A 72,089-nucleotide genomic window follows, 5' to 3' on the forward strand; every position below is an offset into this window, starting at 1 on the left:
GACCTTGAGAGTAATATTCTTCAAAGGGGAACCATCCACAGAAACCACAGCAATGGGGGATGATAAAGGTTCAGGTTCTAAATTGAGTTTTTCCATGAATCCCCCATCAATTACATTCAGAGTAGACCCACAATCGACAAACACCCGAAATTCCATTAATTTTTTCTGAGCAATCGTGGAAGCAGCTAAAAATATACCCTTGGAATTTAAACAGGCAATACGGGCGTGACTGACCATTTTTTTTTCTTTCTTCATACGAAGCTCACAGCCTTTAATCAAATGACCAGATTTCCCGCAATAGAAACACAAGCCTTCAGAAAATCGACGGTCTTTTTCTTGAGAGCGAGGTGTCACCGATCCAATCTCCATCGGTTCACCACTGTTAGTACACACATTCTCATAACCAGAAACTGACATAGCAGAGGATTTGCTCTCATTAACCCTTGCACGCAGTCTTCTATCCACCCGTATAGCTAATTGCATAGCCTGTTGCAAATCTTCAGGTGTAGGATAAGCAATTAGCAGGTCTTTAACCCTTTCACTGAGCCCAGCAAGAAATAGACTTTTCAGAGCAGAATCGTTCCACCCTGTTTCAGTGGACCAACGACGGAAATGAGTACAATATTTTTCCACATTACCTGATCCTTGTTTTAAACGTCTCAACTCAGTCTCAGCTGATGCGACACGGTCAGGATCATCATATAATAGTCCCAAAGCAGAAAAAAAACTATCCACTGATCTGAAGCATGTATCACTAGGTTGCAAAGAAAAGACCCACTCCTGAGGCTCTTTGCGCAAAAGTGACATTATGAACCCTACGCGCTGGGATTCATCCCCAGAGGACTTAGGTCTCAAACGAAAATACAATAAGCAAGCATTTTTAAATGAAAAAAATTCTCGGTGTTCACCAAAAAATAAATCCGGCAAACATACCTTAGGCTCCAAGAAATGTGCTCCAGGACAGTTACTCACGTGCTGACGGAGCTCGGCCACCTCCAGAGAGAGTCCCTGCAGGCGATGAACCAAATCCTGAACAGACACCATGATGGAACAGAAAAATCTTTCCTTAGAGAATTTGCGGGCTGGACTTACTGTTATGTTCTGCTACCAGAGCTAAGGAAAGAGAGGAGATCTGTCACCTATGATAGAACTCAGCTTAATCCCTACGATGTAACAGGGGACCTGATCCTGCGATCAGACCTGCTAAAGTCCTAAGCTAGTCTGTACGGAGACCTATAGATGTGGGGAAGGAATCCCTACAAGTACTAAGGACTGGGAGGAAAATGGGACACCTCCTAACAGAAATAGTAGCAGACAGATGAACAAACAAAATATATAGAACATAGAGGTCAGTAGACCAAGCAAACTAACAGAGCAAGACACAGAGCACAGGCTAGCTAGAAAGTAGATATACAATGAAGTCCAGCAAAGCCAGAAGGGCGGAGCAGGATTAAATAGGCCAACAAGGTCATGTGACCAGTAAAGGAAAAAAAAACTAAGAGCAAGGTTCTAACAATTCCCTCATTTAGTGGATATTTTCACAAAAAAAGTGAAATTTTCAAAAATCCAGAAAATTGGCTGAAAACGACTAAATATCAAGGACTCATTGGGCAAATCGCTCTGGAACTGAAATCGGAATGCTCACTGACATTTGCCCTATCTGAAAATCTGATAAATGCCGGAAAAATTACTATGTCCCAAAAAAAAAATTTTTCAACTTTTTTCAATTTTACCCCCGTGGGATATATATTCTACCCACACACATTTAGAACTCTCCTTGTTTACCCTCACACATATTATTCCCTAATTTAGTGGATATTTTCACAAAAAAGTGAAATTTTCAAAAATCCAGAAAATTGGCTGAAAACGACTAAATATCAAGGACTCATTGGGCAAATCGCTCTGGAACTGAAATCGGAACGCTCACTGACATTTCCCCTTTCTGAAAGTCTGATAAACGCTGGAAAAATGACTAAGTCCAAAAAAAAATTTTTTTTCAACTTTTTTCAATTTTACCCCCGTGGGATTTATATTTTACCCACACACTGTCGGAACTCTCCTGGGGTACCCTCACACATATTATTCCCTCATTTAATGGATATTTTCACAAAAAAGTGAAATTTTCAAAAATCCAGAAAATTGGCTGAAAACGACGAAATATCAAGGACTCATTGGGCGAATCGCTCTGGAACTGAAATCGGAACGCTCACTGACATTTCCCCTTTCTGAAAGTCTGATAAACGCCAGAAAAATGACTAAGTCCCCCAAAAAAATTTTTTTCAACTTTTTTCAATTTTAACCCCCGTGGGATATATATTCTACCCACACACATTTGGAACTCTCCTGGGGTACCCTCACACATATTATTCCCTCATTATTTAGTGGATATTTTCACAAAAAAGTGAAATTTTCAAAAATCCAGAAAATTGGCTGAAAACGACGAAATATCAAGGACTCATTGGTCGAATCGCTCTGGAACTGAAATCGGAACGCTCACTGACATTTCCCCTATCTGAAAGTCTGATAAACGCCGGAAAAATGACTAAGTGCAAAAAAAAAATCTTTTCAACTCTTTTCAATTTTAACCCCCGTGGGATATATATTCTACTCACACACATTTGCAACTCTCCTGGGGTACCCTCACACATATTATTCCCTCATTTAGTGGATATTTTCACAAAAAAGTGAAATTTTCAAAAATCCAGAAAATTGGCTGAAAACGACTAAATATCAAGGACTCATTGGGCGAATCACTCTGGAACTGAAATCGGAACGCTCACTGACATTTCCTCTATCTGAAAGTCTGATAAACGCCGGAAAAATGACTAAGTCGAAAAAAAAATGTTTTTCAACTTTTTTCAATTTTATCCCCGTGGGATATATATTCTAACCAAACACATTTGGAACTCTCCTGGGGTACCCTCACACATATTATTCCCTCATTTAGTGGATATTTTCACAAAAAAGTGAAATTTTCAAAAATCCAGAAAATTGGCTGAAAACAACTAAATATCAAGGACTCATTGGGCAAATCGCTCTGGAACTGAAATCGGAATGCTCACTGACATTTGCCCTATCTGAAAGTCTGATAAATGCCGGAAAAATGACTATGTCCCAAAAAAAAAAATTTTCAACTTTTTTCAATTTTACCCCCGTGGGATATATATTCTACACACACACATTTAGAACTCTCCTTGGGTACCCTCACACATATTATTCCCTCATTTAGTGGATATTTTCACAAAAAAGTGAAATTTTCAAAAATCCAGAAAATTGGCTGAAAACGACGAAATATCAAGGACGCATTGGGCGAATCGCTATGGAACTGAAATCGGAACGCTCACTGACATTTCCCCTTTCTGAAGGGGATCTGCTACTTTGGATCTAATCCTTATAAACAGGGAGGAAATGGTTGAGGAGTTAAAGGTGGCTGGGACGCTAGGAGGCAGCGATCATGCTATTATAGAATTTTGGATAACTAGAGGAGGAAGACATGTGAAGACTCAAACTTCAAGGTTAGATTTTAGAAAGGCAGATTTTAAGAGACTCAGAAAGAGAATAGGAGGGATCCAATGGCTGGATGTCCTTAAGGACAAAAATGTCCAGGAAGGATGGGAAATTTTTAAAAATTAGATTCTCAAAGCACAATCGTTAACAATCCTGAAAAGTAGGAAGAATGGGAAGCATTTAAGGAAACCAGGATGGATGAACACAGAACTTAAACACATGCTAAAAAGAAAGAAAGAAATGTTTATTAAATGGAAAGAGGGAGGCATATCTAAAGAAGATTATAATGCAGTCTGCAGATCATGCAGGGCACGTATCAGGTTAGCTAAAGCTGACAATGAATTAAGGCTTGCAAGAGATGTCAAAAGCAATAAAAAAGGATTTTGGGGGTATGTCAAAAGTAAAAGAAAAGTCAAAGATGCTATAGGATTTTTACAGGATGAAAATGGAGAAATGGTAAGAGAGGATGTTGAGAGGGCCGAACTTTTTAATTCCTATTTTGCATCTGTTTTCTCTCAGAAAGAAAATGTAACATCAACTGATCTTCACTGTCCTTTTAAAGGAATAGAGGAATCCAAGTTATCTGTAAACAGAAAGATTGTGAGGGAATATTTAGCTAACATAAATGAGTTCAAGTCTCCAGGTCCAGATGAATTACACCCCAGAGTACTGAAGGAGATCATAGAAGAAATTTTAGAACCACTCGCCATAATCTTTGAAAATTCTTGGAGAACAGGAGAAGTCCCAGAAGACTGGAGAAGAGCAAATGTTGTTCCTATCTTCAAAAAGGGGAAGAAGGTGGACCCAGGGAACTATAGGCCGGTGAGTCTGACTTCTATACCAGGAAAGATCTTTGAACAAATTATTAAACAACATGTATGTAAGTACATGGATAAGAATGAAGTGATTAACCAGAGTCAGCATGGGTTTGTAACTAACAAGTCATGTCAGACTAACTTAATTTCCTTCTATGACAGAATCACTGACTGGGTGGATCAGGGAAATGCTGTAGATATAGTATATCTTGACTTCAGCAAAGCATTTGACAAAGTATCTCACACCATCCTTATTGAAAAAATGACCAAGTATGCAATGGACCAGGCAACTATTAGGTGGATTCATAACTGGCTTAGTGATCGGACTCAAAGGGTGGTTGTAAATGGCTTCACATCCAGCTGGATGAATGTCTCAAGTGGGGTACCACAGGGCTCCGTCCTGGGACCTGTATTGTTCAACATCTTTATCAATGATTTAGATAAAGGAATTGAGGGTAAACTGATTAAATTTGCTGATGACACAAAGCTAAGAGGGATAGCTAATACTAGAGAAGAGAGAGAGAGGATTCAAAAAGACCTAAATAAACTGGAGCAGTGGGCAGCAACCAAAAGAATGGTTTTTAACAGGGAAAAATGCAAAGTACTACATCTGGGCAATAAAATTGAAAAAAGCATATACAGAATGGGAGGAATAGAGCTAAGCAACAGTACATGTGAAAAAGACTTAGGTATACTAATAGATCATAGACTGAACATGAGTCAACAGTGTGATGCAGCAGCAAAAAAGGCAAATACAATTCTGGGATGTATTAACAGAAGCATACAGTCTAGATCACGTGAAGTCATTATCGGTCTTTACTCCTCTTTGGTCAGACCTCATCTGGAATACTGTGTACAGTTTTGGGCACCACATTTTAAAAAAGACATAGACAAACTGGAGCAAGTTCAGAGAAGAGCGTCCAGAATGGTGACTGGTCTGCAAACCATGTCCTATGAGGAACGGTTGCAGGATTTGGGAATGTTTAGCTTGCAAAAAAGAAGACTAAGAGGAGACTTAATAGCTGTCTACAAATATGTCAAGGGCTGTCACATTGTAGAAGGATCATCTTTATTCTCATTTGCACAAGGAAAGACTAGAAGCAATGGGATGAAACTAAATGGGAGGAGACACAGATTAGATATTAGAAAAAACTTTTTGACAGTTAGGGTGATTAATGAGTGGAACAGGCTGCCACGAGAGGTGGTGAGTTCCCCTTCAATGGACGTCTTCAAACAGAGGCTGGACAGACATCTGTCTGAGATGATTTAGTGAATAATGCTTTGAGCAGGGGGTTGGACCAGATGACCCAGGAGGTCCCTTCCAACTCTACCATTCTATGATTCTATGATTCTATGAAAGTCTGATAAACGCTGGAAAAATGACTAAGTCCCAAAAAAAAATTTTTTTCAACTTTTTTCAATTTTACCCCCGTGGGATTTATATTTTACCCACACACTGTCGGAACTCTCCTGGGGTACCCTCACACATATTATTCCCTCATTTAGTGGATATTTTCATAAAAAAGTGAAATTTTCAAAAATCCAAAATATTGGCTGAAAACGTCGAAATATCATGGACTCATTGGAAGAATCGCTCTGGAACTGAAATCGGAACGCTCACTGACATTTCCCCTATCTGAAAGTCTGATAAACGTCGGAAAAATGACTAAGTACAAAAAAAAATATTTTTTCAACTCTTTTCAATTTTAACCCCCGTGGGATATATATTCTACCCACACATATTTGGAACTCTCCTGGGGAACCCTCACACATATTATTCCCTCATTTAGTGGATATTTTCACAAAAGAAGTGAAATTTTCAAAAATCCAGAAAATTGGCTGAAAACGACTAAATATCAAGGACTCATTGGGCAAATCGCTCAGGAAATGAAATCGGAATGCTCACTGACATTTGCCCTATCTGAAAGTCTGAAAAATGACTATGTCCCAAAAAAAAAAATTTTCAACTTTTTTCAATTTTACCCCCGTGGGATATATATTCTACACACACACATTTAGAACTCTCATTGGGTACCCTCACACATATTATTCCCTCATTTAGTGGATATTTTCACAAAAAAGTGACATTTTCAAAAATCCAGAAAATTGGCTGAAAACGAAGAAATATCAAGGACTCATTGGGCGAATCGCTCTGGAACTGAAATCGGAACGCTCACTGACATTTCCCCTTTCTGAAGGGGATCTGCTACTTTGGATCTAATCCTTATAAACAGAGAGGAAATGGTTGAGGAGTTAAAGGTGGCTGGGACGCTAGGAGGCAGCGATCATGCTATTATAGAATTTTGGATAACTAGAGGAGGAAGACATGTGAAGACTCAAACTTCAAGGTTAGATTTTAGAAAGGCAGATTTTAAGAGACTCAGAAAGAGAATAGGAGGGATCCAATGGCTGGATGTCCTTAAGGACAAAAATGTCCAGGAAGGATGGGAAATTTTTAAAAATGAGATTCTCAAAGCACAATCGTTAACAATCCTGAAAAGTAGGAAGAATGGGAAGCATTTAAGGAAACCAGGATGGATGAACACAGAACTTAAACACATGCTAAAAAGAAAGAAAGAAATGTTTATTAAATGGAAAGAGGGAGGCATATCTAAAGAAGATTATAATGCAGTCTGCAGATCCTGCAGGGCACGTATCAGGTTAGCTAAAGCTGACAATGAATTAAGGCTTGCAAGAGATGTCAAAAGCAATAAAAAAGGATTTTGGGGGTATGTCAAAAGTAAAAGAAAAGTCAAAGATGCTATAGGATTTTTACAGGATGAAAATGGAGAAATGGTAAGAGAGGATGTTGAGAGGGCCGAATTTTTTAATTCCTATTTTGCATCTGTTTTCTCTCAGAAAGAAAATGTAACATCAACTGATCTTCACTGTCCTTTTAAAGGAATAGAGGAATCCAAGTTATCTGTAAACAGAAAGATTGTGAGGGAATATTTAGCTAACATAAATGAGTTCAAGTCTCCAGGTCCAGATGAATTACACCCCAGAGTACTGAAGGAGATCATAGAAGAAATTTTAGAACCACTCGCCATAATCTTTGAAAATTCTTGGAGAACAGGAGAAGTCCCAGAAGACTGGAGAAGAGCAAATGTTGTTCCTATCTTCAAAAAGGGGAAGAAGGTGGACCCAGGGAACTATAGGCCGGTGAGTCTGACTTCTATACCAGGAAAGATCTTTGAACAAATTATTAAACAACATGTATGTAAGTACATGGATAAGAATGAAGTGATTAACCAGAGTCAGCATGGGTTTGTAACTAACAAGTCATGTCAGACTAAGTTAATTTCCTTCTATGACAGAATCACTGACTGGGTGGATCAGGGAAATGCTGTAGATATAGTATATCTTGACTTCAGCAAAGCATTTGACAAAGTATCTCACACCATCCTTATTGAAAAAATGACCAAGTATGCAATGGACCAGGCAACTATTAGGTGGATTCATAACTGGCTTAGTGATCAGACTCAAAGGGTGGTTGTAAATGGCTTCACATCCAGCTGGATGAATGTCTCAAGTGGGGTACCACAGGGCTCCGTCCTGGGACCTGTATTGTTCAACATCTTTATCAATGATTTAGATGAAGAAATTGAGGGTAAACTGATTAAATTTGCTGATGACACAAAGCTAGGAGGGATAGCTAATACTAGAGAAGAGAGAGAGAGGATTCAAAAAGACCTAAATAAACTGGAGCAGTGGGCAGCAACCAACAGAATGGTTTTTAACAGGGAAAAATGCAAAGTACTACATCTGGGCAATAAAAATGAAAAAAGCATATAAAGAATGGGAGGAATAGAGCTAAGCAACAGTACATGTGAAAAAGACTTAGGTATACTAATAGATCATAGACTGAACATGAGTCAACAGTGTGATGCAGCAGCAAAAAAGGCAAATACAATTCTGGGATGTATTAACAGAAGCATACAGTCTAGATCACGTGAAGTCATTATCTGGAATACTGTGTACAGTTTTGGGCACCACATTTTAAAAAAGACATAGACAAACTGGAGCAAGTTCAGAGAAGAGCGACCAGAATGGTGACTGGTCTGCAAACCATGTCCTATGAGGAACGGTTGCAGGATTTGGGAATGTTTAGCTTGCAGATTTTTCAAAAATCCAGAAAATTGTCTGAAAACGACGAAATATCAAGGACTCATTGGGCTAATCGCTCTGGAATTGAAATCGGAACGCTCACTGACATTTCTTCTATCTGAAAGTCTGATAAACGCCAGAAAAATGACTAAGTCCAAGCAAAAAAATGTTTTCAACTTTTTTCAATTTTACCCCCGTGGGATATATATTCTATCGACACACTTTCGGAACTCTCCTGGGATACCCTCACACATATTATTCCCTCATTTAGTGGATATTTTCACAAAAAAGTGAAATTTTCAAAAATCCAAAATGTTGTCTGAAAACGACTAAATATCAAGGACTCATTGAGCGAATCGCTCTGGAACTGAAATCGGAACGCTCACTGACATTTGCCATATCTGAAACTCTGATAAACGACGGAAAAATGACTAAGTCCGAAAAAAAAATTGTTTCAACTTTTTTCAATTTTACCCCGTGGGATATATATTCTACCCACACACTGTCGGAACTCTCCTGGGGTACCCTCACACATATTATTCCCTCATTTAGTGGATATTTTCACACAAAAGTGAAATTTTCAAAAATTCAGAAAATTACCTGAAAACGACGAAATATCAAGGACTCATCCGGCGAATCGCTCTGGAACTCAAATCGGCATGCTCACTGACATTTCCCCCTATCTGAAAGTCTAATAAACGCCGGAAAAATGACTAAGACCCAAAAACATTTTTTTTCAATTTTTTTCAATTTTACCCCCGTAGAATATATATTCTACCCACACACATTTGGAACTCTCCTGGGGTACCCTCACACATATTATTCCCTCATTTAGTGGATATTTTCACAAAAAAGTGAAATTTTCAAAAATCCAGAAAATTGGCTGAAAACGACGAAATATCAAGCACTCATTGGGCGAATCGCTCTGGAACTGAAATCGGAACGCTCACTGACATTTCTTCTATCTGAAAGTCTGATAAACGCTGGAAAAATGACTAAGTGCAAAAAAAAAATTTTTCAACTTTTTTCAATTTTACCTCCGTGGGATATATATTCTACCCACACACATTTGGAACTCTCCTTGGGTACCCTCACACATATTATTATAGTAGATATCCATTATTATATTATTATTATATTATATTATTATATTATTATTATTATAGTTGATATCCATTTAGTGGATTTTTTCACAAAAAAGTGAAATTGTCAAAAATCCAGAAAATTGGCTGAAAATGAAGAAATATCAAGGACTCATTGGGCGAATCGCTCTGGAACTAAAATCGGAATGCTCACTGAGATTTCCCCTATCTGAAAGTCTGATAAACGCCGAAAAAATGACTAAATCCCAAAAAAAAAATTTTTTTACTTTTTTCAATTTTACCCCCGTGGGATATATATTCTACCCACACCCATTTGGAACTCTCCTGGGGTACCCTCACACATATTATTCCCTCATTTAGTGGATATTTCCACAAAAAAGTGAAATTTTCAAAAATCCAAAATATTGGCTGAAAACTACTAAATATCAAAGACTGATTGAGCGAATCGCTCTGGAACTGAAATCGGACTGCTCACTGACATTTCCCCTATCTGAAAGTCTGATAAACGCCGGAAAAATGACTAAGTCGAAAAAAAAAAAAATTTTCAACTTTTTTCAATTTTACCCCTGTGGGATATATATTCTGCCCACACACATTTGGAACTCTCCTGGGGTACCATCACACATATTATTCCCTCATTTAGTGGATATTTTCACAAAAAAGTGAAATTGTCAAAAATCCAGAAAATTGGCTGAAAACGACGAAATATCGAGGAATCATTGGGCGAATCGCTCTGGAACTGAAATTGAAACTCTCACTGACATTTAACCTATCTGAAAGTCTGATGAACGCCGGAAAAATGACTAAGTCCAAAAAAAAAATGTTTTCAACTTTTTTCAATTTTACCCCCGTGGGATATATATTCTACCCACACACATTTGGAACTCTCCTGGGGTACCCTCACACATATTATTCCCTCATTTAGTGGATATTTTCACAAAAAAGTGAAATTTTTCAAAAATCCAGAAAATTGGCTGAAAACGACGAAATATCAAGCACTCATTGGGCGAATCGCTCTGGAACTGAAATCGGAACGCTCACTGACATTTCTTCTATCTGAAAGTCTGATAAACGCTGGAAAAATGACTAAGTGCAAAAAAAAAATTTTTCAACTTTTTTCAATTTTACCTCCGTGGGATATATATTCTACCCACACACATTTGGAACTCTCCTTGGGTACCCTCACACATATTATTATAGTAGATATCCATTATTATATTATTATTATAATATATTATTATATTATTATTATTATAGTTGATATCCATTTAGTGGATTTTTTCACAAAAAAGTGAAATTGTCAAAAATCCAGAAAATTGGCTGAAAATGACGAAATATCAAGGACTCATTGGGCGAATCGCTCTGGAACTAAAATCGGAATGCTCACTGAGATTTCCCCTATCTGAAAGTCTGATAAACGCCGAAAAAATGACTAAATCCCAAAAAAAAATTTTTTTACTTTTTTCAATTTTACCCCCGTGGGATATATATTCTACCCACACCCATTTGGAACTCTCCTGGGGTACCCTCACAGATATTATTCCCTCATTTAGTGGATATTTTCACAAAAAAGTGAAATTGTCAAAAATCCAGAAAATTGGCTGAAAACCACAAATTATCAAGGACTCATTGGGCGAATCGCTTTGGAACTGAAATCGGAACGCTCACTGACATTTCACCTATCTGAAAGTCTGATAAACGCCGGAAAAATGACTAAGTCCAAAAAAATTTTTTTTTCAACTTTTTTCAATTTTACCCCCGTGGGATATATATTCTACCCACACACATTTGGAACTCTCCTGGGGTACCCTCACACATATTATTCCCTCATTTAGTGGATATTTTTGCAAAAAAGTGAAATTTTTAAAAATCCAGAAAATTGGCTGAAAACCACAAATTATCAAGTACTCATTGGGCGAATCGGTCTGGAACTGAAATCGGAACACTCACTGACATTTCCCCTATCTGAAAGTCTGATAAACGCTGGAAAAATGACTAAGTGCAAAAAAAAAAAATTTTTCAACTCTTTTCAGTTTTAACCCCCGTGGGAAATATATTCTACCCACACACATTTGGAACTCTCCTTGGGTACCCTCACACATATTATTATAGTAGATATCCATTATTATTATATTATTATTATATTATATTATTATTATACTAGATATCCATTTAGTGGATATTTTCACAAAAAAGTGAAATTATCAAAAATCCAGAAAATTGGCTGAAAACGATGAAATATCAAGGAATCATTGGGCGAATCGCTCTGGAACTGAAATCAGAACGCTCACTGACATTTCCCCTATCTGAAAGTCTCGGAAAAATGACTAAGTCCCAAAAAAAATTTTTTCAACTTTTTTCAATTTTACTCCCGTGGGATATATATTCTACCCATACCCATTTGGAACTCTCCTTGGGTACCCTCACACATATTATTCCCTCATTTAGTGGATATTATCACAAAAAAGTGAAATTTTCAAAATTCCAGAAAATTGGCTGAAAACGACTAAATATCAAGGACTCATTGGGCGAATCGCTCTGGAACTGAAGTCGGAACGCTCACTGACATTTTCTCTATCTGAAAGTCTGATAAATGCCGGAAAAATGACTAAGTGCAAAAAAAAATATTTTTTCAACTCTTTTCAATTTTAACCCCCGTGGGAAATATATTCTACCCACACACATTTGGAACTCTCCTGGGGTACCCTAACACATATTATTCCCTCATTTAGTGGATATTTTCACAAAAAAGTGAAATTTTCAAAAATCCAGTAAATTGTCTGAAAATGACAAAATATCAAGGACTCATTGGGCAAATCGCTCTGGAACTGAAATCGGAATGCTCACTGAGATTTCCCCTATCTGAAAGTCTGATAAACGCCGGAAAAATGACTAAGTCGAAAAAAAATTTTTTTTCAACTTTTTTCAATTTTACCCCCGTGGGATATATATTCTTCCCATACCCATTTGGAACTCTCCTGGGGTACCCTGACACATATTATTCCCTCATTTAGTGGATATATTCACAAAAAAGTGAAATTTTTAAAAATCCAGAAAATTGGCTGAAAACGACGAAATATCAAGGACTCATTGGAAGAATCGCTCTGGAACTGAAATCGGAACGCTCACTGACATTTCCCCTATCTGAAAGTCTGATAAACGCCGGAAAAATGACTAAGTGTAAAAAAAAAAATTTTTTCAACTCTTTTCAATTTTAACCCCCGTGGGAAATATATTCTACCCACACAAATTTGGAACTCTCCTGGGCTACCCTCACACATATTATTCCCTCATTTAGTGGATATTTTCACAAAAAAGTGAAATTTTCAAAAATCCAGAAAATTGGCCGAAAACGACTAAATATCAAGGACTCATTGGGCGAATCGCTCTGGAACTGAAATCGGAACGCTCACTGACATTTCCTCTATCTGAAAGTCTGGAAAAATGACTAAGTCCAAAAAAAATTTTTTTTCAACTTTTTTTCAATTTTACCCCCGTGGGATATATATTCTTCCCATACCCATTTGGAACTCTCCTTGGGTACCCTCACACATATTATTATAGTAGATATCCATTATTATATTATTATTATATTATATTATTATTATAGTAGATATCCATTTAGTGGATATTTTCACAAAAAAGTGAAATTTTCAAAAATCCAGAAAATTGGCTGAAAACGACTAAATATCAAAGATTCATTGGGCAAATCGCTGCGGAACTGAAATCGGAAAGCTCACTGACATTTGCCCTATCTGAAAGTCTGATAAACGCCAGAAAAATGACTAAGTCCAAATAAACATTTTTTTCAACTTTTTTAAATTTTACCCCCGTGGGATATATATTTTACCCACACACATTTGGAACTCTCCTGGGGTACCCTCACACATATTATTCCCTCATTTAGTGGATATTTTCGCAAAAAAGTGAAATTTTTAAAAATCCAGAAAATTGGCTGAAAACGACGAAATATCAAGGACTCATTGGGTGAATCACTCTGGAACGGAAATCGGAACACTCACTGACATTTCCCCTATCTGAAAGTCTGATAAATGCCGGAAAAATGACTAAGTCCAAAAAAAAATTGTTTTCAACTTTTTTCAATTTTACCCCCGTGAGATATATATTCTACCCACACACATTTGGAACTCTCCTGGGGTACCCTCACACATATTATTTCCTAATTCAGTGGATATTTTCGCAATAAAGTGAAATTTTTAAAAATCCAGAAAATTGGCTGAAAACCACAAATTAACAAGGACTCATTGGCGAATCGCTCTGGAACTCAAATCGGAACGCTCACTGACATTTCCACTATCTGAAAGTCTGATAAACGCCGGAAAAATGACTAAGTCCAAATAAACATTTTTTTCAACTTTTTTCAATTTTACCCCCGTGGGATATATATTTTACCCACACACATTTGGAACTCTCCTGGGGTACCCTCACACATATTATTCCCTCATTCAGTGGATATTTTCGCAATAAAGTGAAATTTTTAAAAATCCAGAAAATTGGCTGAAAACCACAAATTATCAAGGACTCATTGGGCGAATCGCTCTGGAACTGAAATCGGAACACTCTCTGACATTTCCCCTATCTGAAAATCTGATAAACGCCGGAAAAATGACTAAGTCCAAAAAAAATATATTTTTTCAACTTTTTTCAATTTTACCCCCGTGGGATATATATTCTACCCACACACATTTGGAACTCTCCTGGGGTACCCTCACACATATTATTCCCTCATTTAGTGGATATTTTTGCAAAAAAGTGAAATTTTTAAAAATCCAGAAAATTGGCTGAAAACCACAAATTATCAAGGACTCATTGGGCGAATCGCTCTGGAACTGAAATCGGAACACTCTCTGACATTTCCCCTATCTGAAAGTCTGATAAACGCCGGAAAAATGAAAAGTCGAAAAAAAATTTTTTTTCAACTTTTTTCAATTTTACCCCCGTGGGATATATATTCTACCCACACACAATTGGAACTCTCCTGGTGTACACTCACACATATTATTCCCTCATTTAGTGGATATTTTTGCAAAAAAGTGAAATTTTTAAAAATCCAGAAAATTGGCTGAAAACCACAAATTATCAAGGACTCATTGGGCGAATTGCTCTGGAACTGAAATCAGACCGCTCTCTGACATTTCCCCTATCTGAAAGTCTGATAAACGCCGGAAAAATGACTAAGTCCAAAAAAAATTTTTTTTCAACTTTTTTCAATTTTACCCCCGTGGGATATATATTCTACCCACACACATTTGGAACTCTCCTGGGGTACCCTCACACATATTATTCCCTCATTTAGTGGATATTTTCACAATAAAGTGAAATTTTTAAAAATCCAGAAAATTGGCTGAAAACCACAAATTATCAAGGACTCATTGGGCGAATCGCTCTGGAACTGAAATCGGAACGCTCACTGACATTTCCCCTATCTGAAAGTCTGATAAACGCCGGAAAAATGACTAAGTCGAAAAAAAAAATTTTCAACTTTTTTCAATTTTACCCCCGTGGGATATATATTCTACCCACACACACTTTTGGAACTCTCCTGGGGTACCCTCACACATATTATTTCCTCATTTAGTGGATATTTTCGCAAAAAAGTGAAATTTTTAAAAATCCAGAAAATTGGCTGAAAACCACAAATTATCAAGGACTCATTGGGCAAATCGCTATGGAACTGAAATCGGAACGCTCACTGACATTTGCCCTATCTGAAAGTCTGATAAACGCCGGAAAAATGAGTAAGTCCAAAAAAAATTTTTTTTCAACTTTTTTCAATTTTACCCCCGTGGGATATATATTCTACCCACACACATTTGGAACTCTCCTGGGGTACCCTCACACATATTATTCCCTCATTTAGTGGATATTTTCACAAAAAAGTTAAATTTTCAAAAATCCAGAAAATTGGCTGAAAACGACGAAATATCAAGGACTCATTGGGTGAATCACTCTGGAACGGAAATCGGAATACTCACTGACATTTCCCCTATCTGAAAGTCTGAAAAACGCCGGAAAAATGACTAAGTCCCAAAAAAAATTGTTTTCAAATTTTTTCAATTTTACCCCCGTGAGATATATATTCTACCCACACACATTTGGAACTCTCCTGGGGTACCCTCACACATATTATTCCCTCATTTAGTGGATATTTTCCCAAAAAAAGTGAAATTTTTAAAAATCCAGAAAATTGGCTGAAAACCACAAATTATCAAGGACTCATTGGGCGAATCGCTCTGGAACTGAAATCGGAATGCTCACTGACATTTCCCCTATCTGAAAGTCTGATAAATGCCGGAAAAATGACTAAGTCCAAAAAAAAAAAATTTTTTCAACTTTTTTCAATTTTATCTCCGTGGGATATATATTCTACCCACACACATTTCGAACTCTCCTGGGGTACCCTCACACATATTATTCCCTCATTTAGTGGATATTTTCACAAAAAAGTGAAATTTTCAAAAATCCAAAATATTGGCTGAAAACGACTAAATATCAAGGACTCATTGAGCGAATCGCTCTGGAACTGAAATCGAAATGGTCACTGGCATTTCCCCTATCTGAAAGTCTGATAAACGCCGGAAAAATGACTAAGTCGAAAAAAAAAATTTTTTCAACTTTTTTCAATTTTACCCCTTGGGATATATATTCTACCCACACACATTTGGAACTCTCCTGGGGTACCCTCACACATATTATTCCCTCATTTAGTGGATATTTTCGCAAAAAAGTGAAATTTTTAAAAATCCAGAAAATTGGCTGAAAACCACAAATTATCAAGGACTCATTGGGTGAATCGCTCTGGAACTGAAATCGGAACACTCACTGACATTTCCCCTACCTGAAAGTCTGATAAAAGCCGGAAAAATGACAGTCCAAAAAAAAATTTTTTTTTAAATTTTACCCCCGTGGGATATATATTCTACCCACACACATTTGGAACTCTCCTGGGGTACCCTCACACATATTATTCCCTCATTTAGTGGATATTTTCACAAAAAAGTGAAATTTTCAAAAATCCAAAATATTGGCTGAAAACGACTAAATATCAAGGACTCATTGAGCGAATCGCTCTGGAACTGAAATCGGAACACTCACTGACATTTCCCCTATCTGAAAGTCTGATAAACGCCGGAAAAATGACAGTCCAAAAAAAAATTTTTTTTTCAACTTTTTTCAATTTTACCCCCGTGGGATATATATTCTACCCACACACATTTGGAACTCTCCTGGGGTACCCTCACACATATTATTCCCTCATTTAGTGTATATTTTCGCAAAAAAGTGAAATTTTCAAAAATCCAAAATATTGGCTGAAAACGACTAAATATCAAGGACTCATTGAGCGAATCGCTCTGGAACTGAAATCGGAATACTCACTGACATTTCCCCTATCTGAAATTCTGATAAACGCCGGAAAAATTACTAAGTCCAAAAAAAAATTTTTTTTTCAACTTTTTTCAATGTTACCCCCGTGGGATATATATTTTACCCACACACATTTGGAACTCTCCTGGGGTACCCTCACACATATTATTCCCTCATTTAGAGGATATTTTCACAAAAAAGTGAAATTTTCAAAAATCCAAAATATTGGCTGAAAACGACTAAATATCAAGGACTCATTGAGCGAATCGCTCTGGAACTGAAATCGGAATGCTCACTGACATTTCCCCTATCTGAAAGTCTGATAAACGCCGGAAAAATTACTAAGTCCAAAAAAAAATTTTTTTTTCAATGTTACCCCCGTGGGATATATATTCTACCCACACACATTTGGAACTCTCCTGGGGTACCCTCACACATATTATTCCCTCATTTAGTGGATATTTTCACAAAAAAGTGAAATTTTCAAAAATCCAAAATATTGGCTGAAAACGACTAAATATCAAGGACTCATTGAGCGAATCGCTCTGGAACTGAAATCTGAATGCTCACTGACATTTCCCCTATCTGAAAGTCTGATAAACGCCGGAAAAATGACTAAGTCCAAAAAAACATTTTTTTCAACTTTTTTCAATTTTACCCCCGTGGGATATATATTCTACCCACACACATTTGGAACTTTCCTGGGGTACCTTTACACATATTATTCCCTCATTTAGTGGATATTTTCGCAAAAAACAAAAAAATGAAATTTTTAAAAATCCAGAAAATTGGCTGAAAACCACAAATTATCAAGGACTCATTGGGTGAATCGCTCTGGAACTGAAATCGGAACACTCTCTGACATTTCCCCTATCTGAAAGTCTGATAAACGCCGGAAAAATGACCAAGTCCAAAAAATATATATTTTTTCAACTTTTTTCAATTTTACCCCTCGGGATATATATTCTACCCACACACATTTGGAACTCTCCTGGGGTACCCTCATACATATTATTCCCTCATTTATTGGATATTTTCGCAATAAAGTGAAATTTTTAAAAATCCAGAAAATTGGCTGAAAACCACAAATTATCAAGGACTCATTGGGCGAATCGCTCTGGAACTGAAATCGGAACGCTCACTGACATTTCCCCTATCTGAAAGTCTGATAAACGCCGGAAAAATGAGAAAGTCAAAAAAAATTTTTTTTCAACTTTTTTCAATTTTACCCCCGTGGGATATATATTCTACCCACACACATTTGGAACTCTCCTGGGGTACTCTCACACATATTATTCCCTCATTTAGTGGATATTTTCACAAAAAAGTGAAATTTTCAAAAATCCAAAATATTGGCTGAAAACGACTAAATATCAAGGACTCATTGAGCGAATCGCTCTGGAACTGAAATCGAAATGCTCGCTGACATTTCCCCTATCTGAAAGTCTGATAAACGCCGGAAAAATGACTAAGTCGAAAAAAAAAATTTTTTCAACTTTTTTCAATTTTACCCCTTGGGATATATATTCTACCCACACACATTTGGAACTCTCGTTGGGTACCCTCACACATATTATTCCCTCATTTAGAGGATATTTTCACAAAAAAGTGAAATTTTTAAAAATCCAGAAAATTGGCTGAAAACGATTAAATATGAAGGACTCATTGGGCGAATCGCTCTGGAACTGAAATCGGAATGCTCACTGACATTTCCCATATCTGAAAGTCTGATAAACGCCGGAAAAATGACTAAGTGAAAAAAATTTTTTTTTTCAACTTTTTTCAATTTTACCCCCGTGAGATATATATTCTACCCACACACATTTGGAACTCTCCTGGGGTACCCTCACAAATATTATTCCTTCATTTAGTGGATATTTTTACAAAAAAGTGAAATTTTTAAAAATCCAGAAAATTGGCTGAAAACCACAAATTATCAAGGACTCATTGGGCGAATCGCTCTGGAACTGAAATCGGAATGCTCACTGACATTTCCCCTATCTGAAAGTCTGATAAACGCCGGAAAAATGAGTAAGTCAAAAAAAAAAATTTTTAAACTTTTTTCAATTTTACCCCCGTGGGATATATATTCTACCCACACACATTTGGAACTCTCCTGGGGTACCCTCACACATATTATTCCCTCATTTACTGGATATTTTCACAAAAAAGTGAAATTTTCAAAAATCCAAAATATTGGCTGAAAACGACTAAATATCAAGGACTCATTGGCTGAATCGTTCTGGAACTGAAATCGGAATGCTCACTGACATTTCCCCTATCTGAAAGTCTGATAAACGCCGGAAAAATGACTAAGTACAAAAAAAATATATTTTTTCAACTTTTTTCAATTTTACCCCCGTGGGATATATATTCTACCCACACACATTTGGAACTCACCTGGGGAACCCTCACACATATTATTCCCTCATTTAGTGGATATTTTCACGAAAAAGTGAAATTTTCAAAAATCCAAAATATTGGCTGAAAACGACTAAATATCAAGGACTCATTGAGCGAATCGCTCTGGAACTGAAATCGGAATGCTCACTGACATTTCCCCTATCTGAAAGTCTGATAAACGCCGGAAAAATGAGTAAGTCAAAAAAAAAATTTTTTCAACTTTTTTCAATTTTACCCCCGTGGGATATATATTCTACCCACACACATTTTGAACTCTCCTGGGGTACCCTCACACATATTATTCCCTCATTTAGTGGATATTTTCACAAAAAAGTGAAATTTTCAAAAATCCAAAATATTGGCTGAAAACGACTAAATATCAAGGACTCATTGAGCGAATCGCTCTGGAACTGAAATCGGAACACTCACTGACATTTCCCCTATCTGAAAGTCTGATAAACGCCGGAAAAATGACTAAGTCCAAAAAAAATATATTTTTTCAACTTTTTTCAATTTTACCCCCGTGGGATATATATTCTACCCACACACATTTGGAACTCTCCTGGGGTACCCTCACACATATTATTCCCTCATTTAGTGGATATTTTCGCAAAAAAGTGAAATTTTTAAAAATCAAGAAAATTGGCTGAAAACCACAAATTATCAAGGACTCATTGGGCGAATCGCTCTGGAACTGAAATCGGAATGCTCACTGACATTTCCCCTATCTGAATGTCTGATAAACGCCGGAAAAATGAGTAAGTCAAAAAAAAAATTTTTTCAACTTTTTTCAATTTTACCCCTGTGGGATATATATTCTACCCACACACATTTGGAACTCTCCTGGGGTACCCTCACACATATTATTCCCTCATTTAGTGGATATTTTCACAAAAAAGTGAAATTTTCAAAAATCCAAAATATTGGCTGAAAACGACTAAATATCAAGGACTCATTGAGCGAATCGCTCTGGAACTGAAATCGGAATACTCACTGACATTTCCCCTATCTGAAATTCTGATAAACGCCGGAAAAATTACTAAGTCCAAAAAAAAATTTTTTTTTCAACTTTTTTCAATGTTACCCCCGTGGGATATATATTTTACCCACACACATTTGGAACTCTCCTGGGGTACCCTCACACATATTATTCCCTCATTTAGAGGATATTTTCACAAAAAAGTGAAATTTTCAAAAATCCAAAATATTGGCTGAAAACGACTAAATATCAAGGACTCATTGAGCGAATCGCTCTGGAACTGAAATCGGAATGCTCACTGACATTTCCCCTATCTGAAAGTCTGATAAACGCCGGAAAAATTACTAAGTCCAAAAAAAAATTTTTTTTTCAATGTTACCCCCGTGGGATATATATTCTACCCACACACATTTGGAACTCTCCTGGGGTACCCTCACACATATTATTCCCTCATTTAGTGGATATTTTCACAAAAAAGTGAAATTTTCAAAAATCCAAAATATTGGCTGAAAACGACTAAATATCAAAGACTCATTGAGCGAATCGCTCTGGAACTAAAATCGGAACACTCACTGACATTTCCCCTATCTGAAAGTCTGATAAAAGCCGGAAAAATGACTAAGTCCAAAAAAAAATTTTTTCAACTTTTTTCAATTTTACCCCCGTGGGATATATATTCTACCCACACACATTTGGAACTCTCCTGGGGTACACTCACACATATTATTCCCTCATTTAGTGGATATTTTTGCAAAAAAAGTGAAATCTTTAAAAATCCAGAAAATTGGCTGAAAACCACAAATTATCAAGTACTCATTGGGCGAATCGCTCTGGAACTGAAATCGGAACGCTCACTGACATTTCCCCTATCTGAAAGTCTGATAAACGCCGGAAAAATGACTAAGTCGAAAAAAAAAAAATTTTCAACTTTTTTCAATTTTACCCCCGTGGGATATATATTCTACCCACACACATTTGGAACTCTCCTGGGGTACCCTCATACATATTATTCCCTCATTTAGTGGATATTTTCGCAATAAAGTGAAATTTTTAAAAATCCAGAAAATTGGCGGAAAACCACAAATTATCAAGGACTCATTGGGCGAATCACTCTGGAACGGAAATCGGAACGCTCACTGACATTTCCCCTATCTGAAAGTCTGATAAACGCCGGAAAAATGACTAAGTCGAAAAAAAAAAATTTTTCAACTTTTTTAAATTTTACCCCCGTGGGATATATATTCTACCCACACACATTTGGAACTCTCCTGGGGTACCCTCACACATATTATTCCCTCATTTAGTGGATATTTTCGCAAAAAAGTGAAATTTTTAAAAATCCAGAAAATTGGCTGAAAACGATTAAATATGAAGGACTCATTGGGCGAATCGCTCTGGAACTGAAATCGGAACGCTCACTGACATTTCCCCTATCTGAAAGTCTGATAAACGCCGGAAAAATGAGGAAGTCAAAAAAAATATTTTTTCAACTTTTTTCAATTTTACCCCTGTGGGATATATATTCTACCCACACACATTTGGAACTCTCCTGGGGTACCCTCACACATATTATTCCCTCATTTAGTGGATATTTTCGCAAAAAAGTGAAATTTTTAAAAATCAAGAAAATTTTCTGAAAACCACAAATTATCAAGGACTCATTGGTCGAATCGCTCTGGAACTGAAATCGGAACGCTCACTGACATTTCCCCTATCTGAAAGTCTGATAAACGCCGGAAAAATTACTAAGTCCAAAAAAACATTTTTTTCAACTTTTTTCAATTTTACCCCCGTGGGATATATATTCTACCCACACACATTTGGAACTCACCTGGGGTACCCTCACACATATTATTCCCTCATTTAGTGGATATTTTCACGAAAAAGTGAAATTTTCAAAAATCCAAAATATTGGCTGAAAACGACTAAATATCAAGGACTCATTGAGCGAATCGCTCTGGAACTGAAATCGGAATGCTCACTGACATTTCCCCTATCTGAAAGTCTGATAAACGCCGGAAAAATGACTAAGTCCCAAAAAAAAAAATTTTCAACTTTTTTCACTTTTACCCCCGTTGGATATATATTCTACCCACACACATTTGGAACTCTTGTGGGGTACCCTCACACATATTATTCCCTCATTTAGTGGACATTTTCGCAAAAAAGTGAAATTTTTTAAAATCCAGAAAATTGGCTGAAAACCACAAATTATCAAGGACTCATTGGGCGAATCGCTCTGGAACTGAAATCGGACCGCTCACTGACATTTCCCCTATCTGAAAGTCTGATAAAAGCCGGAAAAATGACTAAGTCCAAAAAAAATTTTTTTCAACTTTTTTCAATTTTACCCCCGTGGGATATATATTCTACCCACACACATTTGGAACTCTCCTGGGGTACCCTCACACATATTATTCCCTCATTTAGTGGATATTTTCAGAATAAAGTGAAATTTTTAAAAATCCAGAAAATTGGCTGAAAACCACAAATTATCAAGGACTCATTGGGCGAATCGCTCTGGAACTGAAATCGGAACGCTCACTGACATTTCCCCTATCTGAAAGTCTGATAAACGCCGGAAAAATGAGTAAGTCAAAAAAAATTTTTTTTCAACTTTTTTCAATTTTACCCCCGTGGGATATATATTCTACCCACACACATTTGGAACTCTCCTGGGGTACCCTCACACATATTATTCCCTCATTTAGTGGATATTTTCACAAAAAAGTGAAATTTTCAAAAATCCAAAATATTGGCTGAAAACGACTAAATATCAAGGACTCATTGAGCGAATCGCTCTGGAACTGAAATCGGAACACTCACTGACATTTCCCCTATCTGAAAGTCTGATAAACGCCAGAAAAATGACTAAGTCCAAAAAAAATATATTTTTTCAACTTTTTTCAATTTTACCCCCGTGGGATATATATTCTACCCACACACATTTGGAACTCTCCTGGGGTACCCTCACACATATTATTCCCTCATTTAGTGGATATTTTCGCAAAAAAGTGAAATTTTTAAAAATCAAGAAAATTGGCTGAAAACCACAAATTATCAAGGACTCATTGGGCGAATCGCTCTGGAACTGAAATCGGAATGCTCACTGACATTTCCCCTATCTGAAAGTCTGATAAACGCCGGAAAAATGAGTAAGTCAAAAAAAAAAATTTTTCAACTTTTTTCAATTTTACCCCTGTGGGATATATATTCTACCCACACACATTTGGAACTCTCCTGGGGTACCCTCACACATATTATTCCCTCATTTAGAGGATATTTTCACAAAAAAGTGAAATTTTCAAAAATCCAAAATATTGGCTGAAAACGACTAAATATCAAGGACTCAGAGCGAATCGCTCTGGAACTGAAATCGGAACGCTCACTGACATTTCCCCTATCTGAAAGTCTGATAAACGCCGTAAAATTGACTAAGTCCAAAAAAAATTTTTTTTCAACTTTTTTCAATTTTACCCCCGTGGGATATATATTCTACCCACACACATTTGGTACTCTCCTGGGGTACCCTCACACATATTATTCCCTCATTTAGTGGATATTTTCGCAAAAAAGTGAAATTTTTAAAAATCCAGAAAATTGGCTGAAAACGATTAAATATGAAGGACTCATTGGGCAAATCGCTCTGGAACTGAAATCGGAATGCTCACTGACATTTCCCATATCTGAAAGTCTGATAAACGCCGGAAAAATGACTAAGTGAAAAAAAATTTTTTTTTCAACTTTTTTCAATTTTACCCCCGTGAGATATATATTCTACCCACACACATTTGGAACTCTCCTGGGGTACCCTCACAAATATTATTCCTTCATTTAGTGGATATTTTTGCAAAAAAGTGAAATTTTTAAAAATCCAGAAAATTGGCTGAAAACCACAAATTATCAAGGACTCATTGGGCGAATCGCTCTGGAACTGAAATCGGAACGCTCACTGACAATTCCCCTATCTGAAAGTCTGATAAACGCCGGAAAAATGACGAAGTCCCAAAAAAAAAAATTTTCAACTTTTTTCAATTTTACCCCCGTTGGATATATATTCTACCCACACACATTTGGAACTCTTGTGGGGTACCCTCACACATATTATTCCCTCATTTAGTGGACATTTTCGCAAAAAAGTGATATTTTTTAAAATCCAGAAAATTGGCTGAAAACCACAAATTATCAAGGACTCATTGGGCGAATCGCTCTGGAACTGAAATCGGAATGCTCACTGACATTTGCCCTATCTGATAGTCTGATAAACGCCGGAAAAATGACTAAGTCCAAAAAAAATTTTTTTTTAAACTTTTTTCAATTTTACCCCCGTGGGATATATATTCTACCCACACACATTTGGAACTCTCCTGGGGTACCCTCACACATATTATTCCCTCATTTAGTATATATTTTCGCAAAAAAGTGAAATTTTTAAAAATCCATAAAATTGGCTGAAAACCACAAATTATCAAGGACTCATTGGTCGAATCGCTCTGGGACTGAAATCGGAACGCTCACTGACTTTTCCCCTATCTGAAAGTCTGATAAACGCCGGAAAAATGACTAAGTCGAAAAAAAAAATTTTTTTCAACTTTTTTCAATTTTACCCCTTGGGATATATATTCTACCCACACACATTTGGTACTCTCGTTGGGTACCCTCACACATATTATTCCCTCATTTAGAGGATATTTTCACAAAAAAGTGAAATTTTTAAAAATCCAGAAAATTGGCTGAAAACGATTAAATATGAAGGACTCATTGGGCGAATCGCTCTGGAACTGAAATCGGAACGCTCACTTACTTTTCCCCTATCTGAATGTCTGATAAACGCCAAAAAAATGACTAAGTCGAAAAAAAAAAATTTTTCAACTTTTTTAAATTTTACCCCCGTGGGATATATATTCTACCCACACACATTTGGAACTCTCGTTGGGTACCCTCACACATATTATTCCCTCATTTAGAGGATATTTTCACAAAAAAGTGAAATTTTCAAAAATCCAAAATATTGGCTGAAAACGACTAAATATCAAGGACTCAGAGCGAATCGCTCTGGAACTGAAATCGGAACGCTCACTGACATTTCCCCTATCTGAAAGTCTGATAAACGCCGGAAAAATGACTAAGTGAAAAAAAAATTTTTTTCAACTTTTTTCAATTTAACCCCCGTGGGATATATATTCTACCCACACACATTTGGAACTCTCCTGGGGTACCCTCACACATATTATTCCCTCATTTAGTGGATATTTTCGCAAAAAAGTGAAATTTTTAAAAATCAAGAAAATTGGCTGAAAACCACAAATTATCAAGGACTCATTGGTCGAGTCGCTCTGGAACTGAAATCGGAACGCTCACTGACATTTCCCCTATCTGAAAGTCTGATAAACGCCGGAAAAATGACTAAGTACAAAAAAAAATTTTTTTCAACTTTTTTCAATTTTACCCCCGTGGGATATATATTCTACCCACACACATTTGGAACTCACCTGGGGAACCCTCACACATATTATTCCCTCATTTAGTGGATATTTTCACGAAAAAGTGAAATTTTCAAAAATCCAAAATATTGGCTGAAAACGACTAAATATCAAGAACTCATTGAGCGAATCGCTCTGGAACTGAAATCGGAATGCTCACTGACATTTCCCCTATCTGAAAGTCTGATAAACGCCGGAAAAATGACTAAGTCCCAAAAAAAAAAATTTTCAACTTTTTTCAGTTTTACCCCCGTTGGATATATATTCTACCCACACACATTTGGAACTCTTGTGGGGTACCCTCACACATATTATTCCCTCATGTAGTGGATATTTTCACAAAAAAGTGAAATTTTCAAAAATCCAGAAAATTGGCTGAAAACGACGAAATATCAAGGACTCATTGGGTGAATCACTCTGGAACGGAAATCGAAACGCTCACTGACATTTCCCCTATCTGAAAGTCTGATAAACGCCGGAAAAATGACTAAGTCCAAAAAAAAATTTTTTTTACTTTTTTCAATTTTACCCCCGTGGGATATATATTCTACCGACAAACATTTGGAACTCTCCTGGGGTACCCTCACACATATTATTCCCTCATTTAGTGGATATTTTCGCAAAAAAGTGAAATTTTTAAAAATCCAGAAAATTGGCTGAAAACGATTAAATATGAAGGACTCATTGGGCGAATCGCTCTGGAACTGAAATCGGAATGCTCACTGACATTTCCCATATCTGAAAGTCTGATAAACGCCGGAAAAATGACTAAGTGAAAAAAATTTTTTTTTTCAACTTTTTTCAATTTTACCCCCGTGAGATATATATTCTACCCACACACATTTGGAACTCTCCTGGGGTACCCTCACAAATATTATTCCTTCATATTTAGTGGATATCTTTGCAAAAAAGTGAAATTTTTAAAAATCCAGAAAATTGGCTGAAAACCACAAATTATCAAGGACTCATTGGGCGAATCGCTCTGGAACTGAAATCGGAACGCTCACTGACATTTCCCCTATTTGAAAGTCTGATAAACGCCGGAAAAATGAGTAAGTCAAAAAAAAAATTTTTTAAACTTTTTTCAATTTTACCCCCGTGGGATATATATTCTACCCACACACATTTGGAACTCACCTGGGGTACCCTCACACATATTATTCCCTCATTTAGTGGATATTTTCACGAAAAAGTGAAATTTTCAAAAATCCAAAATATTGGCTGAAAACGACTAAATATCACGGACTCATTGGGCGAATCTCTCTGGAACTGAAATCGGAACGCTCACTGACATTTCACCTATCTGAAAGTCTGATAAACGCCGGAAAAATGACTAAGTCCAAAAAAAAATTTTTTTCAACTTTTTTCAATTTTACCCCCGTGGGATATATATTCTACCCACACACATTTGGAACTCACCTGGGGAACCCTCTCACATATTATTCCCTCATTTAGTGGATATTTTCACGAAAAAGTGAAATTTTCAAAAATCCAAAATATTGGCTGAAAACGACTAAATATCAAGGACTCAATGAGCGAATCGCTCTGGAACTGAAATCGGAATGCTCACTGACATTTCCCCTATCTGAAAGTCTGATAAACGCCGGAAAAAAGACTAAGTCCCAAAAAAAAAAATTTTCAACTTTTTTCAATTTTACCCCCGTTGGATATATATTCTACCCACACACATTTGGAACTCTCCTGGGGTACCCTCACAAATATTATTCCCTCATTTAGTGGATATTTTTGCAAAAAAGTGAAATTTTTAAAAATCCAGAAAATTGGCTGAAAACCACAAATTATCAAGGACTCATTGGGCGAATCGCTCTGGAACTGAAATCGGAACACTCACTGACATTTCCCCTATCTGAAAGTCTGATAAACGCCGGAAAAATGAGAAAGTCAAAAAAAAATTTTTTTCAACTTTTTTCAATTTTACCCCCGTGGGATATATATTCTACCCACACACATTTGGAACTCTCCTGGGGTACCCTCACACATATTATTCCCTCATTAAGTGGATATTTTCACAAAAAAGTGAAATTTTCAAAAATCCAAAATATTGGCTGAAAACGACTAAATATCAAGGACTCATTGAGCGAATCGCTCTGGAACTGAAATCGAAATGCTCGCTGACATTTCCCCTATCTGAAAGTCTGATAAACGCCGGAAAAATGACTAAGTCGAAAAAAAAAATTTTTTCAACTTTTTTCAATTTTACCCCTTGGGATATATATTCTACCCACACACATTTGGAACTCTCATGGGGTACCCTCACACATATTATGCCCTCATTTAGTGGATATTTTCACGAAAAAGTGAAATTTTCAAAAATCCAAAATATTGGCTGAAAACGACTAAATATCACGGACTCATTGGGCGAATCTCTCTGGAACTGAAATCAGAACGCTCACTGACATTTCCTCTATCTGAAAGTCTGATAAACGCCAGAAAAATGACTAAGTCAAAAAAAAAATTTTTTTTCAACTTTTTTCAATTTTACCCCCGTGAGATATATATTCTACCCACACACATTTGGAAGTCTCCTGGGGTACCCTCACACTTATTATTCCCTCATTTAGAGGATATTTTCACAAAAAAGTGAAATTTTCAAAAATCCAAAATATTGGCTGAAAACGACTAAATATCAAGGACTCATTGAGCTAATCGCTCTGGAACTGAAATCGGAATGCTCACTGACATTTCCCCTATCTGAAAGTCTGATAAACGCCGGAAAAATGACTAAGTCCAAAAAAAAAATTTTTTCAACTCTTTTCAATTTTAACCCCCATGGGATATATATTCAACCCACACACATTTGGAACTCTCCTCGGGTACCCTCACACATATTCTTCCCTCATTTAGTGGATATTTTCACAAAAAAGTGAAATTTTCAAAAATCCATAAAATTGGCTGAAAACCACAAATTATCAAGGACTCATTGGGCGAATCGCTCTGGAACTGAAATCGGACCGCTCACTGACATTTCCCCTATCTGAAAGTCTGATAAAAGCCGGAAAAATGACTAAGTCCAAAAAAAATTTTTTTTCAACTTTTTTCAATTTTACCCCCGTGGGATATATATTCTACCCACACACATTTGGAACTCTTCTGGGGTACCCTCACACATATTATTCCCTCATTTAGTGGATATTTTCGCAATAAAGTGAAATTTTTAAAAATCCAGAAAATTGGCTGAAAACCACAAATTATCAAGGACTCATTGGTCGAATCGCTCTGGAACTGAAATCGGAACGCTCACTGACATTTCCCCTATCTGAAAGTCTGATAAACGCCGGAAAAATGAGTAAGTCAAAAAAAAAATTTTTTCAACTTTTTTCAATTTTACCCCTTGGGATATATATTCTACCCACACACATTTGGAACTCTCATGGGGTACCCTCACACATATTATGCCCTCATTTAGTGGATATTTTCACGAAAAAGTGAAATTTTCAAAAATCCAAAATATTGGCTGAAAACGACTAAATATCACGGACTCATTGGGCGAATCTCTCTGGAACTGAAATCAGAACGCTCACTGACATTTCCTCTATCTGAAAGTCTGATAAACGCCAGAAAAATGACTAAGTCAAAAAAAAAAATTTTTTTCAACTTTTTTCAATTTTACCCCCGTGAGATATATATTCTACCCACACACATTTGGAAGTCTCCTGGGGTACCCTCACACTTATTATTCCCTCATTTAGAGGATATTTTGACAAAAAAGTGAAATTTTCAAAAATCCAAAATATTGGCTGAAAACGACTAAATATCAAGGACTCATTGAGCTAATCGCTCTGGAACTGAAATCGGAATGCTCACTGACATTTCCCCTATCTGAAAGTCTGATAAACGCCGGAAAAATGACTAAGTCCAAAAAAAAAATTTTTTCAACTCTTTTCAATTTTAACCCCCATGGGATATATATTCAACCCACACATATTTGGAACTCTCCTGGGGTACCCTCACACATATTATTCCCTCATTTAGTGGATATTTTCACAAAAAAGTGAAATTTTCAAAAATCCATAAAATTGGCTGAAAACCACAAATTATCAAGGACTCATTGGGCGAATCGCTCTGGAACTGAAATCGGACCGCTCACTGACATTTCCCCTATCTGAAAGTCTGATAAAAGCCGGAAAAATGACTAAGTCCAAAAAAAATTTTTTTTCAACTTTTTTCAATTTTACCCCCGTGGGATATATATTCTACCCACACACATTTGGAAGTCTCCTGGGGTACCCTCACACATATTATTCCCTCATTTAGTGGATATTTTCGCAATAAAGTGAAATTTTTAAAAATCCAGAAAATTGGCTGAAAACGATTAAATATGAAGGACTCTTTGGGCGAATCGCTCTGGAACTGAAATCGGAATGCTCACTGACATTTCCCATATCTGAAAGTCTGATAAACGCCGGAAAAATGACTAAGTGAAAAAATTTTTTTTTTCAACTTTTTTCAATTTTACCCCCGTGGGATATATATTCTACCCACACACATTTGGAACTCTCCTGGGGTACCCTCACAAATATTATTCCTTCATTTAGTGGATATTTTTGCAAAAAAGTGAAATTTTTAAAAATCCAGAAAATTGGCTGAAAACGATTAAATATGAAGGACTCATTGGGCGAATCGCTCTGGAACTGAAATCGGAATGCTCACTGACATTTCCCATATCTGAAAGTCTGATAAACACCGGAAAAATGACTAAGTCGAAAAAAAAAATTTTTTTAACTTTTTTCAATTTTACCCCCGTGGGATATATATTCTACCCACACACATTTGGAACTCTCCTGGGGTACCCTCACACATATTATTCCCTCATTTAGTGGATATTTTCACAAAAAAGTGAAATTTTCAAAAATCCAAAATATTGGCTGAAAATGACTAAATATCAAGGACTCATTGAGCGAATCGCTCGGGAACTGAAATCGAAATGCTCGCTGACATTTCCCCTATCTGAAAGTCTGATAAACGCCGGAAAAATGACTAAGTTGAAAAAAAAAATTTTTTCAACTTTTTTCAATTTTACCCCTTGGGATATATATTCTACCCACACACATTTGGAACTCTCCTGGGGTACCCTCACACATATTATGCCCTCATTTAGTGGAGGTTTTCACGAAAAAGTGAAATTTTCAAAAATCCAAAATATTGGCTGAAAACGACTAAATATCAAGGACTCATTGAGCGAATCGCTCTGGAACTGAAATCGGAATGCTCACTGACATTTCCCCTATCTGAAAGTCTGATAAATGCCGGAAAAATGACTAAGTCCAAAAAAAAAATTTTTTCAACTCTTTTCAATTTCAACCCCCATGGGATATATATTCAACCCACACACATTTGGAACTCTCCTGCGGTACCCTCACACATATTATTCCCTCATTTAGTGGATATTTTCACAAAAAAGTGAAATTTTCAAAAATCCATAAAATTGGCTGAAAACCACAAATTATCAAGGACTCATTGGGCGAATCGCTCTGGAACTGAAATCGGACCGCTCACTGACATTTCCCCTATCTGAAAGTCTGATAAAAGCCGGAAAAATGACTAAGTGAAAAAATTTTTTTTTTCAACTTTTTTCAATTTTACCCCCGTGAGATAAATATTCTACCCACACACATTTGGAACTCTCCTGGGGTACCCTCACAAATATTATTCCTTCATTTAGTGGATATTTTTGCAAAAAAGTGAAATTTTTAAAAATCCAGAAAATTGGCTGAAAACCACAAATTATCAAGGACTTATTGGGCGAATCGCTCTGGAACTGAAATCGGAACGCTCACTGACATTTCCCCTATCTGAAAGTCTGATAAACGCCGGAAAAATGAGTAAGTCAAAAAAAAAAAATTTTAAACTTTTTTCAATTTTACCCCCGTGGGATATATATTCTACCCACACACATTTGGAACTCTCCTGGGGTACCCTCACATATATTATTCCCTCATTTACTGGATATTTTCACAAAAAAGTGAAATTTTCAAAAATCCAAAACATTGGCTGAAAACGACTAAATATCAAGGACTCATTGGGTGAATCGTTCTGGAACTGAAATCGGAATGCTCACTGACATTTCCCCTATCTGAAAGTCTGATAAACGCCGGAAAAATGACTAAGTACAAAAAAAATATATTTTTTCAACTTTTTTCAATTTTACCCCCGTGGGATATATATTCTACCCACACACATTTGGAAGTCTCCTGGGGTACCCTCACACATATTATTCCCTCATTTAGTGGATATTTTTACAAAAAAGTGAAATTTTTAAAAATCCAGAAAATTGGCTGAAAACCACAAATTATCAAGGACTCATTGGGCGAATCGCTCTGGAACTGAAATCGGAACGCTCACTGACATTTCCCCTATCTGAAAGTCTGATAAACGCCGAAAAAATGACTAAGTCCAAAAAAAATTTTTTTTAAACTTTTTTCAATTTTACCCTCGTGGGATATATATTCTACCCACACACATTTGGATCTCTCCTGGGGTACCCTCACACATATTATTCCCTCATTTAGTGGATATTTTCACAAAAAAGTGAAATTTTCAAAAATCCAAAATATTTCCTGAAAACGACTAAATATCAAGGACTCATTGAGCGAATCGCTCTGGAACTGAAATCGAAATGCTCGCTGACATTTCCCCTATCTGAAAGTCTGATAAACGCCGGAAAAATGACTAAGTCGAAAAAAAAAATTTTTTCAACTTTTTTCAATTTTACCCCTTGGGATATATATTCTACCCACACACATTTGGAACTCTCCTGGGGTACCCTCACATATATTATTCCCTCATTTACTGGATATTTTCACAAAAAAGTGAAATTTTCAAAAATCCAAAATATTGGCTGAAAACGACTAAATATCAAGGACTCATTGAGCGAATCGCTCTGGAACTGAAATCGGAACGCTCACTGACATTTCCCCTATCTGAAAGTCTGATAAATGCCGGAAAAATGACTAAGTCCAAAAAAAAATTTTTTTCAACTTTTTTCAATTTTACCCCCGTGGGATATATATTCTACCCACACACATTTGGATCTCTCCTGGGGTACCCTCACACATATTATTCCCTCATTTAGTGGATATTTTCACAAAAAACTGAAATTTTCAAAAATCCAAAATATTGGCTGAAAACGACTAAATATCAAGGACTCATTCAGCGAATCGCTCTGGAACTGAAATCGGAATGCTCACTGACATTTCCCCTATCTGAAAGTCTGATAAACGCTGGAAAAATTACTAAGTCCAAAAAAAAAAATTTTTTTCAACTTTTTTCAATTTTACCCCCGTGAGATATATATTCTACCCACACACATTTGGAACTCTCCTGGGGTACCCTCACACATATTATTCCCTTATTTAGTGGATATTTTCGCAATAAAGTGAAATTTTTAAAAATCCAGAAAATTGGCTGAAAACCAAAAATTATCAAGGACTCATTGGGCGAATCGCTCTGGAACTGAAATCGGAACGCTCACTGACATTTCCCCTATCTGAAAGTCTGATAAACGCCGGAAAAATGAGTAAGTCCAAAAAAAAAATTTTTTCAACTTTTTTCAATTTTACCCCCGTGGGATATATATTCTACCCACACACATTTGGAACTCTCCTGGGGTACCCTCACACATATTATTCCCTCATTTAGAGGATATTTTCACAAAAAAGTGAAATTTTCAAAAATCCAAAATATTGGCTGAAAACGACTAAATATCACGGACTCATTGGGCGAATCGCTCTGGAACTGAAATCGGAATGCTCACTGACATTTCCCATATCTGAAAGTCTGATAAACACCGGAAAAATGACTAAGTCGAAAAAAAATTTTTTTTTAACTTTTTTCAATTTTACCCCCGTGGGATATATATTCTACCCACACACATTTGGAACTCTCCTGGGGTACCCTCACACATATTATTCCCTCATTTAGTGGATATTTTCGCAATAAAGTGAAATTTTTAAAATCCAGAAAATTGTCTGAAAACCACAAATTATCAAGGACTCATTGGGCGAATCGCTCTGGAACTAACATGAGAATGCTCACTGACATTTCCCTTATCTAAAAGTCTCATAAACGCCGGAAAAATGACTAAGTCAAAAAAATTTTTTTTTTCAACTTTTTTCAATTTTACCCCCGTGAGATATATATTCTACCCACACACATTTGGAACTCTCCTGGGGTACCCTCACAAATATTATTCCCTCATTTAGTGGATATTTTTGCAAAAAAGTGAAATTTTTAAAAATCCAGAAAATTGGCTGAAAACCACAAATTATCAAGGACTCATTGGGCGAATCGCTCTGGAACTGAAATCGGAATGCTCACTGACATTTCCCCTATCTGAAAGTCTGATAAACTCCGGAAAAATGACTAAGTACAAAAAAAATATATTTTTTCAACTTTTTTCAATTTTACCCCCGTGGGATATATATTCTACCCACACACATTTGGAAGTCTCCTGGGGTACCCTCACACATATTATTCCCTCATTTAGTGGATATTTTTACAAAAAAGTGAAATTTTTAAAAATCCAGAAAATTGGCTGAAAACCACAAATTATCAAGGACTTATTGGGCGAATCACTCTGGAACTGAAATCGGAACGCTCACTGACATTTCCCCTATCTGAAAGTCTGATAAACGCTGAAAAAATGACTAAGTCCAAAAAAAATTTTTTTTAAACTTTTTTCAATTTTACCCCCGTGGGATATATATTCTACCCACACACATTTGGATCTCTCCTGGGGTACCCTCACACATATTATTCCCTCATTTAGTGGATATTTTCACAAAAAACTGAAATTTTCAAAAATCCAAAATATTGGCTGAAAACGACTAAATATCAAGGACTCATTGAGCGAATCGCTCTGGAACTGAAATCGGAATGCTCACTGACATTTCCCCTATCTGAAAGTCTGATAAACGCTGGAAAAATTACTAAGTCCAAAAAAAAAATTTTTTTCAACTTTTTTCAATTTTACCCCTGTGAGATATATATTCTACCCACACACATTTGGAACTCTCCTGGGGTACCCTCACACATATTATTCCCTCATTTAGTGGATATTTTCGCAATAAAGTGAAATTTTTAAAAATCCAGAAAATTGGCTGAAAACCAAAAATTATCAAGGACTCATTGGGCGAATCGCTCTGGAACTGAAATCGGAACGCTCACTGACATTTCCCCTATCTGAAAGTCTGATAAACGCCGGAAAAATGAGTAAGTCCAAAAAAAAAATTTTTTCAACTTTTTTCAATTTTACCCCCGTGGGATATATATTCTACCCACACACATTTGGAACTCTCCTGGGGTACCCTCACACATATTATTCCCTCATTTAGTGGATATTTTCACGAAAAAGTGAAATTTTCAAAAATCCAAAATATTGGCTGAAAACGACTAAATATCACGGACTCATTGGGCGAATCGCTCTGGAACTGAAATCGGAATGCTCACTGACATTTCCCATATCTGAAAGTCTGATAAACACCGGAAAAATGACTAAGTCGAAAAAATTTTTTTTTTTAACTTTTTTCAATTTTACCCCCGTGGGATATATATTCTACCCACACACATTTGGAACTCTCCTGGGGTACCCTCACACATATTATTCCCTCATTTAGTGGATATTTTCGCAATAAAGTGAAATTTTTAAAATCCAGAAAATTGTCTGAAAACCACAAATTATCAAGGACTCATTGGGCGAATCGCTCTGGAACTAACATGAGAATGCTCACTGACATTTCCCTTATCTAAAAGTCTCATAAACGCCGGAAAAATGACTAAGTCAAAAAAATTTTTTTTTTCAACTTTTTTCAATTTTACCCCCGTGAGATATATATTCTACCCACACACATTTGGAACTCTCCTGGGGTACCCTCACAAATATTATTCCCTCATTTAGTGGATATTTTTGCAAAAAAGTGAAATTTTTAAAAATCCAGAAAATTGGCTGAAAACCACAAATTATCAAGGACTCATTGGGCGAATCGCTCTGGAACTGAAATCGGAATGCTCACTGACATTTCCCCTATCTGAAAGTCTGATAAACTCCGGAAAAATGACTAAGTACAAAAAAAATATATTTTTTCAACTTTTTTAAATTTTACCCCCGTGGGATATATATTCTACCCACACACATTTGGAAGTCTCCTGGGGTACCCTCACACATATTATTCCCTCATTTAGTGGATATTTTTACAAAAAAGTGAAATTTTTAAAAATCCAGAAAATTGGCTGAAAACCACAAATTATCAAGGACTTATTGGGCGAATCGCTCTGGAACTGAAATCGGAACGCTCACTGACATTTCCCCTATCTGAAAGTCTGATAAACGCTGAAAAAATGACTAAGTCCAAAAAAAATTTTTTTTAAACTTTTTTCAATTTTACCCCCGTGGGATATATATTCTACCCACACACATTTGGATCTCTCCTGGGGTACCCTCACACATATTATTCCCTCATTTAGTGGATATTTTCACAAAAAACTGAAATTTTCAAAAATCCAAAATATTGGCTGAAAACGACTAAATATCAAGGACTCATTGAGCGAATCGCTCTGGAACTGAAATCGGAATGCTCACTGACATTTCCCCTATCTGAAAGTCTGATAAACGCTGGAAAAATTACTAAGTCCAAAAAAAAAATTTTTTTCAACTTTTTTCAATTTTACCCCTGTGAGATATATATTCTACCCACACACATTTGGAACTCTCCTGGGGTACCCTCACACATATTATTCCCTCATTTAGTGGATATTTTCGCAATAAAGTGAAATTTTTAAAAATCCAGAAAATTGGCTGAAAACCAAAAATTATCAAGGACTCATTGGGCGAATCGCTCTGGAACTGAAATCGGAACGCTCACTGACATTTCCCCTATCTGAAAGTCTGATAAACGCCGGAAAAATGAGTAAGTCCAAAAAAAAAATTTTTTCAACTTTTTTCAATTTTACCCCCGTGGGATATATATTCTACCCACACACATTTGGAACTCTCCTGGGGTACCCTCACACATATTATTCCCTCATTTAGTGGATATTTTCGCAATAAAGTGAAATTTTTAAAAATCCAGAAAATTGGCTGAAAACCAAAAATTATCAAGGACTCATTGGGCGAATCGCTCTGGAACTGAAATCGGAACGCTCACTGACATTTCCCCTATCTGAAAGTCTGATAAACGCCGGAAAAATGAGTAAGTCCAAAAAAAAAATTTTTTCAACTTTTTTCAATTTTACCCCCGTGGGATATATATTCTACCCACACACATTTGGAACTCTCCTGGGGTACCCTCACACATATTATTCCCTCATTTAGTGGATATTTTCACGAAAAAGTGAAATTTTCAAAAATCCAAAATATTGGCTGAAAACGACTAAATATCACGGACTCATTGGGCGAATCTCTCTGGAACTGAAATCAGAACGCTCACTGACATTTCCTCTATCTGAAAGTCTGATAAACGCCGGAAAAATGACTAAGTCAAAAAAAAAAATTTTTTCAACTTTTTTCAATTTTACCCCCGTGAGATATATATTCTACCCACACACATTTGGAAGTCTCCTGGGGTACCCTCACACATATTATTCCCTCATTTAGAGGATATTTTCATAAAAAAGTGAAATTTTTAAAAATCCAGAAAATTGGCTGAAGGACTCATTGGGCGAATCGCTCTGGAACTGAAATCGGAATGCTCACTGACATTTCCCATATCTGAAAGTCTGATAAACACCGGAAAAATGACTAAGTCGAAAAAACTTTTTTTTTTAACTTTTTTCAATTTTACCCCCGTGGGATATATATTCTACCCACACACATTTGGAACTCTCCTGGGGTACCCTCACACATATTATTCCCTCATTTAGTGGATATTTTCGCAATAAAGTGAAATTTTTAAAATCCAGAAAATTGGCTGAAAACCACAAATTATCAAGGACTCATTGGGCGAATCGCTCTGGAACTAACATGAGAATGCTCACTGACATTTCCCTTATCTAAAAGTCTCATAAACGCCGGAAAAATGACTAAGTGAAAAAAATTTTTTTTTTCAACTTTTTTCAATTTTACCCCCGTGAGATATATATTCTACCCACACACATTTGGAACTCTCCTGGGGTACCCTCACAAATATTATTCCCTCATTTAGTGGATATTTTTGCAAAAAAGTGAAATTTTTAAAAATCCAGAAAATTGGCTGAAAACCACAAATTATCAAGGACTCATTGGGCGAATCGCTCTGGAACTGAAATCGGAACGCTCACTGACATTTCCCCTATCTGAAAGTCTGATAAACGCCGGAAAAATGAGTAAGTCAAAAAAAAATTTTTTTTAAATTTTTTCAATTTTACCCCCGTGGGATATATATTCTACCCACACACATTTGGAACTCTCCTGGGGTACCCTCACACATATTATTCCCTCATTTAGTGGATATTTTCACAAAAAAGTGAAATTTTCAAAAATCCAAAATATTGGCTGAAAACGACTAAATATCAAGGACTCATTGAGCGAATCGCTCTGGAACTGAAATCGGAACGCTCACTGACATTTCCCCTATCTGAAAGTCTGATAAATGCCGGAAAAATGACTAAGTCCAAAAAAAATTTTTTTTCAACTTTTTTCAATTTTACCCCCGTGGGATATATATTCTACCCACACACATTTGGATCTCTCCTGGGGTACCCTCACACATATTATTCCCTCATTTAGTGGATATTTTCACAAAAAAGTGAAATTTTCAAAAATCCAAAATATTGGCTGAAAACGACTACATATCAAGGACTCATTGAGCGAATCGCTCTGGAACTGAAATCGGAATGCTCACTGACATTTCCCCTATCTGAAAGTCTGATAAACGCCGGAAAAATTACTAAGTCCAAAAAAAAATTTTTTTTTCGACTTTTTTCAATGTTACCCCCGTGGTATATATATTCTACCCACACACATTTGGAACTCTCCTGGGGTACCCTCACACATATTATTCCCTCATTTAGTGGATATTTTCGCAATAAAGTGAAATTTTTAAAAATCCAGAAAATTGGCTGAAAACCAAAAATTATCAAGGACTCATTGGGCGAATCGCTCTGGAACTGAAATCGGAACGCTCACTGACATTTCCCCTATCTGAAAGTCTGATAAACGCCGGAAAAATGAGTAAGTCCAAAAAAAAATTTTTTTCAACTTTTTTCAATTTTACCCCCGTGGGATATATATTCTACCCCCACACACATTTGAAACTCTCCTGGGGTACCCTCACACATATTATTCCCTCATTTAGTGGATATTTTCACAATAAAGTGAAATTTTTAAAAATCCAGAAAATTGGCTGAAAACGATTAAATATGAAGGACTCATTGGGCGAATCGCTCTGGAACTGAAATCGGAATGCTCACTGACATTTCCCATATCTGAAAGTCTGATAAACACCGGAAAAATGACTAAGTCGAAAAAAATTTTTTTTTTAACTTTTTTCAATTTTACCCCCGTGGGATATATATTCTACCCACACACATTTGGAACTCTCCTGGGGTACCCTCACACATATTATTCCCTCATTTAGTGGATATTTTTGCAATCAAGTGAAATTTTTAAAATCCAGAAAATTGGCTGAAAACCACAAATTATCAAGGACTCATTGGGCGATTCGCTCTGGAACTAACATGAGAATGCTCACTGACATTTCCCTTATCTAAAAGTCTCATAAACGCCGGAAAAATGACTAAGTGAAAAAAATTTTTTTTTTCAACTTTTTTCAATTTTACCCCCGTGAGATATATATTCTACCCACACACATTTGGAACTCTCCTGGGGTACCCTCACAAATATTATTGCCTCATTTAGTGGATATTTTTGCAAAAAAGTGAAATTTTTAAAAATCCAGAAAATTGGCTGAAAACCACAAATTATCAAGGACTCATTGGGCGAATCGCTCTGGAACTGAAATCGGAACGCTTACTGACATTTCCCCTATCTGAAAGTCTGATAAACGCCGGAAAAATGAGTAAGTCAAAAAAAAAAATTTTTAAAATTTTTTCAATTTTACCCCCGTGGGATATATATTCTACCCACACACATTTGGAACTCTCCTGGGGTACCCTCACACATATTATTCCCTCATTTAGTGGATATTTTTGCAAAAAAGTGAAATTTTTAAAATCCAGAAAATTGGATGAAAACGATTAAATATCAAGGACTCATTGGGCGAATCGCTCTGGAACTGAAATCGGAATGGTCACTGACATTTCCCCTATCTGAAAGTCTGATAAACGCCGGAAAAATGACTAAGTACAAAAAAAATATATTTTTTCAACTTTTTTCAATTTTACCCCCGTGGGATATATATTCTACCCACACACATTTGGAACTCTCCTGGGGTACACTCACACATATTATTCCCTCATTTAGTGGATATTTTTGCAAAAAAGTGAAATCTTTAAAAATCCAGAAAATTGGCTGAAAACCACAAATTATCAAGGACTCATTGGGCGAATCGCTCTGGAACTGATATCGGAACACTCTCTGACATTTCCCCTATCTGAAAGTCTGATCAACGCCGGAAAAATGACTAAGTCGAAAAAAAAATTTTTTTTCAACTTTTTTCAATGTTACCCTCGTGGGATATATATTCTACCCACACACATTTGGAACTCTCCTGGGGTACCCTCACACATATTATTCCCTCATTTAGTGGATATTTTCACAAAAAAGTGAAATTTTCAAAAATCCAAAATATTGGCTGAAAACGACTAAATATCAAGGAATCATTGAGCGAATCGCTCTGGAACTGAAATAGGAAAGCTCACTGACATTTCCCCTATCTGAAAGTCTGATAAACGCCGGAAAAATGACTAAGTCCAAAAAAAATTTTTTTTCAACTTTTTTCAATTTTACCCCCGTGGGATATATATTCTACCCACACACATTTGGAACTCTCCTGGGGTACCCTCACACATATTATTCCCTCATTTAGTGGATATTTTCACGAAAAAGTGAAATTTTCAAAAATCCAAAATATTGGCTGAAAACGACTAAATATCACGGACTCATTGGGCGAATCGCTCTGGAACTGAAATCGGAATGCTCACTGACATTTCCCATATCTGAAAGTCTGATAAACACCGGAAAAATGACTAAGTCGAAAAAAAAATTTTTTTTAACTTTTTTCAATTTTACCCCCGTGGGATATATATTCTACCCACACACATTTGGAACTCTCCTGGGGTACCCTCACACATATTATTCCCTCATTTAGTGGATATTTTCGCAATAAAGTGAAATTTTTAAAATCCAGAAAATTGTCTGAAAACCACAGATTATCAAGGACTCATTGGGCGAATCGCTCTGGAACTAACATGAGAATGCTCACTGACATTTCCCTTATCTAAAAGTCTCATAAACGCCGGAAAAATGACTAAGTCAAAAAAATTTTTTTTTTCAACTTTTTTCAATTTTACCCCCGTGAGATATATATTCTACCCACACACATTTGGAACTCTCCTGGGGTACCCTCACAAATATTATTCCCTCATTTAGTGGATATTTTTGCAAAAAAGTGAAATTTTTAAAAATCCAGAAAATTGGCTGAAAACCACAAATTATCAAGGACTTATTGGGCGAATCGCTCTGGAACTGAAATCGGAACGCTCACTGACATTTCCCCTATCTGAAAGTCTGATAAACGCTGAAAAAATGACTAAGTCCAAAAAAAATTTTTTTTAAACTTTTTTCAATTTTACCCCCGTGGGATATATATTCTACCCACACACATTTGGATCTCTCCTGGGGTACCCTCACACATATTATTCCCTCATTTAGTGGATATTTTCACAAAAAACTGAAATTTTCAAAAATCCAAAATATTGGCTGAAAACGACTAAATATCAAGGACTCATTGAGCGAATCGCTCTGGAACTGAAATCGGAATGCTCACTGACATTTCCCCTATCTGAAAGTCTGATAAACGCTGGAAAAATTACTAAGTCCAAAAAAAAAATTTTTTTCAACTTTTTTCAATTTTACCCCTGTGAGATATATATTCTACCCACACACATTTGGAACTCTCCTGGGGTACCCTCAAACATATTATTCCCTCATTTAGTGGATATTTTCGCAATAAAGTGAAATTTTTAAAAATCCAGAAAATTGGCTGAAAACCAAAAATTATCAAGGACTCATTGGGCGAATCGCTCTGGAACTGAAATCGGAACGCTCACTGACATTTCCCCTATCTGAAAGTCTGATAAACGCCGGAAAAATGAGTAAGTCCAAAAAAAAAATTTTTTCAACTTTTTTCAATTTTACCCCCGTGGGATATATATTCTACCCACACACATTTGGAACTCTCCTGGGGTACCCTCACACATATTATTCCCTCATTTAGTGGATATTTTCACGAAAAAGTGAAATTTTCAAAAATCCAAAATATTGGCTGAAAACGACTAAATATCACGGACTCATTGGGCGAATCTCTCTGGAACTGAAATCAGAACGCTCACTGACATTTCCTCTATCTGAAAGTCTGATAAACGCCGGAAAAATGACTAAGTCAAAAAAAAAAATTTTTTCAACTTTTTTCAATTTTACCCCCGTGAGATATATATTCTACCCACACACATTTGGAAGTCTCCTGGGGTACCCTCACACATATTATTCCCTCATTTAGAGGATATTTTCATAAAAAAGTGAAATTTTTAAAAATCCAGAAAATTGGCTGAAGGACTCATTGGGCGAATCGCTCTGGAACTGAAATCGGAATGCTCACTGACATTTCCCATATCTGAAAGTCTGATAAACACCGGAAAAATGACTAAGTCGAAAAAACTTTTTTTTTTAACTTTTTTCAATTTTACCCCCGTGGGATATATATTCTACCCACACACATTTGGAACTCTCCTGGGGTACCCTCACACATATTATTCCCTCATTTAGTGGATATTTTCGCAATAAAGTGAAATTTTTAAAATCCAGAAAATTGGCTGAAAACCACAAATTATCAAGGACTCATTGGGCGAATCGCTCTGGAACTAACATGAGAATGCTCACTGACATTTCCCTTATCTAAAAGTCTCATAAACGCCGGAAAAATGACTAAGTGAAAAAAATTTTTTTTTTCAACTTTTTTCAATTTTACCCCCGTGAGATATATATTCTACCCACACACATTTGGAACTCTCCTGGGGTACCCTCACAAATATTATTCCCTCATTTAGTGGATATTTTTGCAAAAAAGTGAAATTTTTAAAAATCCAGAAAATTGGCTGAAAACCACAAATTATCAAGGACTCATTGGGCGAATCGCTCTGGAACTGAAATCGGAACGCTCACTGACATTTCCCCTATCTGAAAGTCTGATAAACGCCGGAAAAATGAGTAAGTCAAAAAAAAATTTTTTTTAAATTTTTTCAATTTTACCCCCGTGGGATATATATTCTACCCACACACATTTGGAACTCTCCTGGGGTACCCTCACACATATTATTCCCTCATTTAGTGGATATTTTCACAAAAAAGTGAAATTTTCAAAAATCCAAAATATTGGCTGAAAACGACTAAATATCAAGGACTCATTGAGCGAATCGCTCTGGAACTGAAATCGGAACGCTCACTGACATTTCCCCTATCTGAAAGTCTGATAAATGCCGGAAAAATGACTAAGTCCAAAAAAAATTTTTTTTCAACTTTTTTCAATTTTACCCCCGTGGGATATATATTCTACCCACACACATTTGGATCTCTCCTGGGGTACCCTCACACATATTATTCCCTCATTTAGTGGATATTTTCACAAAAAAGTGAAATTTTCAAAAATCCAAAATATTGGCTGAAAACGACTACATATCAAGGACTCATTGAGCGAATCGCTCTGGAACTGAAATCGGAATGCTCACTGACATTTCCCCTATCTGAAAGTCTGATAAACGCCGGAAAAATTACTAAGTCCAAAAAAAAATTTTTTTTTCGACTTTTTTCAATGTTACCCCCGTGGTATATATATTCTACCCACACACATTTGGAACTCTCCTGGGGTACCCTCACACATATTATTCCCTCATTTAGTGGATATTTTCGCAATAAAGTGAAATTTTTAAAAATCCAGAAAATTGGCTGAAAACCAAAAATTATCAAGGACTCATTGGGCGAATCGCTCTGGAACTGAAATCGGAACGCTCACTGACATTTCCCCTATCTGAAAGTCTGATAAACGCCGGAAAAATGAGTAAGTCCAAAAAAAAATTTTTTTCAACTTTTTTCAATTTTACCCCCGTGGGATATATATTCTACCCCCACACACATTTGAAACTCTCCTGGGGTACCCTCACACATATTATTCCCTCATTTAGTGGATATTTTCACAATAAAGTGAAATTTTTAAAAATCCAGAAAATTGGCTGAAAACGATTAAATATGAAGGACTCATTGGGCGAATCGCTCTGGAACTGAAATCGGAATGCTCACTGACATTTCCCATATCTGAAAGTCTGATAAACACCGGAAAAATGACTAAGTCGAAAAAAATTTTTTTTTTAACTTTTTTCAATTTTACCCCCGTGGGATATATATTCTACCCACACACATTTGGAACTCTCCTGGGGTACCCTCACACATATTATTCCCTCATTTAGTGGATATTTTTGCAATCAAGTGAAATTTTTAAAATCCAGAAAATTGGCTGAAAACCACAAATTATCAAGGACTCATTGGGCGATTCGCTCTGGAACTAACATGAGAATGCTCACTGACATTTCCCTTATCTAAAAGTCTCATAAACGCCGGAAAAATGACTAAGTGAAAAAAATTTTTTTTTTCAACTTTTTTCAATTTTACCCCCGTGAGATATATATTCTACCCACACACATTTGGAACTCTCCTGGGGTACCCTCACAAATATTATTGCCTCATTTAGTGGATATTTTTGCAAAAAAGTGAAATTTTTAAAAATCCAGAAAATTGGCTGAAAACCACAAATTATCAAGGACTCATTGGGCGAATCGCTCTGGAACTGAAATCGGAACGCTTACTGACATTTCCCCTATCTGAAAGTCTGATAAACGCCGGAAAAATGAGTAAGTCAAAAAAAAAAATTTTTAAAATTTTTTCAATTTTACCCCCGTGGGATATATATTCTACCCACACACATTTGGAACTCTCCTGGGGTACCCTCACACATATTATTCCCTCATTTAGTGGATATTTTTGCAAAAAAGTGAAATTTTTAAAATCCAGAAAATTGGATGAAAACGATTAAATATCAAGGACTCATTGGGCGAATCGCTCTGGAACTGAAATCGGAATGGTCACTGACATTTCCCCTATCTGAAAGTCTGATAAACGCCGGAAAAATGACTAAGTACAAAAAAAATATATTTTTTCAACTTTTTTCAATTTTACCCCCGTGGGATATATATTCTACCCACACACATTTGGAACTCTCCTGGGGTACACTCACACATATTATTCCCTCATTTAGTGGATATTTTTGCAAAAAAGTGAAATCTTTAAAAATCCAGAAAATTGGCTGAAAACCACAAATTATCAAGGACTCATTGGGCGAATCGCTCTGGAACTGATATCGGAACACTCTCTGACATTTCCCCTATCTGAAAGTCTGATCAACGCCGGAAAAATGACTAAGTCGAAAAAAAAATTTTTTTTCAACTTTTTTCAATGTTACCCTCGTGGGATATATATTCTACCCACACACATTTGGAACTCTCCTGGGGTACCCTCACACATATTATTCCCTCATTTAGTGGATATTTTCACAAAAAAATGAAATTTTCAAAAATCCAAAATATTGGCTGAAAACGACTAAATATCAAGGACTCATTGAGCGAATCGCTCTGGAACTGAAATAGGAAAGCTCACTGACATTTCCCCTATCTGAAAGTCTGATAAACGCCGGAAAAATGACTAAGTCCAAAAAAAATTTTTTTTCAACTTTTTTCAATTTTACCCCCGTGGGATATATATTCTACCCACACACATTTGGAACTCTCCTGGGGTACCCTCACACATATTATTCCCTCATTTAGTGGATATTTTTGCAAAAAAGTGAAATTTTTAAAAATCCAGAAAATTGGCTGAAAACGATTAAATATCAAGGACTCATTGGGCGAATCGCTCTGGAACTGAAATCTGAATGCTCACTGACATTTCCCCTATCTGAAAATCTGATAAACGCCGGAAAAATGACTAAGTCCAAAAAAACATTTTTTTCAACTTTTTTCAATTTTACCCCCGTGGGATATATATTCTACCCACACACATTTGGAACTCTCCTGGGGTACCTTCACACATATTATTCCCTCATTTAGTGGATATTTTCGCAAAAAAGTGAAATTTTTAAAAATCCAGAAAATTGGCTGAAAACCACAAATTATCAAGGACTCATTGGGCGAATCGCTCTGGAACTGAAATCGGAACGCTCACTGACATTTCCCCTATCTGAAAGTCTGATAAACGCCGGAAAAATGACTAAGTCGAAAAAAAAATTTTTTCAACTTTTTTCAATTTTACCCCCGTGGGATATATATTCTACCCACACACATTTGGAAGTCTCCTGGGGTACCCTCACACATATTATTCCCTCATTTAGAGGATGTTTTCACAAAAAAGTGAAATTTTCAAAAATCCTAAATATTGGCTGAAAACGACTAAATATCAAAGACTCATTGAGCGAATCGCTCTGGAACTGAAATCGGAACGCTCACTGACATTTCCCCTATCTGAAAGTCTGATAAACGCCGGAAAAATGACTAAGTCGAAAAAAAAAAATTTTTCAACTTTTTTCAATTTTACCCCGGGGATATATATTCTACCCACACACATTTGGAACTCTCCTGGGGTACCCTCACACATATTATTCCCTCATTTAGTGGATATTTTCACAAAAAAGTGAAATTTTCAAAAATCTTAAATATTGGCTGAAAACGACTAAATATCAAAGACTCATTGAGCGAATCGCTCTGGAACTGAAATTGGAATGCTTAATGACATTTCCCCTATCTGAAAGTCTGATAAACGCCGGAAAAATGACTAAGTCGAAAAAAAAATTTTTTTCAACTTTTTTCAATTTTACCCCCGTGGGATATATATTCTACCCACACACATTTGGAACTCTCCTGGGGTACCCTCACACATATTATTCCCTCATTTAGTGGATATTTTCACAAAAAAGTGAAATTTTCAAAAATCCAAAATATTGGCTGAAAACGACTAAATATCAAAGACTCATTGAGCGAATTGCTCTGGAACTGAAATCGGAACGCTCACTGACATTTCCCCTATCTGAAAGTCTGATAAACGCCGGAAAAATGACTAAGTCGAAAAAAAAATTTTTTCAACTTTTTTCAATTTTACCCCCGTGGGATATATATTCTACCCACACACATTTGGAACTCTCCTGGGGTACCCTCACACATATTATTCCCTCATTTAGTGGATATTTTCACAAAAAAGTGAAATTTTTAAAAATCCAGAAAATTGGCTGAAAACCACAAATTATCAAGGACTCATTGGGCGAATCGCTCTGGAACTGAAATCGGAACGCTCACTGACATTTCCCCTATCTGAAAGTCTGATAAACGCCGGAAAAATGACTAAGTCGAAAAAAAAATTTTTTCAACTTTTTTCAATTTTACCCCCGTGGGATATATATTCTACCCACACACATTTGGAAGTCTCCTGGGGTACCCTCACACATATTATTCCCTCATTTAGAGGATGTTTTCACAAAAAAGTGAAATTTTCAAAAATCCTAAATATTGGCTGAAAACGACTAAATATCAAAGACTCATTGAGCGAATCGCTCTGGAACTGAAATCGGAACGCTCACTGACATTTCCCCTATCTGAAAGTCTGATAAACGCCGGAAAAATGACTAAGTCGAAAAAAAAAAATTTTTCAACTTTTTTCAATTTTACCCCGGGGATATATATTCTACCCACACACATTTGGAACTCTCCTGGGGTACCCTCACACATATTATTCCCTCATTTAGTGGATATTTTCACAAAAAAGTGAAATTTTCAAAAATCCAAAATATTGGCTGAAAACGACTAAATATCAAAGACTCATTGAGCGAATCGCTCTGGAACTGAAATCGGAACGATCACTGACATTTCCCCTATCTGAAAGTCTGATAAACGCCGGAAAAATGACTAAGTCGTAAAAAAAATTTTTTTCAACTTTTTTCAATTTTACCCCCGTGGGATATATATTCTACCCACAAACATTTGGAACTCTCCTGGGGTACCCTCACACATATTATTCCCTCATTTAGTGGATATTTTCGCAAAAAAGTGAAATTTTTAAAAATCCAGAAAATTGGCTGAAAACCACAAATTATCAAGGACTCATTGGGCGAATCGCTCTGGAACTGAAATCGGAACGCTCACTGACATTTCCCTTATCTGAAAGTCTGATAAACGCCGGAAAAATGACTAAGTCCAAAAAAAATTTTTTTTCAACTTTTTTCAATTTTACCCCCGTGGTATATATATTCTACCCACACACATTTGGAAGTCTCCTGGGGTACCCTCACACATATTATTCCCTCATTTAGAGGATGTTTTCACAAAAAAGTGAAATTTTCAAAAATCTTAAATATTGGCTGAAAACGACTAAATATCAAAGACTCATTGAGCGAATCGCTCTGGAACTGAAATCGGAACGCTCACTGACATTTCCCCTATCTGAAAGTCTGATAAACGCCGGAAAAATGACTAAGTACAAAAAAAAAATGTTTTTCGAATTTTTTCAATTTTAACCCTGTTGGATATATATTCTACCCACACACATTTGGAAGTCTCCTGGGGTACCCTCAAACATATTATTCCCTCATTTAGTGGATATTTCCACAAAAAAGTGAAATTTTCAAAAATCCAAAATATTGGCTGAAAACGACTAAATATCAAACAATCATTGATTGAATCGCTCTGGAACTGAAATCGGAACGCTCACTGACATTTCCCTATCTGAAAGTCTGATAAACGCCGGAAAAATGACTAAGTCGAAAAAAAAAAATTTTAAACTTTTTTCAATTTTACCCCCGTGGGATATATATTCTACCCACAAACATTTGGAACTCTCCTGGGGTACCCTCACACATATTATTCCCTCATTTAGTGGATATTTTCGCAAAAAAGTGAAATTTTTAAAAATCCAGAAAATTGGCTGAAAACCACAAATTATCAAGGACTCATTGGGCGAATCGCTCTGGAACTGAAATCGGAACGCTCACTGACATTTCCCCTATCTGAAAGTCTGATAAACGCCGGAAAAATGACTAAGTCCAAAAAAAAATTTTTTTCAACTTTTTTCAATTTTACCCCCGTGGGATATATATTCTACCCACACACATTTGGATCTCTCCTGGGGTACCCTCACACATATTATTCCCTCATTTAGTGGATATTTTCGCAAAAAAGTGAAATTTTTAAAAATCCAGAAAATTGGCTGAAAACCACAAATTATCAAGGACTCATTGGGCGAATCGCTCTGGAACTGAAATCGGAACGCTCACTGACATTTCCCCTATCTGAAAGTCTGATAAACGCCGGAAAAATGACTAAGTCGAAAAAAAAAATTTTTCAACTTTTTTCAATTTTACCCCCGTGGGATATATATTCTACCCACAAACATTTGGAACTCTCCTGGGGTACCCTCACACATATTATTCCCTCATTTAGTGGACATTTTCGCAAAAAAGTGAAATTTTTAAAAATCCAGAAAATTGGCTGAAAACCACAAATTATCAAGGTCTCATTGGGTGATTCGCTCTGGAACTGAAATCGGAACACTCACTGACATTTCCCCTATCTGAAAGTCTGATAAACGCCGGAAAAATTAATAAGTCCAAAAAAAAATTAATTTTTCAACTTTTTTCAATTTTACCCCCGTGGGATATATATTCTACCCACACACATTTGGAACTCTCCTGGGGTACCCTCACACATATTATTCCCTCATTTAGTGGATATTTTTGCAAAAAAGTGAAATTTTTAAAAATCTAGAAAATTGGCTGAAAACCACAAATTATCAAGGACTCATTGGTCGAATCGCTCTGGAACTGAAATCGGAACCCTCACTGACATTTCCCCTATCTGAAAGTCTGATAAACGCCAGAAAAATGACTAAGTCGAAAAAAAATTTTTTTTCAACTTTTATCAATTTTACCCCCGTGGGATATATATTCTACCCACACACATTTGGAACTCTCCTGGGGTACCCTCACACATATTATTCCCTCATTTAGTGGATATTTTCACAAAAAAGTGAAATTTTCAAAAATCCAAAATATTGGCTGAAAACGACTAAATATCAAAGACTCATTGAGCGAATCGCTCTGGAACTGAAATCGGAACGCTCACTGACATTTCCCCTATCTGAAAGTCTGATAAACGCCGGAAAAATGACTAAGTACAAAAAAAAAATGTTTTTCTAATTTTTTCAATTTTAACCCTGTTGGATATATATTCTACCCACACACATTTGGAAGTCTCCTGGGGTACCCTCAAACATATTATTCCCTCATTTAGTGGATATTTTCACAAAAAAGTGAAATTTTCAAAAATCCAAAATATTGGCTGAAAACGACTAAATATCAAACAATCATTGATTGAATCGCTCTGGAACTGAAATCGGAACGCTCACTGACATTTCCCTATCTGAAAGTCTGATAAACGCCGGAAAAATGACTAAGTCGAAAAAAAAAAATTTTAAACTTTTTTCAATTTTACCCCCGTGGGATATATATTCTACCCACAAACATTTGGAACTCTCCTGGGGTACCCTCACACATATTATTCCCTCATTTAGTGGATATTTTCGCAAAAAAGTGAAATTTTTAAAAATCCAGAAAATTGGCTTAAAACCACAAATTATCAAGGACTCATTGGGCGAATCGCTCTGGAACTGAAATCGGAACGCTCACTGACATTTCCCCTATCTGAAAGTCTGATAAACGCCGGAAAAATGACTAAGTCCAAAAAAAAATTTTTTTCAACTTTTTTCAATTTTACCCCCGTGGGATATATATTCTACCCACACACATTTGGATCTCTCCTGGGGTACCCTCACACATATTATTCCCTCATTTAGTGGATATTTTCGCAAAAAAGTGAAATTTTTAAAAATCCAGAAAATTGGCTGAAAACCACAAATTATCAAGGACTCATTGGGCGAATCGCTCTGGAACTGAAATCGGAACGCTCACTGACATTTCCCCTATCTGAAAGTCTGATAAACGCCGGAAAAATGACTAAGTCGAAAAAAAAAATTTTTCAACTTTTTTCAATTTTACCCCCGTGGGATATATATTCTACCCACAAACATTTGGAACTCTCCTGGGGTACCCTCACACATATTATTCCCTCATTTAGTGGACATTTTTGCAAAAAAGTGAAATTTTTAAAAATCCAGAAAATTGGCTGAAAACCACAAATTATCAAGGTCTCATTGGGTGATTCGCTCTGGAACTGAAATCGGAACACTCACTGACATTTCCCCTATCTGAAAGTCTGATAAACGCCGGAAAAATTAATAAGTCCAAAAAAAAATTAATTTTTCAACTTTTTTCAATTTTACCCCCGTGGGATATATATTCTACCCACACACATTTGGAACTCTCCTGGGGTACCCTCACACATATTATTCCCTCATTTAGTGGATATTTTTGCAAAAAAGTGAAATTTTTAAAAATCTAGAAAATTGGCTGAAAACCACAAATTATCAAGGACTCATTGGTCGAATCGCTCTGGAACTGAAATCGGAACCCTCACTGACATTTCCCCTATCTGAAAGTCTGATAAACGCCAGAAAAATGACTAAGTCGAAAAAAAATTTTTTTTCAACTTTTATCAATTTTACCCCCGTGGGATATATATTCTACCCACACACATTTGGAACTCTCCTGGGGTACCCTCACACATAATATTCCCTCATTTAGTGGATATTTTCGCAAAAAAGTGAAATTTTTAAAAATCCAGAAAATTGGCTGAAAACCACAAATTATCAAGGACTCATTGGGCGAATCGCTCTGGAACTGAAATCGGAACGCTCACTGACATTTCCCCTATCTGAAAGTCTGATAAACGCCGGAAAAATGATTAAGTCGAAATAAAAAATTTTTTCAACTTTTTTCAATTTTACCCCCGTGGGATATATATTCTACCCACACACATTTGGAACTCTCCTGGGGTACCCTCACACATATTATTCCCTCATTTAGTGGATATTTTCACAAAAAAGTGAAATTTTTAAAAATCCAGAAAATTGGCTGAAAACCACAAATTATCAAGGACTCATTGGGCGAATCGCTCTGGAACTGAAATCGGAACGCTCACTGACATTTCCCCTATCTGAAAGTCTGATAAACGCCGGAAAAATGACTAAGTCGAAAAAAAAAATTTTTCAACTTTTTTCAATTTTACCCCCGTGGGATATATATTCTACCCACAAACATTTGGAACTCTCCTGGGGTACCCTCACACATATTATTCCCTCATTTAGTGGACATTTTTGCAAAAAAGTGAAATTTTTAAAAATCCAGAAAATTGGCTGAAAACCACAAATTATCAAGGTCTCATTGGGTGATTCGCTCTGGAACTGAAATCGGAACACTCACTGACATTTCCCCTATCTGAAAGTCTGATAAACGCCGGAAAAATTAATAAGTCCAAAAAAAAATTAATTTTTCAACTTTTTTCAATTTTACCCCCGTGGGATATATATTCTACCCACACACATTTGGAACTCTCCTGGGGTACCCTCACACATATTATTCCCTCATTTAGTGGATATTTTTGCAAAAAAGTGAAATTTTTAAAAATCTAGAAAATTGGCTGAAAACCACAAATTATCAAGGACTCATTGGTCGAATCGCTCTGGAACTGAAATCGGAACCCTCACTGACATTTCCCCTATCTGAAAGTCTGATAAACGCCAGAAAAATGACTAAGTCGAAAAAAAATTTTTTTTCAACTTTTATCAATTTTACCCCCGTGGGATATATATTCTACCCACACACATTTGGAACTCTCCTGGGGTACCCTCACACATAATATTCCCTCATTTAGTGGATATTTTCGCAAAAAAGTGAAATTTTTAAAAATCCAGAAAATTGGCTGAAAACCACAAATTATCAAGGACTCATTGGGCGAATCGCTCTGGAACTGAAATCGGAACGCTCACTGACATTTCCCCTATCTGAAAGTCTGATAAACGCCGGAAAAATGATTAAGTCGAAATAAAAAATTTTTTCAACTTTTTTCAATTTTACCCCCGTGGGATATATATTCTACCCACACACATTTGGAACTCTCCTGGGGTACCCTCACACATATTATTCCCTCATTTAGTGGATATTTTCACAAAAAAGTGAAATTTTTAAAAATCCAGAAAATTGGCTGAAAACCACAAATTATCAAGGACTCATTGGGCGAATCGCTCTGGAACTGAAATCGGAACGCTCACTGACATTTCCCCTATCTGAAAGTCTGATAAACGCCGGAAAAATGACTAAGTCGAAAAAAAAAAATTTTCAACTTTTTTCAATTTTACCCCCGTGGGATATATATTCTACCCACACACATTTGGAAGTCTCCTGGGGTACCCTCACACATATTATTCCCTCATTTAGAGGATGTTTTCACAAAAAAGTGAAATTTTCAAAAATCCTAAATATTGGCTGAAAACGACTAAATATCAAAGACTCATTGAGCGAATCGCTCTGGAACTGAAATCGGAACGCTCACTGACATTTCCCCTATCTGAAAGTCTGATAAACGCCGGAAAAATGACTAAGTCGAAAAAAAAAAATTTTCAACTTTTTTCAATTTTACCCCCGTGGGATATATATTCTACCCACACACATTTGGAACTCTCCTGGGGTACCCTCACACATATTATTCCCTCATTTAGTGGATATTTTCACAAAAAAGTGAAATTTTCAAAAATCCAAAATATTGGCTGAAAACGACTAAATATCAAAGACTCATTGAGCGAATCGCTCTGGAACTGAAATCGGAACGATCACTGACATTTCCCCTATCTGAAAGTCTGATAAACGCCGGAAAAATGACTAAGTCGTAAAAAAAATTTTTTTCAACTTTTTTCAATTTTACCCCCGTGGGATATATATTCTACCCACAAACATTTGGAACTCTCCTGGGGTACCCTCACACATATTATTCCCTCATTTAGTGGATATTTTCGCAAAAAAGTGAAATTTTTAAAAATCCAGAAAATTGGCTGAAAACCACAAATTATCAAGGACTCATTGGGCGAATCGCTCTGGAACTGAAATCGGAACGCTCACTGACATTTCCCCTATCTGAAAGTCTGATAAACGCCGGAAAAATGACTAAGTCCAAAAAAAATTTTTTTTCAACTTTTTTCAATTTTACCCCCGTGGGATATATATTCTACCCACACACATTTGGAAGTCTCCTGGGGTACCCTCACACATATTATTCCCTCATTTAGAGGATGTTTTCACAAAAAAGTGAAATTTTCAAAAATCTTAAATATTGGCTGAAAACGACTAAATATCAAAGACTCATTGAGCGAATCGCTCTGGAACTGAAATCGGAACGCTTACTGACATTTCCCCTATCTGAAAGTCTGATAAACGCCGGAAAAATGACTAAGTCGAAAAAAAAATTTTTTTCAACTTTTTTCAATTTTACCCCCGTGGGATATATATTCTACCCACACACATTTGGAACTCTCCTGGGGTACCCTCACACATATTATTCCCTCATTTAGTGGATATTTTCTCAAAAAAGTGAAATTTTCAAAAATCCAAAATATTGGCTGAAAACGACTAAATATCAAAGACTCATTGAGCGAATCGCTCTGGAACTGAAATCGGAACGCTCACTGACATTTCTCCTATCTGAAAGTCTGATAAACGCTGGAAAAATGACTAAGTCGAAAAAAAAAATTTTTCAACTTTTTTCAATTTTACCCCCGTGGGATATATATTCTACCCAAACACATTTGGAACTCTCCTGGGGTACCCTCACACATATTATTCCCTCATTTAGTGGATATTTTCACAAAAAAGTGAAATTTTTAAAAATCCAGAAAATTGGCTGAAAACCACAAATTATCAAGGACTCATTGGGCGAATCGCTCTGGAACTGAAATCGGAACGCTCACTGACATTTCCCCTATCTGAAAGTCTGATAAACGCCGGAAAAATGACCAAGTCCAAAAAAAAATTTTTTTCAACTTTTTTCAATTTTACCCCCGTGGGATATATATTCTACCCACACACATTTGGATCTCTCCTGGGGTACCCTCACACATATTATTCCCTCATTTAGTGGATATTTTCGCAAAAAAGTGAAATTTTTAAAAATCCAGAAAATTGGCTGAAAACCACAAATTATCAAGGACTCATTGGGCGAATCGCTCTGGAACTGAAATCGGAACGCTCACTGACATTTCCCCTATCTGAAAGTCTGATAAACGCCGGAAAAATGACTAAGTCGAAAAAAAAATTTTTTCAACTTTTTTCAATTTTACCCCCGTGGGATATATATTCTACCCAAACACATTTGGAACTCTCCTGGGGTACCCTCACACATATTATTCCCTCATTTAGTGGATATTTTCACAAAAAAGTGAAATTTTTAAAAATCCAGAAAATTGGCTGAAAACCACAAATTATCAAGGACTCATTGGGCGAATCGCTCTGGAACTGAAATCGGAATGCTCACTGACATTTCCCCTATCTGAAAGTCTGATAAACGCCGGAAAAATGACTAAGTCGAAAAAAAAAATTTTTAAACTTTTTTCAATTTTACCCCCGTGGGATATATATTCTACGCACACACATTTGGAATTCTCCTGGGGTACCCTCACACATATTATTCCCTCATTTAGTGGATATTTTCGCAAAAAAAGTGAAATTTTTAAAAATCCAGAAAATTGGCTGAAAACCACAAATTATCAAGGACTCATTGGGCGAATCGCTCTGGAACTGAAATCGGAACGCTCACTGACATTTCCCCTATCTGAAAGTCTGATAAACGCCGGAAAAATGACTAAGTACAAAAAAAAAATGTTTTTCTAATTTTTTCAATTTTAACCCTGTTGGATATATATTCTACCCACACACATTTGGAAGTCTCCTGGGGTACCCTCAAACATATTATTCCCTCATTTAGTGGATGTTTTCACAAAAAAGTGAAATTTTCAAAAATCCTAAATATTGGCTGAAAACGACTAAATATCAAAGACTCATTGAGCGAATCGCTCTGGAACTGAAAACGGAACGCTCACTGACATTTCCCCTATCTGAAAGTCTGATAAACGCCGGAAAAATGACTAAGTCGAAAAAAAAAATTTTTTCAACTTTTTTCAATTTTACCCCCGTGGGATATATATTCTACCACACACATTTGGAACTCTCCTGGGGTACCCTCACACATATTATTCCCTCATTTAGTGGATATTTTCACAAAAAAGTGAAATTTTCAAAAATCCAAAATATTGGCTGAAAACGACTAAATATCAAATACTCATTGAGCGAATCGCTCTGGAACTGAAATCGGAACGATCACTGACATTTCCCCTATCTGAAAGTCTGATAAACGCCGGAAAAATGACTAAGTCGTAAAAAAATTTTTTTTCAACTTTTTTCAATTTTACCCCCGTGGGATATATATTCTACCCACACACATTTGGATCTCTCCTGGGGTACCCTCACACATATTATTCCCTCATTTAGTGGATATTTTCGCAAAAAAGTGAAATTTTTAAAAATCCAGAAAATTGGCTGAAAACCACAAATTATCAAGGACTCATTGGGCGAATCGCTCTGGAACTGAAATCGGAACGCTCACTGACATTTCCCCTATCTGAAAGTCTGATAAACGCCGGAAAAATGACTAAGTCGAAAAAAAAATTTTTTCAACTTTTTTCAATTTTACCCCCGTGGGATATATATTCTACCCAAACACATTTGGAACTCTCCTGGGGTACCCTCACACATATTATTCCCTCATTTAGTGGATATTTTCACAAAAAAGTGAAATTTTTAAAAATCCAGAAAATTGGCTGAAAACCACAAATTATCAAGGACTCATTGGGCGAATCGCTCTGGAACTGAAATCGGAACGCTCACTGACATTTCCCCTATCTGAAAGTCTGATAAACGCCGGAAAAATGACTAAGTCGAAAAAAAAAATTTTTCAACTTTTTTCAATTTTACCCCCGTGGGATATATATTCTACCCACACACATTTGGAAGTCTCCTGGGGTACCCTCACACATATTATTCCCTCATTTAGAGGATGTTTTCACAAAAAAGTGAAATTTTCAAAAATCCAAAATATTGGCGGAAAACGACTAAATATCAAAGACTCATTGAGCGAATCGCTCTGGAACTGAAATCGGAACGATAACTGACATTTCCCCCATCTGAAAGTCTGATAAACGCCGGAAAAATGACTAAGTCGTAAAAAAAATTTTTTTCAACTTTTTTCAATTTTACCCCCGTGGGATATATATTCTACCCACAAACATTTGGAACTCTCCTGGGGTACCCTCACACATATTATTCCCTCATTTAGTGGATATTTTCGCAAAAAAGTGAAATTTTTAAAAATCCAGAAAATTGGCTGAAAACCACAAATTATCAAGGACTCATTGGGCGAATCGCTCTGGAACTGAAATCGGAACGCTCACTGACATTTCCCCTATCTGAAAGTCTGATAAACGCCGGAAAAATGACTAAGTTCAAAAAAAATTTTTTTTCAACTTTTTTCAATTTTACCCCCGTGGGATATATATTCTACCCACACACATTTGGAAGTCTCCTGGGGTACCCTCACACATATTATTCCCTCATTTAGAGGATGTTTTCACAAAAAAGTGAAATTTTCAAAAATCTTAAATATTGGCTGAAAACGACTAAATATCAAAGACTCATTGAGCGAATCGCTCTGGAACTGAAATCGGAACGCTTACTGACATTTCCCCTATCTGAAAGTCTGATAAACGCCGGAAAAATGACTAAGTTCAAAAAAAAATTTTTTTCAACTTTTTTCAATTTTACCCCCGTGGGATATATATTCTACCCACACACATTTGGAACTCTCCTGGGGTACCCTCACACATATTATTCCCTCATTTAGTGGATATTTTCACAAAAAAGTGAAATTTTCAAAAATCCAAAATATTGGCTGAAAACGACTAAATATCAAAGACTCATTGAGCGAATCGCTCTGGAACTGAAATCGGAACGCTCACTGACATTTCCCCTATCTGAAAGTCTGATAAACGCCGGAAAAATGACTAAGTACAAAAAAAAAATGTTTTTCTAATTTTTTCAATTTTAACCCTGTTGGATATATATTCTACCCACACACATTTGGAAGTCTCCTGGGGTACCCTCAAACATATTATTCCCTCATTTAGTGGATATTTTCACAAAAAAGTGAAATTTTCAAAAATCCAAAATATTGGCTGAAAACGACTAAATATCAAACAATCATTGATTGAATCGCTCTGGAACTGAAATCGGAACGCTCACTCACATTTCCCTATCTGAAAGTCTGATAAACGCCGGAAAAATGACTAAGTCGAAAAAAAAAAATTTTAAACTTTTTTCAATTTTACCCCCGTGGGATATATATTCTACCCACAAACATTTGGAACTCTCCTGGGGTACCCTCACACATATTATTCCCTCATTTAGTGGATATTTTCGCAAAAAAGTGAAATTTTTAAAAATCCAGAAAATTGGCTGAAAACCACAAATTATCAAGGACTCATTGGGCGAATCGCTCTGGAACTGAAATCGGAATGCTCACTGACATTTCCCCTATCTGAAAGTCTGATAAACGCCGGAAAAATGACTAAGTCCAAAAAAAAATGTTTTTCAACTTTTTTCAATTTTACCCCCGTGGGATATATATTCTACCCACACACATTTGGATCTCTCCTGGGGTACCCTCACACATATTATTCCCTCATTTAGTGGATATTTTCGCAAAAAAGTGAAATTTTTAAAAATCCAGAAAATTGGCTGAAAACCACAAATTATCAAGGACTCATTGGGCGAATCGCTCTGGAACTGAAATCGGAACGCTCACTGACATTTCCCCTATCTGAAAGTCTGATAAACGCCGGAAAAATGACTAAGTCGAAAAAAAAAATTTTTCAACTTTTTTCAATTTTACCCCCGTGGGATATATATTCTACCCACAAACATTTGGAACTCTCCTGGGGTACCCTCACACATATTATTCCCTCATTTAGTGGACATTTTCGCAAAAAAGTGAAATTTTTAAAAATCCAGAAAATTGGCTGAAAACCACAAATTATCAAGGTCTCATTGGGTGATTCGCTCTGGAACTGAAATCGGAACACTCACTGACATTTCCCCTATCTGAAAGTCTGATAAACGCCGGAAAAATTAATAAGTCCAAAAAAAAATTAATTTTTCAACTTTTTTCAATTTTACCCCCGTGGGATATATATTCTACCCACACACATTTGGAACTCTCCTGGGGTACCCTCACACATAATATTCCCTCATTTAGTGGATATTTTCGCAAAAAAGTGAAATTTTTAAAAATCCAGAAAATTGGCTGAAAACCACAAATTATCAAGGACTCATTGGGCGAATCGCTCTGGAACTGAAATCGGAACGCTCACTGACATTTCCCCTATCTGAAAGTCTGATAAACGCGGGAAAAATGACTAAGTCCAAAAAAAATTTTTTTTCAACTTTTTTCAATTTTACCCCCGTGGGATATATATTCTACCCACACACTTTTGGAAGTCTCCTGGGGTACCCTCACACATATTATTCCCTCATTTAGTGGATATTTTCACAAAAAAAGTGAAATTTTCAAAAATCCAAAATATTGGCTGAAAACGACTAAATATCAAAGACTCATTGAGCGAATCGCTCTGGAACTGAAATCGGAACGCTCACTGACATTTCCCCTATCTGAAAGTCTGATAAACGCCGGAAAAATGATTAAGTCGAAATAAAAAATTTTTTCAACTTTTTTCAATTTTACCCCCGTGGGATATATATTCTACCCACACACATTTGGAACTCTCCTGGGGTACCCTCACACATATTATTCCCTCATTTAGTGGATATTTTCACAAAAAAGTGAAATTTTTAAAAATCCAGAAAATTGGCTGAAAACCACAAATTATCAAGGACTCATTGGGCGAATCGCTCTGGAACTGAAATCGGAACGCTCACTGACATTTCCCCTATCTGAAAGTCTGATAAACGCCGGAAAAATGACTAAGTCGAAAAAAAAAAATTTTCAACTTTTTTCAATTTTACCCCCGTGGGATATATATTCTACCCACACACATTTGGAAGTCTCCTGGGGTACCCTCACACATATTATTCCCTCATTTAGAGGATGTTTTCACAAAAAAGTGAAATTTTCAAAAATCCTAAATATTGGCTGAAAACGACTAAATATCAAAGACTCATTGAGCGAATCGCTCTGGAACTGAAATCGGAACGCTCACTGACATTTCCCCTATCTGAAAGTCTGATAAACGCCGGAAAAATGACTAAGTCCAAAAAAAATTTTTTTTCAACTTTTTTCAATTTTACCCCCGTGGGATATATATTCTACCCACACACATTTGGAAGTCTCCTGGGGTACCCTCACACATATTATTCCCTCATTTAGAGGATGTTTTCACAAAAAAGTGAAATTTTCAAAAATCTTAAATATTGGCTGAAAACGACTAAATATCAAAGACTCATTGAGCGAATCGCTCTGGAACTGAAATCGGAACGCTTACTGACATTTCCCCTATCTGAAAGTCTGATAAACGCCGGAAAAATGACTAAGTCGAAAAAAAAATTTTTTTCAACTTTTTTCAATTTTACCCCCGTGGGATATATATTCTACCCACACACATTTGGAACTCTCCTGGGGTACCCTCACACATATTATTCCCTCATTTAGTGGATATTTTCTCAAAAAAGTGAAATTTTCAAAAATCCAAAATATTGGCTGAAAACGACTAAATATCAAAGACTCATTGAGCGAATCGCTCTGGAACTGAAATCGGAACGCTCACTGACATTTCCCCTATCTGAAAGTCTGATAAACGCCGGAAAAATGACTAAGTCCAAAAAAAAAAATTTTTCAACTTTTTTCAATTTTACCCCCGTGGGATATATATTCTACCCACACACATTTGGATCTCTCCTGGGGTACCCTCACACATATTATTCCCTCATTTAGAGGATATTTTCGCAAAAAAGTGAAATTTTTAAAAATCCAGAAAATTGGCTGAAAACCACAAATTATCAAGGACTCATTGGGCGAATCGCTCTGGAACTGAAATCGGAACGCTCACTGACATTTCTCCTATCTGAAAGTCTGATAAACGCTGGAAAAATGACTAAGTCGAAAAAAAAAATTTTTCAACTTTTTTCAATTTTACCCCCGTGGGATATATATTCTACCCAAACACATTTGGAACTCTCCTGGGGTACCCTCACACATATTATTCCCTCATTTAGTGGATATTTTCACAAAAAAGTGAAATTTTTAAAAATCCAGAAAATTGGCTGAAAACCACAAATTATCAAGGACTCATTGGGCGAATCGCTCTGGAACTGAAATCGGAACGCTCACTGACATTTCCCCTATCTGAAAGTCTGATAAACGCCGGAAAAATGACTAAGTCGAAAAAAAAATTTTTTTCAACTTTTTTCAATTTTACCCCCGTGGGATATATATTCTACCCACACACATTTGGAACTCTCCTGGGGTACCCTCACACATATTATTCCCTCATTTAGTGGATATTTTCACAAAAAAGTGAAATTTTCAAAAATCCAAAATATTGGCTGAAAACGACTAAATATCAAAGACTCATTGAGCGAATCGCTCTGGAACTGAAATCGGAACGCTCACTGACATTTCCCCTATCTGAAAGTCTGATAAACGCCGGAAAAATGACTAAGTCCAAAAAAAAATTTTTTTCAACTTTTTTCAATTTTACCCCCGTGGGATATATATTCTACCCACACACATTTGGATCTCTCCTGGGGTACCCTCACACATATTATTCCCTCATTTAGTGGATATTTTCGCAAAAAAGTGAAATTTTTAAAAATCCAGAAAATTGGCTGAAAACCACAAATTATCAAGGACTCATTGGGCGAATCGCTCTGGAACTGAAATCGGAACGCTCACTGACATTTCCCCTATCTGAAAGTCTGATAAACGCCGGAAAAATGACTAAGTCGAAAAAAAAATTTTTTCAACTTTTTTCAATTTTACCCCCGTGGGATATATATTCTACCCAAACACATTTGGAACTCTCCTGGGGTACCCTCACACATATTATTCCCTCATTTAGTGGATATTTTCACAAAAAAGCGAAATTTTCAAAAATCTAAAATATTGGCTGAAAACGACTAAATATCAAAGAATCATTGATTGAATCGCTCTGGAACTGAAATCGGAACGCTCACTGACATTTCCCCTATCTGAAAGTCTGATAAACGCCGGAAAAATGACTAAGTCCAAAAAAAATTTTTTTTCAACTTTTTTCAATTTTACCCCCGTGGGATATATATTCTACCCACACACACACATTTGGAACTCTCCTGGGGTACCCTCACACATATTATTCCCTCATTTAGTGGATATTTTCACAAAAAAGTGAAATTTTCAAAAATCCAAAATATTGGCTGAAAACGACTAAATATCAAAGACTCATTGAGCGAATCGCTCTGGAACTGAAATCGGAACGCTCACTGACATTTCCCCTATCTGAAAGTCTGATAAACGCCGGAAAAATGACTAAGTACAAAAAAAAAATGTTTTTCTAATTTTTTCAATTTTAACCCTGTTGGATATATATTCTACCCACACACATTTGGAAGTCTCCTGGGGTACCCTCAAACATATTATTCCCTCATTTAGTGGATGTTTTCACAAAAAAGTGAAATTTTCAAAAATCCTAAATATTGGCTGAAAACGACTAAATATCAAAGACTCATTGGGCGAATCGCTCTGGAACTGAAATTGGAACGCTCACTGACATTTCCCCTATCTGAAAGTCTGATAAACGCCGGAAAAATGACTAAGTCGAAAAAAAAAATTTTTTCAACTTTTTTCAATTTTACCCCCGTGGGATATATATTCTACCCACACACATTTGGAACTCTCCTGGGGTACCCTCACACATATTATTCCCTCATTTAGTGGATATTTTCACAAAAAAGTGAAATTTTCAAAAATCCAAAATATTGGCTGAAAACGACTAAATATCAAATACTCATTGAGCGAATCGCTCTGGAACTGAAATCGGAACGATCACTGACATTTCCCCTATCTGAAAGTCTGATAAACGCCGGAAAAATGACTAAGTCGTAAAAAAATTTTTTTTCAACTTTTTTCAATTTTACCCCCGTGGGATATATATTCTACCCACACACATTTGGATCTCTCCTGGGGTACCCTCACACATATTATTCCCTCATTTAGTGGATATTTTCGCAAAAAAGTGAAATTTTTAAAAATCCAGAAAATTGGCTGAAAACCACAAATTATCAAGGACTCATTGGGCGAATCGCTCTGGAACTGAAATCGGAACGCTCACTGACATTTCCCCTATCTGAAAGTCTGATAAACGCCGGAAAAATGACTAAGTCGAAAAAAAATTTTTTTCAACTTTTTTCAATTTTACCCCCGTGGGATATATATTCTACCCAAACACATTTGGAACTCTCCTGGGGTACCCTCACACATATTATTCCCTCATTTAGTGGATATTTTCACAAAAAAGTGAAATTTTTAAAAATCCAGAAAATTGGCTGAAAACCACAAATTATCAAGGACTCATTGGGCGAATCGCTCTGGAACTGAAATCGGAACGCTCACTGACATGTCCCCTATCTGAAAGTGTGATAAACGCCGGAAAAATGACTAAGTCCAAAAAAAAATTTTTTTTCAACTTTTTTCAATTTTACCCCCGTGGGATATATATTCTACCCACACACATTTGGAAGTCTCCTGGGGTACCCTCACACATATTATTCCCTCATTTGGTGGATATTTGCACAAAAAAGCGAAATTTTCAAAAATCCAAAATATTGGCTGAAAACGACTAAATATCAAGGACTCATTGAGCGAATCGCTCTGGAACTGAAATCGGAATGCTCACTGACATTTGCCCTATCTGAAAGTCTGATAAACGCCGGAAAAATGACTAAGTCGAAAAAAAAAATTTTTTCAACTTTTTTCAATTTTACCCCCGTGGGATATATATTCTACCCACACACATTTGGAACTCTCCTGGGGTACCCTCACACATATTATTCCCTCATTTAGTGGAAATTTTCGCAAAAAAGTGAAACTTTTAAAAATCCAGAAAATTGGCTGAAAACCACAAATTATCAAGGACTCATTGGGCGAATCGCTCTGGAACTGAAATCGGAACGCTCACTGACATTTCCCCTATCTGAAAGTCTGATAAACGCCGGAAAAATGACTAAGTACAAAAAAAAAATGTTTTTCTAATTTTTTCAATTTTAACCCTGTTGGATATATATTCTTCCCACACACATTTGGAAGTCTCCTGGGGTACCCTCAAACATATTATTCCCTCATTTAGTGGATATTTTCACAAAAAAGTGAAATTTTCAAAAATCCAAAATATTGGCTGAAAACGACTAAATATCAAAGAATCATTGATTGAATCGCTCTGGAACTGAAATCGGAACGCTCACTGACATTTCCCCTATCTGAAAGTCTGATAAACGCCGGAAAAATGACTAAGTCCAAAAAAAAAATTTTTTTCAACTTTTTTCAATTTTACCCCCGTGGGATATATATTCTACGCACACAAATTTGGAACTCTCCTGGGGTACCCTCACACATATTATTCCCTCATTTAGTGGATATTTTCACAAAAAAGTGAAATTGTCAAAAATCCAGAAAATTGGCTGAAAACGATTAAATATCAAGGACTCATTGGGCGAATCGCTCTGGAACTGAAATTGGAACGCTCACTGACATTTCCCCTATCTGAAAGTCTGATAAACGCCGGAAAAATGACTAAGTCGAAAAAAAAAATTTTTAAACTTTTTTCAATTTTACCCCCGTGGGATATATATTCTACCCACACACATTTGGAATTCTCCTGGGGTACCCTCACACATATTATTCCCTCATTTAGTGGATATTTTCGCAAAAAAGTGAAATTTTTAAAAATCCAGAAAATTGGCTGAAAACCACAAATTATCAAGGACTCATTGGGCGAATCGCTCTGGAACTGAAATCGGAACGCTCACTGACATTTCCCCTATCTGAAAGTCTGATAAACGCCGGAAAAATGACTAAGTACAAAAAAAAAATGTTTTTCTAATTTTTTCAATTTTAACCCTGTTGGATATATATTCTACCCACACACATTTGGAAGTCTCCTGGGGTACCCTCAAACATATTATTCCCTCATTTAGTGGATATTTTCACAAAAAAGTGAAATTTTCAAAAATCCAAAATATTGGCTGAAAACGACTAAATATCAAAGAATCATTGATTGAATCACTCTGGAACTGAAATCGGAATGCTCACTGATATTTCCCCTATCTGAAAGTCTGATAAACGCCGGAAAAATGACTAAGTCCAAAAAAAATTTTTTTTCAACTTTTTTCAATTTTACCCCCGTGGGATATATATTCTACCCACACACATTTGGAAGTCTCCTGGGGTACCCTCACACATATTATTCCCTCATTTAGAGGATGTTTTCACAAAAAAGTGAAATTTTCAAAAATCTTAAATATTGGCTGAAAACGACAAAATATCAAAGACTCATTGAGCGAATCGCTCTGGAACTGAAATCGGAACGCTTACTGACATTTCCCCTATCTGAAAGTCTGATAAACGCCGGAAAAATGACTAAGTCGAAAAAAAAATTTTTTGCAACTTTTTTCAATTTTACCCCCGTGGGATATATATTCTACCCACACACATTTGGAACTCTCCTGGGGTACCCTCACACATATTATTCCCTCATTTAGTGGATATTTTCACAAAAAAGTAAAATTTTCAAAAATCCAAAATATTGGCTGAAAACGACTAAATATCAAAGACTCATTGAGCGAATCGCTCTGGAACTGAAATCGGAACGCTCACTGACATTTCCCCTATCTGAAAGTCTGATAAACGCCGGAAAAATGACTAAGTCGAAAAAAAATTTTTTTTCAACTTTTTTCAATTTTACCCCCGTGGGATATATATTCTACCCACACACATTTGGAACTCTCCTGGGGTACCCTCACACATATTATTCCCTCATTTAGTGGATATTTTCTCAAAAAAGTGAAATTCTCAAAAATCCAGAAATTTGGCTGAAAACGATTAAATATCAAGAACTCATTGGGCGAATCGCTCTGGAACTGAAATCGGAACGCTCACTGACATTTCCCCTATCTGAAAGTCTGATAAACGCCGGAAAAATGACTAAGTCGAAAAAAAAAATTTTTTCAACTTTTTTCAATTTTACCACCGTGGGATATATATTCTACCCACACACATTTGGAACTCTCCTGGGGTACCCTCACACATATTATTCCCTCATTTAGTGGATATTTTTGCAAAAAAAGTGAAATTTTTAAAAATCCAGATAATTGGCTGAAAACCACAAATTATCAAGGACTCATAGGGTGAATCGCTCTGGAACTGAAATCGGAACGCTCACTGACATTTCCCCTATCTGAAAGTCTGATAAACGGCGGAAAAATGACTAAGTCCAAAAAAAAATTTTTTCAACTTTTTTCAATTTTACCCCCGTGGGATATATATTCTACCCACACACATTTGGAACTCTCCTGGGGTACCCTCACACATATTATTCCCTCATTTAGTGGATATTTTCACAAAAAAGTGAAATTTTCAAAAATCCAGAAATTTGGCTGAAAACGATTAAATATAAAGGACTCATTGGGCGAATCGCTCTGGAACTGAAATCGGAACGCTCACTGACATTTCCCCTATCTGAAAGTCTGATAAACGCCGGAAAAATGACTAAGTCGAAAAAAAAAAATTTTTCAACTTTGTTCAATTTTACCACCGTGGGATATATATTCTACCCACACACATTTGGAACTCTCCTGGGGTACCCTCACACATATTATTCCCTCATTTAGTGGATATTTTTGCAAAAAAAGTGAAATTTTTAAAAATCCAGATAATTGGCTGTAAACCACAAATTATCAAGGACTCATTGGTCGAATCGCTCTGGAACTGAAATCGGAACGCTCACTGACATTTCCCCTATCTGAAAGTCTGATAAACGCCGGAAAAATGACTAAGTCGAAAAAAAAGAATTTTCAACTTTTTTCAATTTTACCCCCGTGGGATATATATTCTACCCACACACATTTGGAACTCTCCTGGGGTACCCTCACACATATTATTCCCTCATTTAGTGGATATTTTCACAAAAAAGTGAAATTTTTAAAAATCCAGAAAATTGGCTGAAAACCACAAATTATCAAGGACTCATTGGGCGAAGCGCTCTGGAACTGAAATCGGAACGCTCACTGACATTTCCCCTATCTGAAAGTCAGATAAACGCCGGAAAAATGACTATGTCGAAAAAAAAAATTTTTCAACTATTTTCAATTTTACCACCGTGGGATATATATTCTACCCACACACATTTGGAACTCTCCTGGGGTACCCTCACACATATTATTCCCTCATTTAGTGGATATTTTTGCAAAAAAAGTGAAATTTTTAAAAATCCAGATAATTGGCTGAAAACCACAAATTATCAAGGACTCATTGGTCGAATCGCTCTGGAACTGAAATCGGAACGCTCACTGACATTTCCCCTATCTGAAAGTCTGATAAACGCCGGAAAAATGACTAAGTCGAAAAAAAAAATTTTTCAACTTTTTTCAATTTTACCCCCGTGGGATATATATTCTACCCACACACATTTGGAACTCTCCTGGGGTACCCTCATACATATTATTCCCTCATTTAGTGGATATTTTCACAAAAAAGTGAAATTTTCAAAAATCCAAAATATTGGCTGAAAACGACTAAATATCAAAGAATCATTGAGCGAATGGCTCTGGAACTGAAATCGGAACGCTCACTGACATTTCCCCTATCTGAAAGTCTGATAAACGGCGGAAAAATGACTAAGTCCAAAAAAAAGAATTTTCAACTTTTTTCAATTTTACCCCCGTGGGATATATATTCTACCCACACACATTTGGAACTCTCCTGGGGTACCCTCACACATATTATTCCCTCATTTAGTGGATATTTTCTCAAAAAAGTGAAATTCTCAAAAATCCAGAAATTTGGCTGAAAACGATTAAATATCAAGAACTCATTGGGCGAATCGCTCTGGAACTGAAATCGGAACGCTCACTGACATTTCCCCTATCTGAAAGTCTGATAAACGCCGGAAAAATGACTAAGTCGAAAAAAAAAATTTTTTCAACTTTTTTCAATTTTACCACCGTGGGATATATATTCTACCCACACACATTTGGAACTCTCCTGGGGTACCCTCACACATATTATTCCCTCATTTAGTGGATATTTTTGCAAAAAAAGTGAAATTTTTAAAAATCCAGATAATTGGCTGAAAACCACAAATTATCAAGGACTCATAGGGTGAATCGCTCTGGAACTGAAATCGGAACGCTCACTGACATTTCCCCTATCTGAAAGTCTGATAAACGGCGGAAAAATGACTAAGTCCAAAAAAAAATTTTTTTCAACTTTTTTCAATTTTACCCCCGTGGGATATATATTCTACCCACACACATTTGGAACTCTCCTGGGGTACCCTCACACATATTATTCCCTCATTTAGTGGATATTTTCACAAAAAAGTGAAATTTTCAAAAATCCAGAAATTTGGCTGAAAACGATTAAATATAAAGGACTCATTGGGCGAATCGCTCTGGAACTGAAATCGGAACGCTCACTGACATTTCCCCTATCTGAAAGTCTGATAAACGCCGGAAAAATGACTAAGTCGAAAAAAAAAAATTTTTCAACTTTGTTCAATTTTACCACCGTGGGATATATATTCTACCCACACACATTTGGAACTCTCCTGGGGTACCCTCACACATATTATTCCCTCATTTAGTGGATATTTTTGCAAAAAAAGTGAAATTTTTAAAAATCCAGATAATTGGCTGTAAACCACAAATTATCAAGGACTCATTGGTCGAATCGCTCTGGAACTGAAATCGGAACGCTCACTGACATTTCCCCTATCTGAAAGTCTGATAAACGCCGGAAAAATGACTAAGTCGAAAAAAAAGAATTTTCAACTTTTTTCAATTTTACCCCCGTGGGATATATATTCTACCCACACACATTTGGAACTCTCCTGGGGTACCCTCACACATATTATTCCCTCATTTAGTGGATATTTTCACAAAAAAGTGAAATTTTTAAAAATCCAGAAAATTGGCTGAAAACCACAAATTATCAAGGACTCATTGGGCGAAGCGCTCTGGAACTGAAATCGGAACGCTCACTGACATTTCCCCTATCTGAAAGTCAGATAAACGCCGGAAAAATGACTATGTCGAAAAAAAAAATTTTTCAACTATTTTCAATTTTACCACCGTGGGATATATATTCTACCCACACACATTTGGAACTCTCCTGGGGTACCCTCACACATATTATTCCCTCATTTAGTGGATATTTTTGCAAAAAAAGTGAAATTTTTAAAAATCCAGATAATTGGCTGAAAACCACAAATTATCAAGGACTCATTGGTCGAATCGCTCTGGAACTGAAATCGGAACGCTCACTGACATTTCCCCTATCTGAAAGTCTGATAAACGCCGGAAAAATGACTAAGTCGAAAAAAAAAATTTTTCAACTTTTTTCAATTTTACCCCCGTGGGATATATATTCTACCCACACACATTTGGAACTCTCCTGGGGTACCCTCATACATATTATTCCCTCATTTAGTGGATATTTTCACAAAAAAGTGAAATTTTCAAAAATCCAAAATATTGGCTGAAAACGACTAAATATCAAAGAATCATTGAGCGAATGGCTCTGGAACTGAAATCGGAACGCTCACTGACATTTCCCCTATCTGAAAGTCTGATAAACGGCGGAAAAATGACTAAGTCCAAAAAAAAATTTTTTTTCAACTTTTTTCAATTTTACCCCGTGGGATATATATTCTACCCACACACATTTGGAAGTCTCCTGGGGTACCCTCACACATATTATTCCCTCATTTGGTGGATATTTTCACAAAAAAGCGAAATTTTCAAAAATCCAAAATATTGGCTGAAAACGACTAAATATCAAGGACTCATTGAGCGAATCGCTCTTTAACTGAAATCGGAATGCTCACTGACATTTGCCCTGTCTGAAAGTCTGATAAACGCCGGAAAAATGAGTAAGTCAAAAAAAAAATTTTTTCAACTTTTTTCAATTTTACCCCCGTGGGATATATATTCTACCCACACACATTTGGAACTCTCCTGGGGTACCCTCACACATATTATTCCATCATTTAGTGGATATTTTCACAAAAAAGTGAAATTTTCAAAAATCCAAAATATTGGCTGAAAACGACTAAATATCAAAGACTCATTGAGCGAATCGCTCTGGAACTGAAATCGGAACGCTCACTGACATTTCCCCTATCTGAAAGTCTGATAAACGCCGGAAAAATGACTAAGTCGAAAAAAAATTTTTTTTCAACTTTTTTCAATTTTACCCCCGTGGGATATATATTCTACCCACACACATTTGGAACTCTCCTGGGGTACCCTCACACATATTATTCCCTCATTTAGTGGATATTTTCACAAAAAAGTGAAATTTTCAAAAATCCAAAATATTGGCTGAAAACGACTAAATATCAAAGACTCATTGAGCGAATCGCTCTGGAACTGAAATCGGAACGCTCACTGACATTTCTCCTATCTGAAAGTCTGATAAACGCCGGAAAAATGACTAAGTCGTAAAAAAATTTTTTTCAACTTTTTTCAATTTTACCCCCGTGGGATATATATTCTACCCACACACATTTGGAACTCTCCTGGGGTACCCTCACACATATTATTCCCTCATTTAGTGGATATTTTCGCAAAAAAGTGAAATTTTTAAAAATCCAGAAAATTTCCTGAAAACCACAAATTATCATGGACTCATAGGGCGAATCGCTCTGGAACTGAAATCGGAACGCACACTGACATTTCCCCTATCTGAAAGTCTGATAAACGGCGGAAAAATGACTAAGTCCAAAAAAAAATTTTTTTCAACTTTTTTCAATTTTACCCCCGTGGGATATATATTCTACCAACACACATTTGGAACTCTCCTGGGGTACCCTCACACATATTATTCCCTCATTTAGTGGATATTTTCACAAAAAAGTGAAATTCTCAAAAATCCAGAAATTTGGCTGAAAACGATTAAATATCAAGGACTCATTGGGCGAATCGCTCTGGAACTGAAATCGGAACGCTCACTGACATTTCCCCTATCTGAAAGTCTGATAAACGCCGGAAAAATGACTAAGTCGAAAAAAAAAATTTTTTCAACTTTGTTCAATTTTACCACCGTGGGATATATATTCTACCCACACACATTTGGAACTCTCCTGGGGTACCCTCACACATATTATTCCCTCATTTAGTGGATATTTTTGCAAAAAAAGTGAAATTTTTAAAAATCCAGATAATTGGCTGAAAACCACAAATTATCAAGGACTCATAGGGCGAATCGCTCTGGAACTGAAATCGGAACGCTCACTGACATTTCCCCTATCTGAAAGTCTGATAAACGCCGGAAAAATGACTAAGTCGAAAAAAAAAATTTTTCAACTTTTTTCAATTTTACCCCCGTGGGATATATATTCTACCCACACACATTTGGAACTCTCCTGGGGTACCCTCACACATATTATTCCCTTTTTTAGTGGATATTTTCACAAAAAAGTGAAATTTTCAAAAATCCAAAATATTGGCTGAAAACGACTAAATATCAGACTCATTGAGCGAATCGCTCTGGAACTGAAATCGGAACGCTCACTGATATTTCCCCTATCTGAAAGTCTGATAAACGCCGGAAAAATGACTAAGTCGAAAAAAAAGAATTTTCAACTTTTTTCAATTTTACCCCCGTGGGATATATATTCTACCCACACACATTTGGAACTCTCCTGGGGTACCCTCACACATATTATTCCCTCATTTAGTGGATATTTTCTCAAAAAAGTGAAATTCTCAAAAATCCAGAAATTTGGCTG

This window comes from Phyllobates terribilis, unplaced genomic scaffold (genome assembly GCF_046119375.1).
Source record: "Phyllobates terribilis strain yellow unplaced genomic scaffold, ASM4611937v1 Scaffold_24__1_contigs__length_18792416, whole genome shotgun sequence".
In the NCBI taxonomy this organism is placed as follows: Eukaryota; Metazoa; Chordata; class Amphibia; order Anura; family Dendrobatidae; genus Phyllobates; species Phyllobates terribilis.